This window comes from Ostrea edulis, chromosome 8, assembly GCF_947568905.1.
Source record: "Ostrea edulis chromosome 8, xbOstEdul1.1, whole genome shotgun sequence".
Classification (NCBI taxonomy): Eukaryota; Metazoa; Mollusca; class Bivalvia; order Ostreida; family Ostreidae; genus Ostrea; species Ostrea edulis.
Genome location: NC_079171.1, coordinates 34,910,652 through 34,982,740, shown reverse-complemented (window position 1 = coordinate 34,982,740; position 72,089 = coordinate 34,910,652). Strand labels below are relative to the sequence as shown.

At 35.3% G+C, this 72,089-nt stretch overlaps 2 protein-coding genes and 1 pseudogene across 2 annotated transcripts; 1 reads left to right on the top strand and 2 right to left on the bottom strand.

The window, feature by feature from the left end:
- Window positions 1-7,407: 7,407 nt before the first annotated feature.
- LOC130049684 (uncharacterized) lies at window positions 7,408-8,562 on the bottom strand. Its single transcript, XM_056147585.1, has one exon. The coding sequence runs from the start codon at window positions 8,560-8,562 to the stop codon at window positions 7,459-7,461; it is 1,104 nt and encodes a 367-aa protein (XP_056003560.1). The 3' UTR covers window positions 7,408-7,458.
- A 698-nt stretch (window positions 8,563-9,260) lies between these two features.
- LOC130049683 (uncharacterized) lies at window positions 9,261-9,869 on the bottom strand (annotated as a pseudogene).
- A 9,215-nt stretch (window positions 9,870-19,084) lies between these two features.
- LOC125662467 (uncharacterized) lies at window positions 19,085-68,700 on the top strand. Its single transcript, XM_056147405.1, has 12 exons — window positions 19,085-19,304; window positions 30,663-30,845; window positions 37,860-38,060; window positions 38,337-38,468; window positions 38,858-39,073; window positions 49,593-49,805; window positions 59,720-59,791; window positions 59,913-60,047; window positions 65,953-66,093; window positions 66,823-67,314; window positions 67,532-67,640; window positions 68,566-68,700. Exons 1-10 carry the CDS (start codon window positions 19,244-19,246, stop codon window positions 66,846-66,848), a joined length of 1,380 nt encoding a protein of 459 aa, XP_056003380.1. The 5' UTR covers window positions 19,085-19,243; the 3' UTR covers window positions 66,849-67,314; window positions 67,532-67,640; window positions 68,566-68,700.
- The last annotated feature ends 3,389 nt before the right edge of the window (window positions 68,701-72,089 follow it).

Sequence of the window (72,089 nt, the reverse complement as noted above, 5' to 3'; positions counted from 1 at the left end):
TGAACCCCTAATTTAAAGGGCCAGCCCGTTTTGCTTGATATCGTAAGAAAGGCCTTGTCATTTTAAACATTTTTTGCTCAACAAATATTTAGAAATTCTTTACCGTTCTCGAGTTATCTCTACAAGAAATATTTAGGGGCCAAACTGTAGCTCCCTAACGGGGCCACATAGGGAAAAAACGAAATGTACATATTGTTTAGATTATCATTCTGAACAACTTTTGTCCAATAATGCTTTTTAAAATATTTGTCGTTTTCAAGATATGAGGCGTCAATTATTTATGATTTTGGCCCTTAAAATCCCTTATTACGTAACATATGACCTACTTTTTGATTTGATAAGAACAAGCTCGTTTAGATGAACATTTCCGCTTCAATGACTTATTACAAAATATTAATAGTTTCTGAGATATTCTCATAAACCTTTGGACCCTTCTGGGCCCCTAATTTAAAGGGTCAGCCCCTTTTGCTTGATATCGTAAGAAAGGTCATGACATTTCAAACATTTTTTGTTCAACAAGTATTTAGAAATTCTTTACCGTTCTCAAGTTATTTCTAGAAGTAATTTTTAGGGGCCAAACTGTAGCTCCCTAACGGGGCCACATAGGGTAAAAACGAAATATGCATATTGTTCAGATCATCATTCTGAACAACTTTTGTTCTTTATTGCTTTTCAAACTATTTGTCGTTTTCGAGATACAAGGGGTAAAAAATTTATGGTTTTGGCCCTTAAAATCCCTTATTACGAAACATATGACCTAAATTTTTATATGACTAGATTTAGATTGTTGAGATGAACATTTTTTGTTCTTTGACTTATGCCAAAATATTAACGATTTTTGAGATATTTGATCTAGACTTTGAGCCCTTCTAGATCCCTAATTGAAGGGGCTAGCCCCTAAATCTTGATATTTTCGGAAAGATCTCGTAAATGTGCAGAACTTTTGTTCTACATGTCTTAACAAAATATTTGCAAGAAAAAAGATATTGGAGATCAAAGGTCAAAAATCGCCGAAATCGGCGAAAAATTTTGGCATCCATTTTTTCAGGTCCAGGCGAGCGTTTAGGCAAATCGCCTCCGATAAAATTGAATCCCCCACAAATCGTCTAAAATGTTTACTCTATCTTGTGTAAAAATTTCAAGACTCTAGCTTCAAAACTAACGAAGGAGATGTGTGGACAACAAGGCCCTTCAAAAAGTCACTAAAAGAGAGATAACTCCTGACAGGAAGTGACGTCAAGCACGAAATTTTGCAAGCAAAGTCTCGTCACGAAAAGACATCTTTCCTGAAAATTTCGTGAAAATCGATCGCGAAATGGCTGAGAAAAACGCGTGTACTTCCAAGGAAAATAATAATAATAATAATAATAATAATAATAATGAAAAAGAAGAACGCGAACAATAATAGTAAGGTCTTCCGCAGGAGACGGAAGACCTTAATAATAATAATAATGAAGAAGAAGAACGCGAACAATAATAGTAAGGTTTTCAGCAGGAGACGGAAGACCTTAACTAGAAACTCATCACTAGTAATGAGTAGGTCTTCCGTTAGATCACTTCCGGTAAAGAGCTTTCTGTTCCAACGAAAACCATTTAAATATATCAGAAAATGTGCCTTAACAATGAATGAGAAATGTATTATCGAATTTTTTACTCATTTCTCGTAATTTCCGGTGATGACCGGAAGTACTTTTATGATGCGTTTTCCTATAAATGACAGCGACTCTTTACTGTCTATATTCCCTGAAAATTTCACGTCTCTATCTGAAACAGTTCTCAACAAAAAGAAGTAGACTAAAGAAAGAAAAAGTAGTAGGTTACTACCGACCGGAAGTCAATTTTGAAAAAGAAAATGATCCAAACTCTAGAAGTTGATACTTTTATTATGACATGTGAAAATCATATGAAAGACTTCAAATATACGCGAGATTTATGGTGACAAAGAGATGAAAAGTAAAAATGTATTTTATCAAGAAACCGGAAGTAGTTGTTTTGACTACCAACGGAGTCAATATTCTTTTGACACTTTCAAAGAGACTTAATAAACTAGTATAGGTTTCAATTTACAAGAAGAAGTTTGAAATTTGCGATTCTTTCAATCACTTCCGGTGACGACAGGAAGTGACGGTCGACATGTTCAACCCTCTACTGCACGACTGCAAACGGAGATTTATAATTCCTGAATAATTCATGAACCTATATTTTACCTTTTCCAAGAAAAATGCTGGACAAAATTCCTTTTGAGAAACAGAAAATCGCCCATATTTTCCGACCGGAAGTGAATTTTGCAAAAACAAAAATAGTTATAGGAAGGTCCTTTCATAAGACATTATTCCTGAAAATTTGAAGAAAATCTATCCACCATCTCTGAGAAATCACTCGAAGAAATCGGAAAATCGACATTTTTCAAATACTTCCGGTATAGACCGGAAGTGACGGACGAAAAAATTGAATGTATGTGTACAATGGACTAATGTTAGTTGATCAACTCTACAAGTTTCAAGCGTCTATCTATATTCATTATTGAGAAACTGAAAAAACAAGGTTTGAATATGTCCACCCCATATCTCACGACCGGAAGTGAATTTTACAAAAATATTTAAATTTACACTAGACATTTATAATGTCTATAACATATGTAAAATTCAAATCATTAACTTGTTTTATGACCGAGATTTATGGCACTGAAAAATGAGAGAATGAATAGTTTTTCTTTCATATAACCGGAAGTTGAAGATTCAACTTCCGGTGGGGTCAATAGTTTTTGAGAATTAGAACGAAACCTAATAAACTGATATAGGTTTCAATTTAAAAGAAAAAAGTTTGAAATTTATGATTTATTAATCACTTCCGGTGACGACCGGAAGTGACAGCCGACATTCTTACCCCACTACTGCACCCCTACAAAGTGAGATATATTAACTCTGAAATTTTGGTGACTCTATCTTTTACCGTTTCTGAGAAAAACGTTTGACAACGAAAACAGCTCATAAACCGTATTTGCCGACCGGAAGTGAATTTTACAAAAATATTTGACGTTACTCTAGACATTTATAGTGACTATAATATATGTAAAACTCAACTCATTAACTAGTTTCATGACCGAGATTTATGGCACTGAAAAATGAGAGAATGAATAGTCTTTCTTTGATATAACCGGAAGTTGGAGATTCAACTTCCGGTGGGGTCAACATTTTTTGAGAATTAGAACGAGATATAGTAAACCAAAGTAGGTTTCAATTTGAAAGAAAAAAGTTTGAAATTGATGATTTATTTGATCACTTCCGGTGACGACCGGAAGTGACGGCGACAAAAAATATTACGTGCATTCACCATAGAGAAAATAGATCTATCATCCCTGAAAGTTTCATTCGATTATCTTTAGTGGTTTTCAAGTTTACCCCCGGACAAAGTTTCTTTCAAAAACCGGAAAATCGGACGTATCTGACGAACGGAAGTGAATTTTGAAAAAATGAAAAAAATACCTCGAGGTACCATCGTTCCCTATAACCTGTGAAAGTTTGAGGAAAATCCATCCAACGGTCTCGGAGACGAAAGGGAAAAAAAAAAATAATAATAATAATAAACAGTAGAATCACTAGAAGGTCTTCCGTTGGAAACGGAAGACCTTAATAATAACTAGTACTTATTGTAACGGGGACCTTTACACATGTTCCCCAAACATTCCCCCATTTAGTAAGTGGTGACATTTATTTCAGTACAAGTGGTTTTGACCATTGCAAACTGTGTAGCATGTGAATATATAACTATCTTATAACGTTCAGTCCATTTCATACTAGTTCAAATCAGTTATAAAGATATGAGAGTTTTGTGCACGTGCACGTACGTGCATGCACGTGCATATAAAGAATTCGACCATCTCGATACATTAGAAGTCTGACTATATGAGTACAAGAGAAGTTTCACAACTGTTCAATGAAAAACCAGAAATTAACGGCAACTCAAAACTACGAAGACTGAAATCAATGCACGTGCATACACGTGCGCGTGAGTACCACACAGCAATTTTGTTGATGCTATTCAATAGACATTTGAACAATATACTTACTTCACAACTGTTCAATGAAAAACGAGAAATTAACGGGAACTCAAAACTACAAACAATGAAATCAATGCACGTGCATACACGTGCACGTGAGTACCACACAACAATTTTGTTGATGCTAATCAATAGACATTTGAACAATATTCTTACTATATGAATTTGGTATCGATCGCTTCACTCTTAAGAAAGTTATTGGGATTTCAAAATCGTCCAATCAGAATTAAGCACACGTGCATGCGCGTGCAGGGAAGTGATTTTGAGACTATTAATAAATTGACAGGCCCAAAACATACCTGCAACCTAATATTCAAATCTATTCATTGCAATCTCAAAATGTTATAGACCAAGACTCAAATTTAGACGTCAAAAATTACAATGTACGCGCATTCACGCGCATGCGATTTTGATAATGGAAAATTTGTTGACACCATTTCACAGACATTCATATCATAGATCCTCAGGGTAAATTTGAATTCATTTCAGTTTTTAATTCAATAGTTATGACGATTTTAGTACCCGAAAAATGAAAGAAAAGCTATGCACGTGCATACACGGGTACGTGAGTATGACTCAGCATCAATGTTGATGTCATTCAATAGACATTTGATAGATATACTTACAGTATAAATTTCACATTGTTTCCATCATTTATAAGAAAGTTATGGCGATTTGAAAATCGTCCAATCAGAATTAAGCACACGTGCATGCACGTGCCGGATGGTAATTATGACTGTATACTTTTGTTAAGAATATCAAGATACATACACAATACAAGTTTGAAAAGATTTTGACAAAAAACAAAAAAGTTATGGTCATTGAAAGAATTGAACCTTCAAAAGACAATACACGTGCGTGCGCATGCGCGTTTGCAATTTTTATTACATTGATCTGTAGATATTTGGCCTGTCTACCTATCCTGTAAATATCATTAAATTTCCTTGATTGGCATGAATGTTATAAACGGTTTTGTATTATCCAATCAAATTGAAGCACACGTGCATGCGCGTGCAGAATTGAAATTTTGACGATGCCAAACAGTTTAGGGTCCCATGTTATACCTACGATATAAATAGCAAACGATTTCATTGAAAAATAAAAAAGTTAGACTGATTCCAAAGTTTGTAAACAAAAAATCCAATGCACGTGCATGCACATGCATGTATTTTCAGACAAAATGACATTCGTTCCGCACATCTACATATGCTATACTATCATCCTAAAAAGGTTTCATATTGATCCCTTGAGTAGTTTCTGAGAACACTCGTGGACAAAAAAGTCCCAAGAAGAAAGAAAGAATAATAATAATAATAAGAAGAAGAAACAGAGTAAAACCAATATGTTCCCAAACTTCGTTTGGGGAACATAATAATAAGAAACAGAGTAAAACCAATATGTTCCCAAACTTTGTTTGGGGAACATAATAATAATAAGAAACAGAGTAAAACCAATATGTTCCCAAACTTCGTTTGGGGAACATAATAATGATTGGGCCTGATTATTAACTGTATGACTCAATGTATTTATTATGCTTTTTAAAATTTCACCAGTAATTGGTAGACGAGTGTCTACTGTTGGACCTAACTTGTAACAGCCTCTTAGCATCTTTTGCGCCAAGAAACACTGAGCTGGATCTGACAATCCTAAAATTTTATGGATGTGTTTCAAAGCTGAAATGTGTGATGCTATTGAGCTAGGTGAATATCCGGTTTCAAATAAATGACCCATAAAATTACACAGTGTAATGGAAGGTATAGGTACTGATATGGAATTGACCCAGGTAAGGAGAAGCTGCCATGAGTTGGTATGCTTTCCTTGTTGATGGGGCCAATGAAGCTTGTAGAAGTCTATTTGCTGAGTTTGTTAAATGTAAAGCAGTTCCGCTAGAATTTTTGTTTGTTGTCTGTGTAAATGTCGTGTTTGCCGAAAGGCATCCTGAAATTTAAAACGGGATAATCTGTCAGCTGTAACATTCAATTTCCCAGGTATGTGCTTTGATCTAAAATGGATATTGAACCGTAATGACACTAAAACAAGTCTACGAAGCAATCTCATTAAGGAATTATCCCTACAGGATTTCTTGTTGATGACCTCTACCACAGCCATATTGTCTGATAGGAACAAAACCTTTTTATTTTGAAATTGGCTTGACCACACTTCTAACGCAAGGACAATTGGAAACAATTCTTTTACACAAATAGTATAATCCTCCAATTCAATTGGCCATTCACATGCACACCATTGTGCACCTAAAACAGCTGAAAATCCAGAAGCATCCGTGTATAAGCTGAGATGGTCTGATGTTACCCAAACATTGTCCAAAAATACTGACTTTCCATTAAAGTGGTCAATAAACTTAGCCCAGGTGTCTAAATCGGCCCTAGCATCCTTATTCAATCTAATGTAGAATTTTAGATTTGTTACGCCGCATGTCAAGTTTATCAAACGACGAAAAAATGTACGACCTGGTACCAGAACAGAGCAAGCAAAATTTAGAAGACCGATGATAGACTGCATGTCTCTCAATGTGACCTTTTTGCACCTTTTAAATAAGTTGAGCTTGTCGCTTATTTTTTTGGGATTTTATCTAACGGGAGCCGACACTCCATTTTTGTGGAATCTACTTCGATTCCATAAATGACAATGTTGGTTGTAGGTGCCCGAGTTTTCTCCATCTTGATCAGTACACCAATCGACTTGCACAGAAATAAAAAAAACCCTGGCAAGATCATTCCTACAACTAACCGAATTTTGGGGCCCCACAAAGAAAAAATCATCCAAAATATGCGACATTCCAGAGACATGAAAAACATGTTCCATTACCCATTGCAGAGCTGTACTAAAAGATTCAAAATTTTTACAGCTGCTGCTTGCCCCCATAGGTAGACATTTGTCGTAATAGAACTGACCCTCCCAAGTAAACCCCAACAAATGATAATCAGATGGGTGGATTGGGATACTGCGAAATGCATCTTCAATATCTGTCTTTGCCATTAAATAACCGTGCCCACATTTTTGAACTAAATGAACTACTTGATCTATAGAATCATACTGCTCTACCGAATGTTCTTTTGGTATGTTAGCATTGACAGATTCGTTTTTTGGGAAAGAAAGATCATGAGTTACCCTAAATTTTCCTGTATTGCTTTTTGGAACCAATCCCAATGGGGATACAACAAAATTTTCAAATGGTTTGTGTGCAAATGGGCCAGCAATACGTCCCTTTGCTTAAACCCACTTGTATATAATGTTCAATAATTTCTGGGTGTTCCAAAGTGGATTTATGGTTTCGGGGTACACATGGTGAAGGGGCAGATATACACCCTAATCTAAAACCATCAGTAAAGTCATTTATGAGGTAAGAAGCAAGGTTACCATCATACTTAGCTAGAAAGCTACTTAAACTTTTTGGGTTGACTGGAGAAGGAAGCTGATTGGGTGCTTGATGAGGACTTAGCGGTTGAATTAGTTGGTTGTTTTTGTTTCCTAACCCTACAGTTAACCCTTGCATGGGAACCGGAGCATGCTTGGCATTTGTGAGTACAAGGGCAGGGGTTGTGGATACATTGGTCCCCATTGTTGAATGCGTAGCAGAATTTGATAGGCTTATTGCCTGTGCTTGAACGAAAAGGCTGTTGTAACTGATAATGAGTGGAGGCAGCTTTGATTCGTAATTCCTCGACCGGTTTTTGCCATGGAAAGTCAGTGGACTTTTTCAACATACGAAAGTTTTCATCATATACACTCCATGCCTTATCTCCTAACAGTTTACTCAATTCCCTTATGTAGTAACAATATTTTAAGAGGTGGGGGGCTTGGTCTGGGAACTTTTCTATGTAAATCCCCATGAAAATCAAAAAGGCGTCAGTCCACTGTTGAATAGACAGTGGCGCCTTTGGTTTTGAGTGCCTCTGCTGTACCGTTACAGACCCAGTTGTGATACTCAAGGATATAGGTTCCTCTCGACGCTGCAACAACAAACTTAAATCTATAAATTGGCTTGCCCAGACCTTAGCTTTTAAGCGTTGGGATGTTGCAGCACCGGGAGGAATCCCATCGGACAAAGAAATTACATTTCTAACTTGTGCTGTTGCTGGCTCACCTTCGTCTTGATTCAATAACGCATTAACCAATTTAGCCACAGATGATGTTGAATCTGAAGGTTGTTTAGACTCTGCTGGTGGGGGCAGGCTTGCAGGATTATTAGTTGCAGTGTTATTTACTCTTTGTTGAGTGGCAACATCCAATGGAGACACTTCCTGATCGTCAACATTGGTATTGTTTATGTCACACACAGACAAATTAGTATGATCCACACTGTAGCTGCTACCCTGAGTCATAGAGCTGTTGCTCGAGTTCTGTGTTTGTCTTAGGATGGCGGCAGCTAATAAATCATAGTCGATTTGTTCAACAGGTTTGGCATTCGTCGCCGATGCCCCCGTAGATTTCTTTCTCTTTGATACTGGTTTTTGCGTGTTGACTGACGCCCGCTTAGGCATGGTTTTCTCTGAAAATTATATAAATTTTGTTATAACTCTATAGAGCTATTCAATATAAGATGTCCTGCTTCGCTAGCTTAAAATAAACTTGTATGGCAAGTGGTTTAGAACTGATCCCAGCTCAAAATACCCTTTTAAATTATAGCCATGTGAATTATCGTACACCTTATAAGATGTGAATTTCTGTATTACATAGAAGCAGGCTAACTGCAAACTTAGAATTCCGTACAAGGCTACATACTGTATCATAATATAAACTTAAAATCTTCTTATAACTCTGTACAACCCAAAGGTATGTATCAGAATAAGAACATTGAACTCTTAAAAATCTGTATACATGTGGATTCCTGTAGTACAGATCAAACTTACAAGCAGACTAAAGTCCTGCCAACTTAGAATTCATAAAATTCTGTACATGCCCAAATACTTAGAAGGCTTGTAACAGAATACAGACTTAGAAATCTTACAAAACCCTGTACATTAATGTACAAGTGAAAGTAGACTTGCAGTACTCAGAGATTTAGAAGCAAATTCTGTACAGACTAAAATTCTTAAAAAGCCTATATCAGAGTAGAGTGCCTAGAAACTTTAAAACTTAGCACATGACAAACAGATTTTTATATTCAACAACATTAGATTCAGACCTGAACGAAATAGAATATAGGCCTGACATTTGTTACAAATGCCATTCTTAACTACTATAAGTGATAACTGGCCTTGAATTTCTGTACTCTGTTATGCACTGCATATTTTGTGCTCCTGAGGTATTTCACCATAGGTGCTGGGGAATCTTCACTCGTAACCTCTTGTAAATGAACACCATCGCGCCCCAGGTACGACAAGTTGTCCCAAAACTCTCTGTGCTTCCAGAAGTGGACCTGATCGTGATTGGCAGTTAGCTGATCTAAGTGTTTGTTGATCTGCAGTACTTCGGTATTGTAGCCCAATGGAGATTTCCGTGGGTCCCGGCGTAGTAGCTGGCCGATAATCACATTTTAAACTCCCAAACCATGTATCAGATAGTTTGTGTATGACCAAATGTTTTGAGCTATCACATTAGCTGGACGAGTAGCAGCGTCATTACTCCCGATCTCCAGGAAACACAATGATGCGACTATCGGAAACGTGCACAATCTCGGCGAGTTAACCAGACCACATACCGACAAACCGCCTTGACCTCGAAAACACACCTTAATACGATCTTCGTTCAGACACAAGTTTTTATACACAGGATTTTGCAGTATAAATCGTTCCAAACGTTTTACATAGGGATGTCCGATGATGCCCACAACAACAGGATCCGCCATTTTGGGGTAGTCAGTACCTCGGGCGCATGGTCCAATAAATCATTGAATTGCACACTTACGTTTAGTGGAACCGCATTTGTCAAAGAACAAATCTTCCCGCGTGCATTACTTTTAAGTTAAACTGAAGTTCACGGCCAGAACTTTAACTTTCCCGTCTATTAACTTATAGAACAAGCAATCTCTTTGTGTCATAAAAGCGTCCTTCTTCATACAGGGTTAAACAAAAGTGACAATCACGTGATCATTTATCTGCAGTTTCATTGGCAAGCAATGAGGCCAAGGACACACGATTTATAAATAGCTCGGGGATAATTCAACAGGTTAAAAATAAACATAAAAACCAAGTTTTAAGAATAGAATAAGTTTTTAAATAGATTGCTTCATACAATGATGACATAAAACATATTATTGTACAATAATATTTCATACTTCATATGTAAAGGATTGGAACATATATTTAAACAATAATACAATTATTTACCCCCATCCATACCCTATCACATTTTCCCCAAGTAATATTTATAGATAGTGGTCAGTTTTAGTTGTTCAAAAACTTAAATAAACTAACTACCTTGAATTATGTAGTGTACACTTAAATGGCTTTGGTAGATCAAGTCATAAAAATTATTTAACTACTCCATAAAAATCTGGGTTTTTTCTAATCCTAACTGGATATCGTCTTTGTTTATTTACAGTTTCATTTACACAGTCTTGATTTTGTTGCCGCATGACTATTATTTTCCGCAGGAACAGTTCAACTGATACAAAAATTCTACTCAGTACATCACATACATCTAAAAGTTTTCTTATTAAGTTGAGTTGTCTGTCTATATATGCAAGTAAGCCAACTACACCTACAACGAATACACATAAAGTTGCAATAAACTTTCATTTCTCAAGTCTTCTACTTCATTGTGTCTATTCAAGTTATAGTGCTGTTCTACATCCGAGGTATGCGATTGCTGAAGCCTTGCCCTAATTACACGTTTTTTAATCAAACAGAGGACATAATTGCAGAAACTGCCAAGTGATAGACTAGTCAAGCAGATTGATATTACTGAAAGCAGAGAAAATAACACAAGAGTTATGTTACAATATATATCATATATAACCTGATCACATATATATTTTCAAACATAAACACATATGTCAGATGTACTTCAGTTTAATTGAATTTATTTATCTTCATAAATGACTGTCTCTCATTTCCATCTCAAATTGATCACAAGGCTTTGGATATAACAAATTAAATTGTCTTTTCTTTTTAAGCCGTGGCATAGTAATTATAAATAATATCAGTATTAATGAGACTATCAATGCTGTGCAGACAACTGGGAAAAGAATGAAGAACTATCTTAATATCATCTATTGGATGTGTATGATAATATTTTAATACAAGATTAAAAGTTGTAACTACACAAATTACTGAAAACAAAAATTACACAATGTCTTCATATATACTATGGCTGTCTGTATGTGGTCTTAAATAACCTTCAGAATCAAAAGAATCAAGTGAAATGTTTGATCCAGTATATATTGAACTTCTTAGAGGTTGATTTTGATTTTTTTGGATATACCACAATCTCAGAATAGTCAGTGTTAAAATATTGTAAATAAAGACAAACAAAAGGAAGAAATAGATAAGTATTTACTTATGAGAATGGTCAGCACGGGAGTACTTCCTTCTGAGTCTTTGGATGACTGATGTTGATGTGTAGTCAACAGTGGCTAAAAATAAAACATTCATTACTAAAATTGGAACATTGCAAAGTTGTGTGTGTATTGATTAAAATAAGAGTTTAAAAACATATAGAATAATATGCATGGAACTCAAAGAATAACAGCAGTAGTAATAGTATGATGATAGTAAAACACATTTAGCTCCACCCCCTTTTACTATATAATCTTACCATATATGCAAATCAGTTAAAAGGCTTAGACTATATATTGAACTGAAGGCTTAGTCTTAAACTCCACCCATTCACAAATCAGGTAAAATGCTGAGTTAAGGTAGTTATTGATAGCTAGCCCCCAAAAAAACCCGCGCATTGATTTTTTTTTCAATTTTATTTATTATAACATTTTGACTTTATCCTAAAACATATCAAAAAATCAACAAAAGTAATCAGGTTAATTTTCGAGGAAAGCGAGATTGAAATCCTCTCTTTTGCAGCCCCAAAAGGCAAAAAATGCCAAAATTGAGCAAATTAACACAGAAGCCAATAAAAAATGTTATTGACACCAGAAATATTGTTTGTCATACATAGTTATGTAAATTAAACACAAACAGATAAAAAATCAACATTGATTAGAAATTCAAAATGCATCTAAGGAAAACATTGGGATGATTCGACCTGGCAATTGGCCAAATTTACCCTAAATATGGCGTTTCTCAAATACTATGAGGCATACATTTTCTGACAACAACAAAATTCTGCTCATAAAATTTCTGATTTTATTTCATTTTTACAATAAGTCAAGTAGTATCTAAAATACTGAATAGAAAAAAATATACCAAATGAGGTTTAATCGGAAACTATGTCAGATTTTGTAACCCTACCCCCTCCCTTCTAGAAATTAATTTTAAGAGATACAGTCAGCAGAGATAAACTACTGACCTTAAATAATTAAGCATTCCCAAATTATCACATTGAGCATTCAAACTCACAATACTAGAAGTGTCTATGAGCCATTTAAGAATGATATATAGTGTGTGCTATTGCAGTTGACCTTTTCGCACTCACAATGATTGCCTAAATATTTAGTTATTTTTCATACAATTTCTTGTAATAACTGGACCAAATCTATTACCTATATATATTTTTTGATAGAAATCTATATCACTATACAGTATAATACACCAAATATGTTTAAATAACCATTTCATATTTCAATAAATAATTAATATCAATGGAAAGAGACTCATGGAATGTCCATGGATCACTACATGTAAGTCCATATTGCCCCCACAGATAGGTGTGTCTTTCATAAGTTTAAGATTTTTAATTGTAGTTTCACAATGAACCAAAAACTCACTATTGGATAACTGAGAATGCATGTACATGTATATTGCATTAACTAACTGTAGTTTTCCCCAGGTGAAGGTCTATGTTCACTGTATGTATAAGGGGGGGGGGTGAATTAATTCCAACTTTTCGAAAAATTGGATATACATTAATGTATCAATGATGTATGTTTCAACTAAATGTTGAATTACAAGGAAAATTCAAACACATTGATTGAAGTTATAAAATTGGTATTCTATCATGTGCACATTTTTTACTAATATATCTAAGAAAGAATAATAAACATTGAAATTTCCTTTACATCTATGCAAGGTGAAGATAACGAACAGTGATCAATCTCATAACTCCTACAAGCAATACAAAATAGATAGTTGGGCAAACACGGACCCCTGGACACACCAGAGGTGGGATCAGGTGCCTAGGAGGAGCAAGCATCCCCTGTTGACCGGTCACACCCGCCGTGAGCCCCATATCCTGATCAGGTAAACGGAGTTATCCGCAGTCAAAATCAGTGTGCCAAGAACGGCTTAACAATCGGTATGAAACACGTCAGACAGATTTGACCCAATGCGAGGTTGTATTGACGAACTAGATCGTTATAACGACCATAGAATTTGCGAAATGCTGACTTCAATCGAGACTGTTGAAATCCCTGCACCATCAATATTATTGTCTTTCAAAAGGCATGTACTTGTAATACACGAGTACATGTACTGGTTTTGTCAACAATGAGTATGTTCTTTCATGCAGGAGTTATGAGAATGATCACTGTTTGTTATCTTCACATTGATAGAAGTTATGAGATCGATCAGTGTTCGTTATCTTCAGCTTTATATGACTTGTGAGATTGATCATGTTCGTTATCTTCACCTTTATAGGAGTTATGAGATTGATCACTGTTCGTTATCTTCACCTTTCCTACACCCAACCAACGTGGGGACATAATTTTTAATCTTAGCGTTTGTCTTAGTTTAAAAAAAGAAAAAGAATTCAATATTTCCTGAACTATTTAAGGTCGGGTTTTGATATCTTTATGGTCATTATGGCTTTATGCTCCCCCAATGGTGCAAAATTAAGAAAGGTTGTACAGATGCATCATTTAAATGATAGTAGTACCAAACCATTTGAAAATATTGAGCAGACAATATATTCCTATGTCCAGAGTGGATTGACCATGTGACCTAATAATCAGTAGGGGTCATCTACTCCTTATACTATACCAGTGTACCAAGTCTTAGTCTACATGAAGAAAATGTTTCTTAAACAAGAAATTTTGGTAAAACACGTATGCCCCCATGGTGCAAAATTGAAAAGTGTTATACACATGCATCATTTAATTGATAGTAGTATCACCAATTCAAAATATTTTGCAGATAATATCTTCCTATGTCAGTGGATTGACTATGTGATGTAAAAATCACAAAAGGCAATCTTCTCATGAAGATGTACCAGTGTACAAAGTGTGATGTCTGTCAAGTAATGAAGTTTTAAGATATTGAGCGGACAGTATAATCCTATGTCCAGTTTGACCCTTGACCTTTTACCTCAAAATCAATAGGGTTCCTCTTCTCCTGAAGATATACCAGCGTACCAAGTTTGATGTCTGTCAAGCAAAGGTTTCTCAAGATATTGAGCAGATATTGTATTTCTATGTTCAGTTTGACCCTTGACTAAATAACCTCAAAATCAACAGGGGGCACCTTCTCCTGCAGATGTACCGGTGTACCAAGTTTGATGTCTGTCAAGCAAATGGTTCTCAAGATATTGGGTGGACAGTATATTCCAATGTCCAGCTTGACCTTTAACCTTGTAACCTCAAAATCATTAGGGGTCATCTCCTTCAGAAGGTGTACCAGTGTACCAAGTGTGATGTCGGTGAAGCAAAGGGTTCACTAGATATTGAGTGGTCAGTATATCCCTATGTCTAGTTTGACCCTTGACCATGTGACCTCAAAATCAATAGGAGTCATCTATTCCTTAGAATGTACCAGTGTACCAAGTTTGACGTCTGTAGAGCAAAGGGTTCTCAACATATTGAGCAGACAGTATATTCCTATGTCCAGAGTAGATTGACCCTTGACCTTTAAATTTTTGACTTTAAAAACCATAGGGGTCAGCTTCTTCTCGTAACCAACCCACATATGAAATATCATTAATACGAAGTGAATGGTTCTCAAGATATTGAGCGGACAACATCTGGTCAACCGACCGACATATCGTTGTATTGGTAAACGAGATCGTTACAGTGTATATCGACCATAGAATTTGCGAATTTCTGACTTTAAACGAGACTGATGAAACCCCTATACCATCAACGTGTTTGTCAACAGCCTGCCTCGATATAAAGACTGATCATACGCAATACAAGCTCTTGCGTTTCGAATCAGTTGAGGGATATAAACACCATATGCAGGTAAAAATGGAAACTTGCTACTTAAATATGGGAAGTTGACGATGGAGAATCTGAAATAATCTCGTTTGTCATAAAGTTGAGTTGTTAGTTTGCCGTTAATATCTACTAATATATACGTCTGACATATATACACATTCATACAAACCCACACTAACGTGAAAGGTGCTTAATATAGAAGGAAAAAGAAGAAAAGGGAGAAAGAAAAGTAAATGAAAAATAAATGTTATAAATGATAATGGGATAAACATTCACTAAGGGGGTTTAGAGCAAAATAAATATTCTAATGAAATGTTACATGTATATACATATGAATCACAACATAGTACATACTGCCAGTTGTTTTTAAACTCTGTATATTTACTTTGTTTGAATAGTATTTTTTCCAGCTTGTTTCTTTCTGCAATAATTCTCTTAGATCCCTTTTACTTAGTACTTGGTGGTTTTTAATACTTACTTGAAAATACATAATTCTTGATAATCAAAGTCAATATTTTTGTACGTTGTAAGTATTGTTTTTATATTTACCAAATAAAATTGTTGTTCTGACAAATGATTCAAATATTTGAAACTTGTACAAAAACACCTCTTCAATATCACTCCAAAATCGGTTACTAAATTCCTGATTCTTGTATTATACCATATATGTTCTTGAAAGTCTCGTATATTTGTGTTCCGTGAGGATCCACGTTAGAATATGTCCTCAGTACCCCGTTGCTTGTCGTAAAGGGTGATTAAATGGGGCGGTCCTTTGGATAAGACCGCAAAAACCGAAGTCCTGTTTCACAACAGGCGTGGCACGATAAAGACCCCTCCCTGCGCAATGGCCGTAAGCGCCAAGCATAGGCTTAAGTTTTGCAGCCATTCACCGGCAATTGTGACGTCTCTATATGAATGAAATGTTCTCGAGAGGGACGTTAAATAATACTCAATCAACCAATAGTATATATATTCGTCTCTTGTTTTACGTGACATATTCCAAGGCAACCTCTCAAGACACTATTCCATAAGTTGTTATCCTCGTTTATGATTTTGAAATAAAGTCTGGACCCAATAATGAAATACTTTAATAATCTAGATGCACTTGCACTTGAAGTAATTTTACCTACTTGGAATCTGAATAGATTAATATTCTCTAATCAACTTGCTTTTAATCCTAACATTAACTAACAATAACCCACCATTCTAAGATCACCGACACGATAATCTTGAATGACAGTACTTTTTCGTGGATCCCCAAATATAAATTTCATCGAATATTTTTTTATAATTGCTGATGGAGGATTCGATAAAGTAAGTATCTAGTGATTTAATTTAAGTTGTGTTAAACCACTCAAACTTTCCAGCTAGAATGATGATATACATCTTTCGAGATTTTTTTTTTACTACCAATGCACGTCAGTTTTCAACATATATTTTTAGCCGTCTATAGATTAGAGATTAGTGATGTATAATCTGCATGTTCAATTTTGTACTCTTCTCCATCTATCATTATTCTTTTATATTTTTGCGGATTAAAATACTCAACATTTCAGCACACAACAGGACAATATATGGGAATATAGGATTTCTCTATCTACGACATTTGTCTGGATTGATATAATTAGATATAACTCCATAAGACACAGGATTTAATATTGCTGAACAAAGTCTCTAGCTTTTGATCGAGGTTCCAAAGTTAAGGTATAATGAAAGGATAATGAAAAATTTTGAAGGATTTAGATCAACATAAAAGTTTATTGTTAAATAATGATGAAAGTGAAGCAGATGAAATTCACATGACTAGTAAATGATTAGAATCTGACCTTTTTGCACTTCAGACATTTTAGAAGAGTTGTCTCCCCTTTGTGAAAATAAGAAACATCTAATTTTCTAAAAATGTGTGTGGTCAATAATTAATTTTATTTTATATTTTCACAAAAAGAAAGTGTATGTAACTTTCTACCAAGAGATTAGTATGAATATATAATTTGTTTTTAAAATATTGTAATAAAAGATGCTTTTCCCATATACTTCCATGTTAAGTTCTAGGTGAAATATAACAAGCAGTAAACAAAATTTTGAAAATTCCTACCGTGGGCTATTTCTATTTGATGAACCCTTCAAAATGATACCATGATTACAAATATTCCATCATACATTTATTAGATATGAAATATGGTCATTATACATTGAATGCCTTAAAACAACCAAGTGTGTCATTAATAAAATTCCAGGAGATAGTAATCAACATCGTTTTCAAATAAATGTGTTTGATTGCGTTCTGTGTATTCCATGGTGTCGAAAATCAATCTGATATTTTTTCTAATGCAAGGTGAAGATAACGATCAATCTCATAACTCCTATAAGCAATACCAATAGATAGTTGGGTAAACACGTACCCCTGGACACACCAGAGGTGGGATCAGGTGCCTAGGAGGAGTAAGCATCCCCTGTTGACCGGTCACACCCGCCGTAATATATCTTCCTTTTATAAAACCAGTTTGATTGTTTTTATTCATTTACCCAAGACTCTTTTATTAGCTCGGCTATGTACTCAGATGCTAATTGATGAATAACATTTAAAAGGCTAATGGGAGGTTCAACTGACTTTAGTGTACACGTTAGGATTCCTAGTCTATTTGCATCTGATAATTCATAAGCGTTATTTATTGTCTTTATCACAAATTCACCAATATACCCCCCCCCCAATAAAATAAAAGTCATATATGTAAATCCATCTAGCTCCGGAATTTTATCAATTTTCAAAAAAAAAGAAAGAAGGAACTTATTTAGTAATTGGCCCCTCTCAACTAACTGATATTCTTTCACTTTGTCTGCGTATATCATATTCTCTTAGTCGAGTGTAAATACTACAGTCTGCTTCTACATTTTATCTTTTTAAATATAATTTTTCATAAAACTTTTGGTTTCCTCTAATGTCTTCTTGATTACGTAATGTAAACAAATCTTCTGTGATTATTTTTGGAATTTGTTTACTAATGTGATTTCTAGATTCAAGACATCACACTTAGGAGCAAATTTGGTCGTGCATTATTTATGCAAAATGGATGATACTGACAAGATATTTACACATGCCCTTGTCATTGCCCGCACCATACTCCTCAGGGGCGGATTCAGGAATTGCGGTTAAGGAGGGGGGGGGGGCTTTATGAGGCATGGAATCTGGGGCTGCCTTGATGCCCCCAGTGGGTCCAGGGCGAACTCTGGTGGGGACCCAGGGGGTGTATCCCCCGGAAGCTCCAGGGTTTTATAGATTTTATAGGGCTAGAAATATGTCTCCTATTTAGATCATTTGTACTATTTTCTATCATTTTTGATTAAGTGAAATTAGTAATATGACGCAAATTCTAAGGGTGTTTGGAAAAAATTAAAGTTCTCCCAATAAAGTAATTCAAGAAATCAAAATATGTTGTCATTGAATTCTCTAGAAATGGTAGAAAGTATTGCTTCTTTTATCGTCTAGTACATTTTTCTGAACAAGATACCACAAGTTACCTTAAATCTGAAAAAATTTAAGGGGGGAGGGCGCCGGGTGCGCCCACTTAAATCTGCCACTGCTCTTGCAGTCAATTAAAATTTAAAGGGGAGACGTGGTTTGGTTGTTTTTCTATTTTGTAAAAATAAAATCAATACCGACTAGCGTGTGGCTCTATTGAAGCCTGACCCATCTTACTGTGCTTCGCCAGAAACGATTATGCATTTAAATACCTTGCACAATTATAGGACGATGGTGTAGATTTATAATGCAGACTGCACAGTAGGGACCCTGCTACACTAGATTTGATGCGGCGAGGCGATTAGATACAATTAGATACTGTATACGCCTTATTTCAACACACCTTTTGATCGAAACTTTAACTAAAATATATTTCTATTACACCAAAGAATCATTTCTTGTACCTGGTCGTACAGACCCGGTTGGGATTTAAAGGAAGATGAAGTGTGTGGTATATTGGTACTTCATGGTATTCCTTGTCTACGAAGTTACAGCGTTCTGTAAGTCCTCTACTTACTCATTGCATATGTATATATGGGTGTAGATATGGTATAGTTCTGGGAATGCAACCCTGATTAAATGTGGTATTACATTATAGAACAATTGTAATTCAATCGTCATGATTATTTGATTATTTTGATCGGATTACTGTAGAAATATATATATATCTTGCTAGGCGGTGGGTGTCGTACGTCGCTGGTTCGACCCCGGGCTGGGGCGAAAATTTCCAGTACCTAGTTGTGATTATTTAGTGCTTTATATATTAATTAATTGATTTTCACATGTATCGTTTAGATCCTAGGGGTAAACGTAAGGTTGGGTGTTATAATTGTTTGTTTGTGCTTTATATTAAATATTCTATACAATTGCATCGAGAGATCCACTCTCCTTATAAAATATCTTAAACACTGAATGACACAGCGACTGTGTGGGATTGCATCAGTGTGTATAAGTAGCGCTTTAGGAGCACAACAAAGCTTCCTTTTTTTAGGGAAGTCGTTGTGGCCGAGTGGACTTACGCACTGGTTTGACAATCTTGCTAGGCGGTGGGTGCCGTACGTCGCTGGTTCGACCCCGGGCTGGGGCGAAAATTTTCAGTACCTAGTTGTGATTATTTAGTGCTTTATATATATATATTTATATATATATATATATATATATATATTGATCATGATTTTATGTAACTTGGGAGTTTTGTCTGAGAATGTATTTGGGATCATTATACTCAAGCTATTTACTTTCGCACTCAAAGAGACAATTCAACTATATTGGTTTCCTTTCTAAAGTGGTTACTTAGTTTTTGTTATATATTTCACTTTATTCGTTTCCTTCTTTACTCATACATTACTTTCTTTCAAAATAGTTTAAATAGAATTTTGAATCATGCATATATGTGTCGTCATATCATCTTAATTGATTATCTTTATATTTATCTCTTTTATTCTATAACCAAAACTGTAGTTGTCTTCTGATATTTTGGTCACCTGATTCACTCAAGAGACCTATTCCTTTATATATACGTATGTTAACAAATGCGTCTGTTAAACTTCTAACTATCATTTCAATTCTTTTCAAAATGGATATACAGCATATTCAGAATAAAGGAGCAATTGTTTTTAAAAGTCCATGACACCTGTACCCCGCGGCCTTTGGAGCGGGGCAAAATTGTTGATTCCATTATCCCCAAAGTGGAGAGTCTGACTGCAAAACAGTGTTCAATTCGGCATATAGTGTTTATGTGATAAATTCGTGATAAAACATGTTTACCCCTTTATCCAGTGGATATGACTGATACGATGCTGTTCGCATTCCACATTATGTATTCCTACACTGCGTGAGATAATGTGCGTAGGAACTGTATTAAGGTTGACATAATTCCAAAAAAAGTAAGAATTGAAGGAAATGGCACAGATGTTGTATAATCATTCAAAATTTGAAAACAATGAATGTATATGTGAAGTAACAAGTTAAGATCGAGGGAACAGACCGGTCATTTTCATTATCTAGCCTAGTTATCGTGTCGAAAATTAAAACAATTCACAGCTACAACCGCTGCTCATGTTTTGAATTTAGTATAGGGGGACTAATAGTCCACCAGCAGAGGCCCCCGGCCCAGGGGTCATAATGTAAATCTTATACGGTACCAATTTTGATGCACCGGATGCGCATTTCGACAAATAATGTATCTTCTTTGATGCTCAACCGAAATGTTTGAAATCCGAAATATCAATGAAATTTTAGAGCTATTATAGGGAAAAACAATGTAAAACGTCCCTATATATATATATATATATATATTCACATTTAAAAATGATATTTCATGAATTAAACACTTTGACAGTCACTGTTCATTTCATCTATGCAATTTCAATGGTCTGTTAGGATAAAACATGCAATGAAATAATTTCCCATGGTTTGTGGTTGAATATGATTATAATCCAACTCATTGTGGGCTTTTTATCCCCTCGCCAAGGCTCGAAGGATAGAAAATTAACACACAGCTCGTTGAACTATACCATATCTATCAACAAACCATGAGAAATTCTATATAAACAACAGTTTTAGTGCTGTTGAAACTAAATGGAAAATTGTAAATTTAATTAAACTTAGCTGATACTGTATAATAACTAAACTAAATGTATAATGAGGACAAGCAGAAAAAATGTACCAAATTGTTAACCTCACAATCCTTGTTTTTTCTTACTCTAAGGCGATTCTCAAATAAGCATATGGTGTTATAGTAATATATATTATGGATATTTTTTTCATTAGTATGATCACTTTCGGGGATGCTTTTAAAATGATACATCTTGTCTTATACTGCTGTTGAAAATTAGAATTTACAAGGGATATGTAGAACAGGGAATTTCCCTATCCATTTTGCTAGTGATACACCAAACTAATACTTTGGTGTCCGATAAAGCCTACGAGTCCCATGTTAGTATAAAATGACAATCTACTTAATCACCATTAATATATATATATATATATATATATATATATATATATATATATTGATAATAATTCCTATTCAAATTTTACAACAAAATTGTTTACAAACAAACTAGTTAAATATTAATTTATTTTTGTTTTATTCATAGTATCGTAATTTTGTACACACTTTAACTTTTGAATGGTACATTTGGAGAAGAACACAAGCTTTTAAACGTTGCTTGCACGGTTATACAACTACAGATGTGTTATTTAGATATCCAAAATATTTAAAGGTAAAAATATTTAAAAGAACTGCATACCATTGAAACTTGCACAATTCATACAAACTATTTTCTTTCATTTAAGAAATAACGATTTCCCCCAAATGTTGGAAGTTTTTAGTGTAATGATCGAACGCTTGTTACAGGAGTTTCAACAGTCTCGTTTAGAGTCAGCCTTTCGCAAATTATATGGTCGTTATAATGAACTAATTACCAATAGAATCTGTCATTGGGTAAAATGCTGTCTGACATGTTTAATACCAATCAAGGTCGTTTTATACACTGGCTTTGACTAGGATTGATTGTATCTTGCTTAACGTCTCTCTCGCGACATCCGTTTTTAAGGTCAGCTCCGATGACCCGTGACATTCACATTGGATTCCGAGCGTTTGGTGATGGAACTATCACTACCTGTTTTAACGACTTAGGTATGTCACCGTCGGGATTCGTAAACCTAAACCTAGCCCATAAGGATCACAACGTATCTGGAAACGAATCCACAGAGAGGTGCATTAACACCAACATGACTAACATGATCTTGTTGTTCTGGATAAAACCAAAGTCATAGATCACGGTATGATATGAAGATATTGTCATAAGAAATCTACATACATAATATGAAAGCTCTATCTAAGATAATTCTGAAAATATTGAATATGTCATACTGTCATAAAACAAAGTACGTCAAGCTCCAAGGTCAAGGTGTCAAATATTTTAGTTTATTAAGGTTTTGCCATAAAGAATTTATATACAAAATGTAAAAGTTCTAAATAGTTCTGGAAATATAACTAGGTCAAAGGTCATAATATGAAATAAAACTTGTGGCCATAACAAATCTATACACAAAATATCAAATATCGACCTTAAATAGTTCAAGAGATATTGAACGAGTCAGAAATCTAAAGAACACATCCAAATCCAAGGTCAAGTCCTTAAGCCAAACTTCACGAAAAGAAAACAAACCCTATAAAATAGAAATATGAAAACGCTATCCAATATAGTTCAGAAGATATTGAATATTTCAGGTTTTTATTCCATAAAACCCCAATGTCTCGTCATAAAGGATCAATACACAAAATATGAAAGCCCCATCTAAAATAGTTCTGGTTATATGAAATAGTATGACGTTTTCTTTTCATGTAGGCCAAACTTCAATTTCAAGGTCACTAGTATTGATATGAAATCACATGTGTTTGGTTTTTAGGCTTACCAATCAATAGACATAAGGACATTTCCTATTTGTTCAAATATCTGATCCAGAATATACGAAGTACTGTCGTGTATATTGAATGTTAATCAAATACATGTACGAGTTATCTACAGATGTACAAAGGTCAAGGCTATAAATAAACGAGTTGTATCGGCAGCCATCATGTATTCAGTAATACACCACAGCAGGTGTAGAACTAAATTACGAATAAAAGCAAGTTTGGTTTAAGAAGGCTATGTACACGGATCAGTTCAAACTTTCAGTGGCGGATTTAAAGGGGGCGCTGTCATGTATATTGAATGTTAATCAAATACATGTACGAGTTATCTACAGATGTACAAAGGTCAAGGCTATAAATAAACTAGTTGTATCGACAGCCATCTTGTGTTCAGTAATACACCACAAAGACTTAATTAATCTTAGGTGGAATGACTTAACTATATTAGGTGGCAGGGGACAGTTTCTTTGGTTCGGAAACATGTGGATGGGGGTATACATGAAAGACAGATTATGACAGACTAATGAAAAATCATATTCCCCTTTTATGTCAATACTTGTACTTCATATTGGTGTAGTTAATAAATTATGACCCTAAATTACATGTAATCTGTACATAATGGTGCTGGTGCACAAAACATGCTCAGAACAGGTGCCCTTTCTTGCTTTGATTTTCTCTCATTTGGGCTAATCCGCACCACCCCAACATCATCACAGTACCAAACATGGGGATTTAGACACTGTGCACAATCAAGAACCCTATATGATCTTCTTTAAAATCTACCATTCATATGAGGCCATACACCTTCCCTCTCAGCTACAAACCTTTTGCTGGACCATGCATGTTTTCACCGGAATTTCTGCAGCAACTGACCGCGTGTCTTAGTTTCGTATTTCCACCCACCTATATGCTAGGAATCATTGTGACACCTACATGTTGTATATCAACATTTTTATTAAGCACTCAGCTACATTTGACATGCATCCTAAAATTATTGGATACATTTTTTCACATGTAATATCTCTTCAAATATGGGTAATTTCCATTTTTTTTTATAAAAAGTTGACCAGGCCCTTAGTGTGAAACTGTCCCCTGCTACCTTACGATTATAGATAGTAAAGTTTACTTGTACTTGGAGAAATTCTATATTAAATGTGCGTTAAGAATGAATGATTTATAAATAATAATAAAAACTATTAACTAGTAACAAGACCCCATAGGCCTAGGCCTTATCGGTCACCTAAATACTAGTGAAAAGTATCACTACTTCCAAGGGCTATAGAATCTAGAAAAAAATCCTGTTCTGAATACCTAATCTAAATTCTAATGTTCAGCAACAGTATAAAACAAGATGTGTTCTTAAAACTTCACTGCCTTCAAAAGTACATACACTGATGAAAGTCTTTACATTATATATATATATATACAAATCACTAAAATGACCAACGACACGAACAACGAGATTGTCAAATTTTCGGGACGTTCCGTCCCTTCTTCAGGACAAACGAAAACAATTACATAATGTGGTCAATATCAACAGAGCATAATAACAACAACTACATATAAATACATCTAGCACTACAACTACACTAATCTACAAACGTATTTACAACGCAGACTACATGTTGTTTGGTCTTTAGACTTGCCAATCAATGTTAAAAGTGGAGCGAATTAGGACATGCCTTATTCGTCCAAAGAGCTGATCCAAAATGTCCGAAAAGAAAAACAATAAACTTAATTAATTAAAAGTGGAACGAGTTAACCCAATTACGTTGACAAATAGTAAAGCTAACTCGTACCCAGAGAGATTCTATTTTAACCGTGCATAATTTATAAAAGATAATAGTAAGTAACAAATACAAAAAAAAATAAAAAAAATAAAAAATAAATGAAAATAAGCTATGTAAACGAAGTAAGAGATGAACAAAGTTTGAGAGAAAGATAATGAAAACTACAAGTTTGAATAAGATAACAAAATGGACCAACTCCAAACAAAAACAAAGAATAGGCAGCCCAGGAAATTGAATCAACATCAGACATTCCCGTACTGATCATGTCTAGGGTAGATGTGTAAGAAAAACATAGAATCACGGAAACTGATAAATGGGTTTTACATGTGAACCGATTGCTGGGTTGTGTAATTCACCATTTATATATTTTATACCGTATAAAACAAAATTGATTGATTGATTGTATCTTGCTTAACGTCTCGTTCGAGAATTTTTCACTCATATAGAGACGTATAAAACAAGCTATGTTCTTAAAACTTAAGTACATACTCTGATGAAAGTTTTTACATAATATGTATATTAATAACATTAAAAGATATGACTAAGAACTAAGTTCGTTTGGTATCGTATTTGGCCCCCTGAATTATTCAAAAATGAAGTACATGTTGAATCAAACTTCTACATTACAAAATACTGACGGAGATACACTTGTCTCAAAAATAAAACGAAACTTTGAAAATGTGTCACATTTCTACTACATTGACGTAGCCAAAATACGTACGGAACACAAATTTCCGGAAAATTTCATAAAATTTAACCACTTTTAAAAAGATATTTGAATAGGTCCGCATAACATCACCACTTTAAAATTTTCACACATAAAACATTTATGTGTAAACATTTCACATGCAAAAAATTACGATGGTGATATTGTGCGGACCATACTTATTTCTTATTTTACGTTCATATTTTTAGCGTTTTTACAACATGAAAATACACGTCATGTTTATGGATGTTGTTATATATGTGTTGTTACATAAGTTTACTTATATTTTGATTGCAAAAGAAAATACTCGTCTAACACCGCATCAAATGATAAAATTCCTAACATCAATCTAAAGGGGCAATGTCACGATACGATATTTACATGTCTTCCGTTGTGTTGTGTATTATATTAATCATGCCATCTTACTTCCGTCCCAGTAACTAAGCGACATGTACACTGGTTTGGAATATTTTGATATCAATTACTTTTAATCAATGGAAATTGCATTATATGAAACATTTTGCCGAATACAAAATGCTACTATTTCTTATTAATCTATATAGCTAAATGCATGGCAGAGCACGAGGCCGATTTATACATGTATTTCGGTATATAGACGTCACTTCTCAAAAGTGATAGACGTCACTTAATTCTGAAAAGTGACGTCACAATGGGTTGATAGATCATTTAGTCAACTTACATACTACGTTACCTCAGCCGGTAGTGTAATGGAAACGACCAATATTAAGATATTAAGTAAACAAAGATAATTTTTTTTTAAATTTAAAGTAGAGATATTTCAATATAATTCTTATCTACTTTTTTATTTAAAGGATATCAATAGCATTGAACATTACAGTGCATATGCCGTCGTGCGATACGACTATACATAGGCCTAAGTCTATATCTGCAGCATTTGTATTGTTATTATTTTCCAATTACCCCAGTATTCGTAACGTGTTACCCTTTCGTGAATGTAAGTATATTAGCTATTTTATTATGGACACGTAGGATTGTTTTTTCAAGGGGGAGCCGGAGAAGTTGACTTCACTTTGTCTAAAAATAATACTTGTAAAATTGAAACAAAAAGCCAACATGGTCTTCAAAATCCTAATTTGTGTGTGTGGGGGGGGGGGGGGGTGGATTTGGGTTGACATACATCATATGTATTTTCATTAAATATAATATTGATTAAACTTTACGTTTTCCCTAACTTCTAGTTCTTCATTCCAGGGGGTAAGTGGGGTTGCTCCCTTCTATACATGAATTCAATTCATAATTTCTATTAGTACTACTTCGAAACTGCATTCTTACCATTCACTATTACTTTTTAAAAAGTGGCCTGGGGAAGTCACCAAATATATCTTTACTACAAATATATATATTGTTAAGAAAGCACACCCCCCCCCCCCCCCCCCATTCTATATGCCTGTCATGCATCGCTTTGTATTATTCACGGATAAATATTATAAAGTTATTTTCTGTTATATACGTACATTCGTAACAAATTAATTTTGTATAAACGCACATGATTACTAATGAAATATTTTTCAAACAGCACATTCAAGTAGGCAGCATAAATGTTTACGTTTTGTGAAACGGTTGATTCATCAGGACATGGATTTCAACATCGTCGGAAACCCACGGTGGAGAGAGGAACGAAGCGTAATCAACCGTGGGTTTCCGACGATGGGATTTCAAGGTTTTATTTCATTCCCACAAGCATTCACTACTACCATAAAGGGGAGGGAGGGTGCAGGGTAAATCAAAATTCATGTTAGAATTATGGAAACACTACATTGTCAAAATAAAGTGGGGGCAAGTTCTGTTGCTAAATTCCTGTAATATTTTTTTGTGGAATCTAATGTGGCAATATACTGGGCACTGGGACATGTGTTCTATGTCATGGTCCTTTTGAAAGATACATAATACCACTGGTTATTTTCATCATCAAAAAGTGGAACAGTTGTTAAAGTAGTACGTAGAACACGATTTTCACGCACATGTAGACCTCTACAGTCTGCCCATCCATCCACCGTTGACATGACATTTATATTGGCGTGTGCAAAAGACATCGCATTTCTAAATCATGCGCGGATCTAAAGTGGGTCACCGGAACACCACCCCTGGAATATGAAGTTATTAAATCCGTGCGCTAAGTAATGAGGACAGAACCAGATCACAATATTAATATCATGAAATCATCTGTACAAAACTAGAACATTGTTTAATATTCTTTCATTTTCAATTTACGTAATTACCGGTGATTAATTTTCTTTATAGTCATTTTTCATTATATATATACTGCCGTAAAATGGCTGAAATAATGTCAATACGATGTAAAACATTAAAACAATTTATACTCTACATGTAGGATTCAAAGCATAGATTATAATTTAAACCTTTCACTTAAGTTAATGACAACAAACTGCTGGATAATACAAACCTTTGACTGACGGTATTATATATGGTAGTGAATTGTCATAAAAGAATTTACTTTTGTACAATTTAAACTGTCACTACTTCACTCATCATTAGAAACTGACCGAACAGGACTAAATCAAGCTTGTAGCAAGAAGGGGGGGGGGGGGGGGCTGCCTTAAGGTACGATCCTCTCCCATGCGGACTTCGGACGCGGTATGAGACGATAATACTGATTTATAATTCAAACTGTTTCAATTGCGTAAATACCAATGCATTGAAAGATGTGTTGTATATAAAGAAGTATTTATGATTTTTTTTTAAATAGATACACGTGCATATGCTAAAATCTTGAATCTTAAAATCCCGCAAGATTATTTTTAGTTATATTCTTTTCATTGTGGTAGTGTTGAATACGTGTTCTGTACATTCTCAATCCCAATGTCATGTGTGGGTTTTTTTCATTCCAAAACATTTTAATATTTCTTCTCACATTACTTTGAATGAATTTCATGTTCTTTTCACTGTATCCAATGTGGCATCGTTTAGTGTCTCCGCTGAGCTGAATACACCTTTAGTGTTCTTGGGGGGGGGGGGGGGGGGGGGGGGGGGGTTGAACATGGTGTGTATATAAACATAAGTATAGTTTCATGTACCCAATCACCATGCATACAACTGATATTCATTTAATTCATATTTAAACAATGCAATTTAATCCAAATGTAAAGACACAAACATGTGCTGAATGATAAAATTAATTGAATATGGGTTACTCTACAATTACTAAATACCGTTACACAAATCGTCATTCAAATCGTAGCACCCGTCACGTTGAATCATTTACAATTCATGAAAACTTTCGGAGTGAGTGAATTAAACTTTTCAAATAATAATCACAGTACACTGATACGGCACGCTATGTAATAACGAGACGGTCCCGGAATCGGCCTAAAAAGGTACAGTCACCGCAATCGGTTGCAAAGCGTTGCACGAATGACGACGCTATGTACCAAAAATTATTGTTACGCTGTGCATACCTTCGCCATTTATGCCACTGTATGTAACATACCCTCTCGTTATTACATACCGTGCCGTACCAGTGCACTTTTATTTTTGCCAAAATAATAAGACATGTAGCTTTCTTGTTCATGACGTCGCATAACGTAACGTCAAAATGGCACAACTTTATCGTAAACTATACTGTATTAACGTATGTATTATATGAAAATAAAGCTTCTTACGGACATATGATAGTCATTTTATAAAAACATATACCTTATTAAAGAACTTTGAGGGATATCTTTTAATTTGAACACGGGGCCGAATTTGGCCCCAAACGTACCCATCCTAGAGTTGAGACCCTGGGTTGTGAATTTCACCACTTTCGTATCTTATACAGTATTAGCAAACTGAAAGAAATCCTTCAAATCATTATTATAATTTTGACGCCACCCTTAAACCAAATCCTTGCCCCTAGGATCATGCAATTTACAATTTTGATAAAGCACTACCTACTCCTAAATATCCATTTAGTTTCAATTTAGTATCAACAGCACTAAAGAAGATGTTTTTTAAATGGTATACACATAAACACTATATAGTAAGTTTCGTCCCGACCTGGGGTCTGAACCCCTACCCCGGATATTATGAAATTCACAATTTTGATAGAGGCCTTCCACACCAGGTAAGATGTTGCCATATATCAAGTTATCGGTAAAGTCGTGATTTCCTCATGATCAATTGTGAAATGCACAGGGAAGATGTTGAAACATATTAAAAGATGTTAATTTAATTTGTTTAGTTTTCACGATCGGTCAAACCATCCTAATGGCAAGGTCGTTCAGTCCGCAAATATAAAGCTGCATTTCGACTCTGGAGCACCATGTAATCTAATATTTCACACATAATAGTAAATACCCTTCTCCTAGTGATTGTGATTCGTTAGTTTGAGCTTAGCGGTCTCGGTAACTCAGTCGTAAATGTAGAGAGTTTGCTTCGTTACGGAAGGTAGTGTTTGAGACGCGCTCGTGCCGTAGCCGCGTCAAACCTGAGATGTAAATGAATGTAGTGATTGCCCCTTTGCCAAACACTCGACACTGGCGTTGGACGTTAAACACCCCTCAGAACTACTGCCCTATTTGTGATACTTCACCTTCAGATGGTGACGTCTCAATGTGAGTACAAAATACCTCGACGAGACGTAAAACAACCAATCAGCAACCATCGTCAAAGTATTGATGTAAAATACCTGTCGAGTATGCTTTCGCGAAGCCCTTCCTATTTAGGAGTGATAGTTGTGGGTCTTTGGGATGGGACATCAAAGACGAGGTCTCGTGTCGCGGGAACTCTCACTACTATGGCCCTGAACGTAATGAAAAAGTGTAAGTTGGTGTCACAACTAGCGACCGGTTTTGAAAAGCATGTGCTTATCAACAACTATCAAATTACATATATTACATATATTTTGATATTCTGAAGAAAAGTACTGATGTATACCTTTTTGATTACATTACTGTAGACAACATAGCACTCGGGAGGAACGTTACTGTCTACTTCTACAATCCCTTCCGTACCTTTAGCACGACGAACTTAACGGATGGAAGTAACACAACGTGTGAGAGTTTGGAAGGGCGGCAAATTTCCTTCCGGATCGATCTTGGAAAGGCATACAGCATAAAATCGTCAGTGCTTACATTCAAAGGTAAGCCGATTTATTTCCAATTTATGCTGGAATCAAAACACAAACTGTATATCTTATTAATCCCTAATAACTATATGTATATATCTGAGTCACTAAGGCTAAATTATCTGCATCTGTTGTACGTCTGGAGATCCGGGTAAGAATAGGTCCTCAGTACCCCTTACTCGTCGTAAGAGGCGACTAATGGGGCGGTCCTTCGGATGAGACCGTTAAAACCGAGGCCCCGTGTCACAGCAGATGTGGCACAATAAAGACCCCTCCCTGCTTAATGGTCATTAGCGCCGCACATAGTCCTAAATGTTGAAACCCTTCACCGACATTGGTGGCGTCTCGATATAAGTGAAATATTCTCGAGAGGGACGTTAAACAATATTCAAACATTCAATCAATATGAGCTCAACATTTTGCCCTTTCCTTGATAACCACCAATCCTTCCACTCTTACGCACATGTTCCCTTTTTCATTTTCGCATTGTTATAAAGATCGGTTTCTGAATTACAATGCAAAGACAGAAGACTGAACGGTGAACGCAAACTGGTGAACTGGGATCGTATGATGGATACACGGAAAAGGCACGGTAAGCGAACGGAGACATGACGAAGGAGAGCGCCTCAGGGACTGTAAAATGACGGCGGTTTATCCATTATATTGGCAACAGTGATTATGCAATGTGAATATAACGAACAGTGAGCAATCTCATAACTCCTATCAGCAATACAAAATAGATAGTTGGGCGAACACGGACCCCTGGATACACCAGAGGTGGGATCAGGTGCCTAGGAGGAGTAAGCATCCCCTGTTGACCGGTCACACCCGCCGTGAACCCTATATCTTGATCAGGTAAACGGAGTTATCCGCAGTCAAAATCAGTGTGCCAATAACGGCTTAACAATCGGTATGAAACACGTCAGACAGTATTTGACCCAATGATAGGTTGTATTGGCAAAGTAGATCGTTATAACGACCATGGAATTTGCGAAATGCTGCCTTTAAATAATCAAGACTGTTGAAACCCATGTACCATCAACTATTTTGTCAGTAGCTTGCCTCGATTTAAAAACTGACTATATGCAGAACAAGCTCTTGCATATCGAATCAGTTGAGAGTATAAGACTATCCTATGAGTAACCATGAAAAACAAGGTGATTCCAACCGAGGGTTGCAAAAAAGCTGTAAAACCCGAGGCTTTTAAAAAAGCTGTAAAACCCGAGGCTTTGCCGAGGGTTTTACCGCTTTTTTGCAACCCCGAGGGTGGAATCACCTTATTATTTCATGGCAACTCATAAGAGAATATTTTTCTCTCATATTTCTAAAAGTTTTCCGTGTTCCTTGTGCCTAGCGGCGCCATTTTGAGAATTTTCAAATTATTTTTTCGCTGTACCTTAAAAATAACACCAGAATGGAATTCTACGACCTTCATTTTGGCAACTACGATGCTGACAAAAAATCGGCCGACGAGTGTATAATTGAATTATATTAAACTTATTCCTCTTTGAATATGTACACCATAATAAATCAATAATCGGGGTGATGTGTGACGTCACTCGGCAGTCCATCGGCGCAAAACATTTTGACAGACCTAATCAGAATCTGAATCCACAACTACATTGACATTGATATTAATTGAGCAGTTATTTAAAGACGAGTGTGTGAAGAGAGATGTTGATGGCTATGGGCATGGATATACTTTCGTTTTCCACACGTGCAAGGACTCAAGTATCATGGACATTGGAGGCACTTGTTTCACCTGAGACACATATAGGGACAGTAGACATTGGTATAGTGAATGTGGAGGTAGGCCTAGAACTAGTAGACCGTGTGGGCTGGGTTTCTGTGAACTGGCATAATGCACCGGATGACATAGATGTACTTCACAGCATTTTCGATATGAGGGATTTTTTTGTGACTATTGTTGAGTGCGGTAGTTGTAAAAGGAATGCGTATTTTTGTCAAATTTTGTGTCCGGTCACATAAACCTGGAGATTATCAGGGACATTACAATCTGTCATTTTTGTACAAGAGCTTTGTGGACGGTAGTGTTCGTCAATCGAGGTAAGTTGCAGGCTAGTTGTGTATTGATTATTACGTCATGAGATATGGAAGATAAACGTCACGTGATATGAAAAATAGAAATATCTGTATCTTACATGCGTATATATGAGATATATGTATATATACCCCATATGCAGGTGACAATGGAATATTGAATTGAATTACTTCACTTTGGTACAATATAGCAATATCTTACTATATGTAAAAATGTCTACCAAACCTGTAGTTGGATTTGTTACTGAGGAATCAGGGAGGGTACTGACTAAATCCCGGTCTTCAGTCTTGGTCCCATGACTAAAGTCCTGGTCCCATGACTAAAACCCGGTCTTCGGTCCCGGTCCTAGATTTTTTATTCGATAAAAGCAGAATATTTGAGCCCCATTTCTCGTTAATTTAGATATTAACCTTATGCCTGCATTCTGATAGTTGATTGGTCATATTATTCTCTTCTTTCGTGAAATAGGATGTGAACACTCCGAGACTGGTGGGACCGACAAATAGAAACAGTGCTAAAAGCCGGTCCTGGTCTCGACATTTTCCTCAATGGTCGTTTTAATCTACCTTTTCATAAAAAATAAGGATGTGATACTCAATGACATCCCTTTGTATACAGATGTTTCTGATTGAATGTGTGTGTGTATTATTCCATTTCTCCTTTTTTATGTCAGATACTTTGCATTCTTTCCTAAATGAACGCGTTACATATACATTTTCATAGTAATCAAAGTTATAGTTAATCAAATGTGGATTCTAAAGAATTTTTAGTAAACTTGAAATCGCAAAATTTTTCCTAAACTAATAACATTAAAACCTATGACTTTTCAACACTATACACAACCATTCCTCACGATAAATTAAAGACTAGACTTTTTGACATCATTGACAGTTGCTTCTTCAACAAAAACGGAAAACGGAATATTCACATCTAGTGATCAGTCATTCTAAAACTTACTTTGTTAACCACCACTCTGATTCCACGCACAAGTACTCTGAAGTTGAAATAAAAAATATGCTAGAGTTCCCCATTGACAATATTTTCGTGGTCTTTGGTGATCAGGTCTTCCAACAGTCTGTTGGAATTCCCATGGGCAGGAATTGTGCTTTGTTAGCTGACCTGCTTGTATATTCATATGAAGCAGAATTCATTCAAACACTTCTACACGAGAAGAAAAAATCTCTCGCTGTGGCCTTCAATTCGACATTTAGATATATCGATGACGTTTTGTCTATTAACAATAATAGCTTTCATTCATATGTCGATTTGATATATCCCTGTGAGCTCGAAGTAAAGGACACCACAGAGTCGTCCACTTCTGCTTCATACTTGGATATTTTATTGAAAGTAGACATTAACGACAAACTGACAACTCAACTGTATGACAAACGAGATGATTTCAACTTCCCCATCGTCAACTTCCCATATTTATGTAGCAATATTCCATTATCACCTGCATATGGTGTTTATATATCTCAATTGATTCGATATGCAAGAGCTTGTTCTGCGTATAGTAAGTTTTTAAATCGAGGTAAGCTACTGACAAACAAGTTGATGGTACAGGGATTTCAACAGTCTCGATTGAAGTCAGCATTTCGCAAATTCTATGGGCGTTATAACGATCTACTTCGTCAATACAACCTCACATTGGGTCAAATGCTGTCTGACGTGTTTCATACCGATTGTTAAGCCGTTCTTGGCACACTGATTTTGACTGCGGATAACTCCGTTTACCTGATCATGATATGGGGCTCACGGCGGGTGTGACCGGTCAACAGGGGATGCTTACTCCTCCTAGGGACCTGATCCCACCTATGGTATGTTTGTCCAACTATCTATTTTGTATTGCTTGTAGGAGTTATGAGATTGATCACTGTTCGTTATCTTCACCTTGCATTTTCATAGGGATGTAGATGAGAAATAATATATAAGTACAAAAATGTACTTATCCTGGTGTATTTCTTTGTTATTTACTGTTGCATATAGTTGTTTTATTTTTAATAATTCATTGTTTTCATACAGGTCAAACGCCTGACCACACGGTTGATAAAACAATTGAATGTTGGTGTATTCTGAACCCGGTCTCTGTTCATGTATATATACGATATCATTAAGTACAAACGTTGAAGAAAGTATCTTCCTGATTGTAGTGGTTTTCTTGATACATTTGTATAAACTTATCAAATGTTTTGATTATAAAATGGACTGTTTTCATCCCGGAATGGCCTCCAGGTCACGCAGGCGAATGTGATAGGCATTTCCTCTTGAACGTAGGTCATTTGTAAACAATGTGAATATAGATATAAAACTACTTTGTAAATATAAAACGTCTGATTTAAAGTTAGGGAATTCCGATAGAAATTGACGTAGAGTGTCAGTAGTATAACACGACTAAACAGGGAGGTCAAATGAGTGCAGTTTTGAGTACGGTCGATAGTGCAAGTGTCAGTGAATCCAGCTGGCCGGGTGCCAAGTGCGGTCGAGCTAGAGCGGCAGGTGTCGGCCAAGCTGACCGGATGCAAAGTGCGGTCGATAGTGCAGGTGTCAGCGAGTCAGGTTGGCTGGATGTCAAGTGCGGTCGAGTTAGACCATTATGGTGACGTCATCAATGCAGGAAATAAAGAACTACATGTTATTTTCCTAAGTTTTACCAGTGTTTTAAAAAATGATAAAAGTATTAGTTAAAGTTTACACTTTATTTTATTAAATAAACAATTAAAATTGAAAACGTTTACACAAGTCTTGTCACAATTTTACACAGTTAAGGTCGATTAATAGCGGGGCGGAGCAGGTGTCAAGTGTAGGCCAGGCGTCAGTTGTAAGCCATGTATAAGTTGAAGATGTCAGGTGGAGATCAGGTGTCAAGTGTAGGCGTGCCAAGCTGTCCTAGTGGGAAAGTGCGCTCGAGCTAGAGGGTTATAAAACCGCGATACAGACGCCACGTTGTCACTTTGCAGCATAATGCAGGATTTAGAGAGAAACATAAGGGAGCAACAATTGCGATATTTGCTACGACATATCCAGTTACAGAGAGCGCGTGGATTACAACTCCACAGACAGAATAGGGAGCTACGGAGAATTTTAGAGCAGGGTCGCAAAACAAAAGTACAAAACCAGCAACCAAGAATGTTAGTGTGGGAATACTATCGCATTCAACTGCATGAAAGGTGAATATAACGAACAGTGATCAATCTCACAATCCTATAAGCAATACAAAATATAAAGTTGGGCAAACACTGACCCCTGGATATACCAGAGGTGGAACCACGTGCCTAGGATGAGTAAGCATCTCCAGTCGAACAGTCACACCCACCGTGAGTTCTATATCTTGATCAGGTAAACGGAGTTATCCGTAGTCAAAATAAGTGTACCAAGAACGGCCTAACAATTGGTATGAAGCAAGTCAGACAGCATTTGACCCAATGATAGGTTGTATTGGCAAACTAGATTGTCATAACGACCATATAATATGCGAAATGCTGACTTTAAACGAAACTGTTGGAACACCTGCACCATCAACTTATTTGTCAATATCCTTGTTCGACTTAAAACTGACCATAATCTGAAGAATCTCTTGCGTATCGAATCAGTTGAGAGATATAAACACCATGTGCAAGTGATAACGGAATATTGCTACATAAATATGGGAAGTTGACGATAGAGAAACTGAAATCATCCAGTTTGTCATAAAGTTTAGTTGTTAGTTTGCCGTTAATATCTACCTCCGTTATTAAGGTCATATCTGAAAGACTCGTGATTCTCACTTCTAAATGCTGAACTTTTGACGAAATACTTCTTCCCCCTGTCAGTGTGCTCCACTGTCAGGAGGGACAAGTATTCTGTCGCAATGTCCACTTCATCGCTTCGCAACTCAATAATGTTAGCTTAAAGTAGTTTCACCCTCCTGTGACGTCATAAGATTTTGAGAAATCGATGATTTATTTGGAGTTAAGAATGGTATTACTATATATTTTGTTGGAGTCTTTTCCAATGGTTATTGTAAAAACCTTATTAAACATAACATATATCAAAAGTCTAAGTTGTATATAGATATTCAATAGTGTGTTTCCAAATATCAAATTCAAGGGCACTAACTCTTTTTTCATTGAATCTTTAATTGAGTTTGTTATGTGATATATTTTCTTTATTTTATACAGAAATCTTAAATAGCTTTGTAAAGAAAGAGGTTCATGATTTTTTTTATTAATACCATTATATCGTTTTAACAAGTAAAAAAAAAAGAAATTGTTAATGCTGTTAAAGCTAAATGGCCATTTTCTGATGTTTATATTTGATTTTGTATATGTATGTATCGCATCTTAAAAATGTGATGATCTATATTATATTTAAGAATTTCTTAGTTTTGACTCTAATGAATCGAATTACATACACATTTCAAACTTTTATCAGATGATAATACGAGTATTGAGTTACCTTAAGGCATAATAGTAGCCCCCTTTTAATTATGGACTACAAAATTTACTAGGGCGTCTCCATTTCCTTGAATATTTCATGAGATCTTTTGAATATTTTGATAATGATTATAATGGTATATTTATTGATTGAATATTGTTTAATTCCCCTCTCGAGATTATTTCACTCATGTGGAGACCTCATCACTGCCGGTGACGGGCTACAAAATTTTGGCATATGCTCGGCGCGTCAGATTTTGATGATATGAAAATATGCATTTAAATACACACTTTTGAATAAAATTCATAGATAGTTTAACATCTTCATACAAAAAATATCAGTGTGTATGACTTTGTGTCGTTTTAAAATACCAGGGAAACACCCACATGGGAAAGAAATTGGTCCCCTTCCAATCTAACCTCAAATCACCGCTTTGTGCCTTCTGTTGTATATATACATATTATGCCCTCCACCTTCTGAATTTTGGTTGTAAATGCACTATATCAATTATATCGAATGGAAGATCCCCCACTTGGATATAATGTTCTTTTTAGGTTATTATTCAGGGAATACAACATTGCAATATCACGATGACTCGAACGATTGGCCTCATTACGTTTACAAGACATTTGTCACAGAGATTCCACAAAGAGTGGAGTTTGATGTTCAACGGACTGGAAAACTCATCGTCTATGATTTCCGGAAACACATGACAGATGCTTTAGAATTTGAGTTTTGCGAGATTGGCATATATGGTAAGTCATTTATAGGCGAGGAAATGTTAAAGAATATTATGGTTTCCTTTATATTTACATTTTCTCTAGTTTTCAGTTTAATACATCTTTCGTTTCATTAATCAAAAACAAAATGATATACTTCTAGCAATTAACAACAGCGCTGATTTATCATTCTACAAACAAGATATATTTGAACATTAGTATAAATGTATTGAACAATTGACAGTTCTATTTATAGTACGTTCCAAACTTTCTACTGATAGCTAGAAATATGATATTTCTAAATTCATTTAGGTTGTGAAACTGATCACTTTGGAAGCGACTGTCAGCAATGTATCAAGAACGACAACTGTGAAGTATGTGACGTAAACAACGGGGAATGTTATGTCTGCAAAGAGGGTTATACGGGACCAAACTGTAGCATGAGTATATACATCGATTTCTTCATGTAAAACGGTAGAATTAAATGTCTGTAGATTCCTTATAATCTTATTTCAACAAGCATGTCATTTAGAATATAATGTTAATATACGACATCGGGATGTGAATCATGGGATGTAGTAAATAAGAGGGGAGTCTCCACGGAAGTGGTTATACGTGACCAAACTGTACCACGGGTAAATAATTCAATGTCTTAGTTGTTTTTTTTTTTTAGGAATTTAGCTTAAAGGTGGAATTATAGAAAGCTAGATTTTCCGTCATCTTACATCGGAATGCATTTTCTGTAAACTTTAATTGTATGAAGCAGACATGGAGAATATCAAGTTACGACATTACAGATAAGTGATGAACTGCACGTATCATTATATTTGTAGGTACCGATAATGTAGCTCTACATAAATCCACAGAATTGTATTCCAATGATGAATATCGTGTTTTCTTGCCTTCCTATCTACTGGTGGATGGAGACACCACACAGCCAAGCTGTATTGATTTCAAGTCTTATCTGAATGGAACGATATTTACTTTCAACGTTTATCTTGGGGATGTATACAACGTCAATGGTGTACGGCTTTATTTTACCTATGAAGGTACAGTGCTACATCTTTGTCTTAAAGGGGGTCTATTTGGGACAGTTCCTTTCTCTTTAAATCTAATGCTCATACAGTATTAGTACTTGATGACCTGAAAAGTTAAAAGTTAAAGAGAAAGGACTTAGTCAGTTGTAGAACTGTAGCTCACTAGAAGGAACGGGGTGAACCAAAGGAACACAGTGAACCAAAGATATACTGATACAAATTAAGGTAGATCTATACTCGACCCTCAATGGACTCAATCATGAAAACATGGCTTTATAAGATATATACATATTCCAGTAACAGACATATATTGAAAAATATATATGTTAACATGCTATTTTTAAAGGTATTCCTTTTCAAAAGTGAGCACCCCATCCATAAAAAAAATAAAAATAAATCAGCATTAACGATAATAGACTTTTCCTTTATTTTTCTGAATAATAATTATTTTTCCCGGGCTGATTGATATATTGAATGAATATTGTTTAACGTCCTTCTCGAGAATATTTCACTCATATGAAGACGTCACCATTGCCGGTGCAGAGCTGTAAAATTTAGGCCTAAGCTCGACGCTTATGGCCATTGAGCAGGGAGGGATCTTTATCGTGCCACACCTGCTGTGACACAGGGCCTCGGTTTCTGCGGTCTCATCCGAAGGACCGCCCAATTTAATAGCCTCTTACGACAAGCAAGGGGGTACTGAGGACCTATTATAACCCGGATTCACATGGAACATAGACTATATACCCTTTACTTGAAGGGACATTGACACGGTTGAGCTGAATATTTTATTTTTCCATTTTTATTGTTTATAGTGCTTAACTAACGTATTTCTAATGGTCAATGACAATTTGAACATCAATTTTTGAGCTACAAGTGAGATAGAACACTCACAATTCCTAGTTACGTAAACAAAGTTCGTGCCATGTTTTTCTTTACATATACATTGTAGACTGCTTTAGAGGAAATAACATGTTTAATACAAAATATTCAATGATTGATTGATTGATGTTTTGCGCTACACTCAACAATTTTTCAGTTATCTGGTAGCGCCCAGTTGTTTATTTGTGGAAGAGAGAACCCAGATACAAAGCAGATTTTTCAATTTACACATCTCGGCCTCCGTGACCGAGTGGTTAGAGCATCGCGCTCAAAATCACACGGCCTCTCACCTCTGGTCCGCGCGTATTTGAATTCCGCTAGCGCCGGTAAGTGAGAAAGTTTCCCAGTTTACTTTCGGAAGGTCGGTGTTATCTTCCCAGGTACATTGTATCTGGGTTCTCTCTTCCACCAATAGAAACTGGGCGCCACCAGATAACTGGAAAAAAATGTGGAGTGTGGCGGAAAACATCAATTAATCGATCAAACCCATATCTATGTAGCAATATTCCATTATGACCTGCATATGGATTTTATAGCTCTCAACTGATTCGATACGCAAGACGTATCAATGCTCAATATATATGTTGACCAGCTATTTGTTTTAATTGTTATTCCTTTTCAAAAGTGAGCACCCCATCCATGAAAAAATCAGCATTAATGAAAATGGTTCAAGCACAGTATTCCGACGGTCCAATAGTCCAACGGCCCGATAGTCCGACATGTTGACCATCACCAAAAAATTTAATTAATAGAGTTAAAATGTATTCATGTCAGGCATTATTTTATGTAAATTACCAGAAATCGCCAAAATCGACAAGTCTTGATTATAAATCAGACAATCAATTTCTGACCAAAATCATTTAAGTTTGAACTTACGGCGGCGTAGAAAGGCCATATAAAGATATATTATTCGTTTGGATGAATTAGCTATTTGTTCCAACGAAATAGAAAATCGATCGGACAAATTAGCAATTTGTTCGGAGAATTAGCTATTGTTCGGACAAATTAGTAATTTGTTAGGACGAAATAGAAATTCGTTCGGACAAATTAGCAATTTGTTCGGTCGAATTAGCTATTTCTTCGGACAAATTAGTAATTCGTTCGGACGAATTAGCAATTTGTTCGGACGAAATAGAAATTCGTTCGAACGAATAAGTAAATTTCTTCGGGCAAATTAGTAATTTGTTCGGACGAGTTAGGAATTTGTTCGGACGAATTTGTTATTAGCTATAAGACAACGCCAATGCCGTAGTCAAACATTGTAAAGTGGTGGTAGGGGATCACACAACTTAAATTGGGGCACATGCTAAAATCAGATTCAATTCCAAAAATTTCGATTTAAACATCATGATCTACATAATTACCCCAACCCCTGAAATAACAAGCTAAATGGTGGGAATCCCTACACCCTGCTCAGTCTTCAAAGTTTGAAGTAGGCCTCAAGCTCCCCCCCCCCCCCCCCCTGATATATACATGAACTATTTCTGACATATTGTAGATTTAAGTTTGTTCAAATCATGGCCCCTGGGGGTAGGATGGGGCCACAAGGGAGACCAAAGTTTTAGATACAAATAGATAGGAAACATCTTTAAAAATCTTTTTCTGAAGAACCACTGAGCCAGAAAAGCTGATATTTGCATGAAAGCTTTCTGACATAGTGCAGATTCAAGTTTGTTCAAATCATGGCTCCCGGGAGTGGGATGGGGCCACAAGGGGGATCAAAGGTTTACATACAAATATATAGGAAAAAACTTTAAAAATATTCTTCTTAAAAACCACTGAGCCAGAAAAGCTGAGATTTACATGAAGGCTTCCTGACATAATGCAGATTCAAGTTTGTTCAAATCATTGCCCCCGGGGTTGGATGGGGACACACTAGGAGATCAAAGTTTACATACAAATATATAGAGAACACCGTTAAGAATCTTTTCTCAAGAACCACTGAGCCAGAAAAGCTGATATTTACCTGAAAGCTTTCTGACATAGTGTAGATTCAGGTTTGTTCAAATCATGGCCCCGGGGGATAGGATGGGGCCACAATAGGGGATCAAAGTTTTACATACAAATATATAGGAAAAGTCTTTAAAAAATTTCGTTTCAAGAACCATTGAGCCAGAAAAGCTGATATTTACATGAAAGCTTTTTATGCTTCCGAGATCGAAGATCGGGGGCCATATTGTTTTTGTTCTGTTTGTAATTCTGTCTTTCTGCAATTCTGTCATTCTGTCTGAAACGTTAACCTTGCTAATAACTATGAAACAGTAAGTGATAGAGCTTTGATATTTCATATGAACATTTTTTGTGGCAAGACCTTTCCGTGGGTATTAACATGTTTGTCCCTGTGCCCTTGACCTTGGAGTTTGACATACTTTTTGAAAATTTTAACCTTGCCTTTAACTTTTGAACATTAAGTGATAGAGCTTTGATGTTTCACATGGTTATTCCTTGTGACGATATTTTTCTGTTGGTCCTAAACCTTTTGACCTTGACATTTGACCTACTTTAAAAAAAATTGACATTGGTCATAACTTCTAAATGGTAAATATTAGAGCTTTCATATTGCACATGAACATTTCTTGTGACAAGATCTTTCTACTGGTACCAAGATATTTGTCTTTGTGACCTTTGTCATCTTCGGAATTGGCTATTATCGGGGACATTTGTGTTTCACAAACACATCTTGTTGCCATAGTGCAGATTCAAGTTTTTTCAAATCATGGCCCCCGGGGGTAGGATAGGGCCACAAGGGGGGATCAAAGTTTTACATACAAATTTATAGGGAAAATCTTCTTTTCAAGAACAACTGAGCCAGAAAAACTGATATTTACATGAAATCTTTCTGACATAATGTAGATTCAAGTTGGCAAAAATCATGGCCTCCAGGGGTAGGTTGGAGCCATAATAAGGAGTAAGGTTTTACATGCAAATATATATGGAAAGTCTTGAGATATGGACCAAAGTGACTCAGGTGAACGATGTGGCCCATGGGCCTCTTTATTTATTTGGCCTTTCTAGGCCGCCTTCCGAACTAAATCAGAGAAACCCGGTATTGATGGAAATTAAAACTGATAACTGAGGAAGTACAGGCAAACTATGTAGTAAATGACCCTTACCATTGCAGAGAAATTCAACCAACTTTTTACACGGACGGACAAACATCATCAAGCTTAAAACCAGATTGCTTTGAAATCTGGCCAAAACACTTTTAAAAAATAATTATTGCCTTTCAATGTTATGTTTAAATCTCTCCGTGTCTTACTCCCTGACATGATAAATTTCTTACATCATTTTGAGATTGAACTGACTAGGTCTTTGTGTATGAATATGAATTTAGTAGTCTATGAAACTATTATCAAGATACAGAGGCAAATGCTAGTTTGGTAGATGATGAAAGACTGCTACAGGTGTTGTAAGTTTTAATCTGTATAATCAATCAAAACAAAATGAATGTTACAATGAGCTGTCGCGTACAGAAAGTAAAATTAAAAAGAAAAACGTGTGCACATTAATGGTGTAATTTGGCAAAAATAACAGTAATTCATACATTCATAATACTCGCAATAACAATCTTTGTTGGCAAAAAAAGGAGATAAAAGAAAAGATAACCCTAAAAGCAAACAAAGGAAAAACAGAGCCCCAGTGTCGTTATCCAGGTGATTCAAAACCTTATAAGAAGTGACTTAATTGTAGAAGTTGTTACGATAAGGTTTGAAATATGCCCCAATTAACAAAATATTATAAATGAAGTATATTATGCTGGTAAATATCCCCTCTAAAACAAATTGGAATAAAACTCAAAATATCACTAAATAATCGATTGAGATTGTAAATTACAGTACCATGACATTTTTTAAAATGGCGTCCGTAACGAAGACATTAGTTTATATCAAAGTTATTTGTAGGAAATGCAGCAGAGAAACAACATGTTCATTCCATTCCTAGTAAATTTTTAATGTTTATAGCATAAATATTAAGATAATGTCAGTTAATTCTGTAAATATTTGTATGTTTGTAAGACTTTCATTGACCCCCCTTTTCGGTTTTCCGATGTAGGACATCATTCTCCCCACTATTACCAGACCCAACTTATCAGAATGCCTGTTACTCAAACACATGCCTGTGGTATAATCTGATGTTTGAAACATAGGAGTAATGCTGTTTTAAAACAACTTTCGATTTCTCAGATTTTTTAGTAAAAATGAAAATTATAATTTTTTGCAATATAATTAACATACCAGTGACTAAAAAATTGATCAAACATGTAACATTATACAAATATTGCTGGATTTTTTTTAGGTCAATACAGTGATTAAGCCGCCTGAGTAGTACAATATTCACCGAACGCAAATGACGAGGTGAATACTATACTTCAAAGATGACTAAATCATCGTATTGACCAAAACACCCAGCAACATTCATTTTATTTTATGATTTAATGATTAAATACAAATTCATTAAGTTATCCATGCCATCTTACTTGTTGACATTTACTTCAATAATAAAGGCCAGGTTAAATTAAACATTAACGGTTGTATTATCTTTAAAATCTATTTTAGGTGCGATGTTGAAAAAAAATCATTAAATGTCAGGCACGTAGGCTTGACTTTTAAAAGGTGGGAGGGCATAAAAGGAAAGAAAATTGACAACTTACCTAAAGAAATCTTGAATTAGCAACCCTCCCTCGAAAGAGAAGAGAATTCCCTAAACTCTAAATTTTATTGCGGAACGTTAGGTTCCATTAATTTTTTTTGGGGGGGGGGGGGTGTTTAACCAACCATTCAATTCATCCGATATTAAAATTAAAAAATTACGCTTTTAAAAAAGTGTAGGGAGGGGGCAGGTATCCTGCAGTCCCACCACCCCCACCCCGATTCTATGTGCTTGAAAGTTATGTGTATCTAAGTGGAAGTCGGGTTCAAGTGTGTTAACTTTCAACAAACATTTGCATCAATTTGAAATTTCCGTATCTATTTTTGGTCCATTGAAGAAAAAAATAAATCCTTATGTTAACCAGACGATCAGGTGAACGTAGTATTTTTCTACAAACTTGGATCGCAGCCAATTAGAGAGCTCGGAATAATTCAGGCAGGTTATAAACAGTTTTGGCCAATTCAAGTGTACGAGTTTTGAATTTTATCCCTACTTGTAAAGGACCTTAAAATGTTTAGGACATATCGTAACATCTTCTTTAAAGCATGAAGCAGAGCATCTTTGCTGTGACAGGTTTATCGATAGTGCTTAATTCAGTAACTAACTGTTGACCAGTTTTCATCAAGGATTCTCTGCCCACAGTTATACTGTTCTTTAAGTAGAACTATTCTTTTATGTAGCCTCCTCCACTTCCTCTTTGTGGCAGGTCGAGGCTCCCCTCGTGTTGCTGCCCTGACCTCCACCCTCTGTAAAAGTTCTGCATCCTTCAATTTTCGGATGAATATCCACAAGGAAGGGTGTTTGGTACCAATACTGTTGCCCCATCTATGATGGAATCCTACCATTAAACATAACAACTTGTGTGTAATCTAATATGTAAACAGCACTGCATTCGTCCGTTTTTAGATTTATGTCGATGAATATTGGAGAGATAAAATCATAAAATTAAAATATGTCGTCATCTTCGATCAGGTTGTTCGTCCTTGTGTCATTATCCCTATTGAAGACCTTCTACATTTGTGGCAGGAAAGTCCCATCGAGGGAAGTGTTTTTAAAATAGGTCATCAGATCCTGTATTGCAGGATACCGGTTTTGCACTCGTTTTGCTGTGGGGGATTGCATCAGCATACGGAAGTTCTGACGTACAAACGCAAGCGGTAGATGCCCAACAGACATCAATTTCTGTAGAAATTTCTTGACTCTTCTTCTGCGCCTGTAGATTCTAGCAAGTCCTACTTCTTGAATTGTTATCCATAGGCTTTGCGTGAAATGGAAATAACAGCCCCAAATTCTTGTGCGAGGAAGTTTTGTTTCAATTGCCAATTTCAGTGCTTGCTCAAAATCACAGATAACTGAGAGAGGGCGCCATCTCCTTCCAGTGACATTCCTTACTTTGTCCTGAAGATGTTGGAAAAGTTGTCTGTAATGTCCAACTGGTTTTCCTGTCATCAAAGACCAAGCAAAGGTGAAGAACCTGCGTAGGTACTTCCTATGGACAGTTACGAACTGAAGGTAGGGATCGGGACTTGTTTTAAATGTTCCATCGATGTATATCGTTGAACATCTTTGTAAAAAGCGAATATCTTTCTTGGTGGCAAATACGGCGATGCCCCAGTCGTTGTCCAGGAGGGACAAAAACTTATTATTGACATCGTCCACATCCGTTGGAATTGGAGGGAGTAACGATGATCTAACTATTTGCAACGCTGATCGAACTCCAGAGAACTCTGGATTATCCTCGTCCTTTCCTACGAACTTCTCGATTACTTCATTATAAACTCTTTTGATTGGCTTGGATGGATATTCGCTGACTGTTTTCTTCATCTGATTGATGGCCTCTATCTGCTGGAGCAATTCGTCTTCAGCTGCATGGTCATGATCACCAACCTACAAAAGTTAGATAATGGTTGGCGAGCACCTTTCAATACAACAAGAGGTCCAAAGGCCTTATCGGTCACCTGAATACTAGTGAAAAAGTATCACTACTTCCATGGACTATGAACTTTAGAAAAAAATCCTGTTCTAAATGTCTAAGGTAAATTCTAATGTTCAGCAACAGTATAAAACAAGATGTGTTCTTAAAATTTCACTGTCCTCAAAAGTGGATATACTGATGAACGGCTTTAAATAATAGGTGTATTAGCATTAAAACATCAAAAGATATGACTAATTTGGACTCATCTTCAAGTCATAATTTTGGGTTGTCAAATTCACCATTTTTGTACATCCTTTTTTGCTATCCCTAAGTATGCATTTATATTTTATACAGTATCAGTAAACTTACACATAAATACTATATACTAAGTTTGGCCCCACCCTGGAGTCAAAACCCTTACTCTGGGGAAAATCAAATTTACAATTTTGGTAAAAGACTTCCTGCTCTATCCATTTAGGTTCAATTTAGTATCAAAAGCACTAAAGAAAATGTCATTTAAGTGTTTTACACATAAATGGTATATAACAAGTTAGGCCCTGCCCTGGAGTCATAACCCCTACCCCGGGGATCATGAAATTTACAATTTTGGTAGAGGTATTCCTGCTCTACATCACTATGTATTTAGTTCTTCTTACATGTATGTGGTTCTTGAGAAGAGATTTGAAAATTGGTCATTTTGGGACATTTTTTGCCCTGCCCCTAAGGCCCCAGGGGTGCAGAAATCCTAATATTTACAATTAATGTCCCCCTTGTTCCAAAGATGTTTCATACCAAATTTGAAAAGAATTGGAATGATAGTAATCAAGAAGAAGTTAAAAATGTATATTGTTCACACATTAAATAACTGAACAATTTGGCCCCTCCCTGATACCAAAACCCCTACCCCTGGAATCATCAAATTTTGGTAAAGGTAAAATTGGTAAAGGACTACCTCTTCTTTCTAAATATCTATTTACTTTCAATTTAGTATTAATATCATTAAAGAAGATGTAATTTAAGTGTTTTACACATAAACCTTGTATAAGAAGATTTGCCCCGCCCTGGGGCTAGAACCCCTACCCCGAGGATCATGAAATTTACAATTTTGGTAGAGGTTTTCCTCCTCTACATCACTATGCATTAAGTTTTTCTTACATGTGTGTGATTCTTGTGTAGAAGATTTTTGAAAAATTGTCAATTTTGTGCAGGTTTAGCCCCACCCTTAATACCCCAGGAATGCTGGAGTCCTGAAATTTACAATTTATGTCCCCCTGTCCCAATGATGCTTTATATCAAATTTGAAAAAAAAATTGGACTGGTAGTTATTAAGAAGAAGTTAAAAATGTTCAATTGTTAACGCACGACGGACAACGACGGACGAAAACCAATTGCAATAGGTTACTTGAGTTTACTCAGGTGACCTAATAAAAATACAAGGAGCTACCAGAATTTCGACACAACACTCTGTCAAATTCACTGAAGCATTCTACCCACATGTAGATTCAAATGTTGAGAGATTTTGCCGACCCTCCGAGATTTGCTAGCGAACAATAACCCAAGGTGGTCTATGTCGCTCACCCGAGTTCTTGCTGATTACAAGATTAACTACATTATTGATCCCAATTCTTCATATTTCCTTGTTGTTGTTTTTTGCGTTTCAGTTTATTTTGTGTTTTTATATAAATATTTACCATTCCATGGATCCTGTATGTGGTTGTAGTATATAGAGCCTCTTGTTTGTGAATATAGCGTAATGAGTTGTGTGTTCTAACTTGCGTGAACATTAACTTTGATGAGAGAATCTCAGCTATGCCCAAAGTTGTTTGTGAATATAACATATATTTTCATGTCCAGTGAATTCATGCTGTTTAGCTTCATTACGCATACCCCTTAAAGTCTTGTGTTTCCAATGAACTGCACTTGGTCTAAATCTGTCCTACTGTCTTGAATCGTCTCCTGCATGGCTACAACCGCGAGTCCTAACGATGAACATACCGTTGTTTCTTTCCAAAAACCTTACTAAGAGCTTAACGTTAACTTGACCCATCATATCCACCATCAATTCTCTCAGATCCTTTGAATATCTGTCGAAATCTGTGATCAACAATTGCGTTTTCAACTTAGTAAGCTAGACCGACGCCAGTTTGTCCATCGCTGATCGCGACCAAATCACACCACGGATGTAGTTTACTCCGCTCTTCTTGTCATTTCAGTTAACTTTACGCTCTAAATTACCTTTATTTTTACACATGTTTCGTTTTTTTTTTTTACATTTTCAATTAAATATCTATATATTATATTCTCTTTGATATTGTTCCTAATTTTTTATTCGATAAAACTCTTACGAACTATATTTTGTGTTCTACGATCGTTATTTTGGTCATCTGCTATATAATCATGGAAGTTCGGTAAGAACACAAATCAAAATAGAAAATATAAATATAAGAAATAAAATATCATTTTTGAATGTTATTGGGATATGACTTGAAATTGATACGTGATCAAATCTACTATAACGCCCTCGGGCGTTATAGGATTTGATCACGTGACCAACTTCATGTCATATCCCAACAACATTCAAAAATGATATCTTATTTCTTAATTTCTTACGTTTTCATCTTTCATAAACGTTACAAAGTCGATGTTACATAGCCATGTTCATAGTTTGGAAGTTAAAGTATGATTCCATGGAAGTTATTGTAGAGTTATGCTCCGCCACCTGGTAGTTATTGTACGTTGGATTTCTGTCAAAAGATTTCTGTATGATTTATAGTATGCCTAAAATCAAGAGAAGATACGGCACCATGACACACTATATATTTGCAGGAGATAAGATATATATGGCCTGTTCTATATTTAATGTTTTGCTTCATTTGGTTCACTGGAATCCCCAATTATTTTATCACTATCATTACATATGTGATTCTAAATTTGACCCATTTCAGTATTTCCACATCGGGGATATCTGTCTCAAAAACATTTCTTGTTAATCATTATGTCTCTTCTAATTATCAATGCCTTTTTATCTTCATCAGAGGAACGTAAAACATTTCAATACACATTTTTTTTTCCATATTTTAACAGGTGCTGCTGATAATTACGTCAATTATACGGTTGGGTATTCCACTTCACATCCCCATTCTGGAATAGAGAGGATATCTGCCAACTCTACAGAAGTAATAATTCCATTCCCACATAAAATATATCAAAACTTGTACATTGCGTTCACCTTGTTAGTTGACGAAATAGCAGAAATGAATGATGTACCAGTTTTACTCTGTGAAATAGAGGTCAATGGTAAGATTTTATGGCTATACTTGTATAATAATTTTGTACATATGCATTGTTGTCATTATACATTTTTAATAGTATATAAGCATCCCCTGTTGACCGGTCGCACCCGCCGTGAGCCCTATATGTTGATCAGGCAAACGGAGTTATCTGTAGTCAAAACCAGTGTGGCAAGAACGGCCTAACAATCGGCATGAAACACGTCAGACAACATTTGACCCAATAATAGGTTGTATTGGTATACTAGATCGTTATAACGAACATAACATTTGCGAAATGCTGACTTTAAATGAGACTGTTGGAATACATGCATCATCAACTTGTTTGTCAGTAATCTGCTTCGATTTAAAAACTGACCATACACAGAACAAGCTCTTGCGTATCGAATCAGTTGAGAGATAGAAACACCATATGCAGGTGATATAGGAATATTACTACATAAATATTGGAGGCTGACGATGGAGAATTAGAAGTCATCCCGCTTTTCATCAAGTTGAGCTATTAGTTTTTGTTAATATCTACTTTCAATAAAATAATTAAGTATGAAGCAGAATTGGACGACTTTGTGATGTCTTTTATTTCAAGTTCACTGGGGTTTATTGACTCGACATATTAATGAAAATCATTATTGTTAAGAGATAATACGTCGTCGATATATCTAAATGTCGAACTGAAGGCCAGAACAAGATACTCTTTTCTTCTCAGGTAGAAGTTTTTGAAGAATTCTGCTTTATAGGAATATAAAAGTAGGTCAGCTAACAAAGAAGCACAATTCGTGTCCATGGGGATTTCCAACAGTCTGTTGGAAGGCCTGGTACCAGATACCACGAACATATTGTCAATGAGGAACTGCAGCATATTTTTATTTCAACTTCAGAGTACTTGTGCGTGAACTGAGAGAGTGTTGTTTAGCAAAGTAGCTTTTTTGGATGACTGATCACTAAATAGGAATATTTGTGTTTTCTATTTTAGTTGAAGAAGCAACTGTCTTTAATGTAAAACTTATACGGTACCAATTTTGATGCACCAGATGCGCATTTCGACAAATAATGTCTCTTCAGTGATGCTCAACCGAAATGTTTGAAATCCGAAATAACTATGAAGTTTTAGAGCTAAATATAGCCAAAAACAGCGTGCCAAAAAGTGGAGCCAAATTCATCGAAGGATAAGAGCTATGGATGAGGGAGATAATCCTTAATTTTGAAATGAATTTCTAAATTTTATAACAGCAATTAAATATATATCCGTATTTTCAAGCTAGTAACGAAGTATTTAATCTATTGTTAGGAATGGTGTTGTGAAGTGTTTAAAAGTCATAGGTTTTGATGTTGATTTGAGAAAAGTTTTGCGATTTCATATGCAGTGCAGGCTAAACGGTGACCCTCTTGGGTTAGATACACATATACTGCTGTGTTAATATGGTATGTGTGTAATAGTACTTACATCTGTGTATCCATTAAGAGCAAGGTACATTAAGGCCCAAATTTCGCCACAAAATTAGGATAAATTCAAAATGTGGTTTCACTTGGTTTAATCATTATGATTATGCACTAGGGCATTGGTCCTGATGATGCATGTGGAAATTAGTGACGTAACATGTTCTGTGACGTCATTTTCCTTATCTCCGATTGACATGATTTACCGAAATCGCCGAAATTAGCTGTTTTTTTATGCCTTTGAAACCATTTTTAAGATCGAGCACATGCAACAACCACAAAGATGTTTTATGTACAAATTAATCATGTTGAAAGTCAGTAATGAGCAAAATTTCGACTTGGTTGGTAAATGTGCAGACTATTAAATTTAACGTTTAACCATTTCCCGCGTTCATCTGTAATACAAATTTCAACGTTGATGGTGTTCATATATACAAGTTTAACGAATAAATAATATGCATATGTACAGCATATTAAATTTTATAAGACTCTACGTAGTTTGCATTGAAGAAGATAGTGTGTAATCAGAGAATTGGAATCTTCGACACAGATATTTCCGATTCCAATTTTACTCGTTTTGTGTTTGATATAGATACGCAATATCAACGCAATTAATGTAACACCTGGTAAAGTGCAATCACATATTCTTTTTTATCATAGATAGTTTATGATATGAATTATCCCTCTAAATTGGTGTGCATATACTGCGGCGGCTATAATGCGTATCTAAATACAAGTCTAAATATGCCTTGCCAGTCATAATACTCTAACGTACATGTAGGCTAATTATAACTTATTGGATATGTTGCATGTGTAATTTCAAATGCTATTCTAATATTGTATTAAGCAATATGTCAGACACATCTAATGATTGTCCATCTGAATAAAAAACCCACTCATGATACATAATATGTATGTTATTAAGTAAGAATTTTATTATGGCTTTTGGCCTGGCTTTTAAAAAAAACATGCACGTCTGCAACCGAATGCAATCTTTGTTTATAAAATAAAAAGTTTAATAATATCGAAAATGAAAGCACGATAGCTTAATCGGTACCTTTATATCAGAGCATAATAGTGCGAAAGTTCGAATGCAAAATTCGGTTATATTTTCCCCGTAAAAATTGAATTAGTAGCAAGTCAAACATACAGGTTTAAATATATACACTTGAAAATCAATCATTACAATATATTCTTCATTATTTACATGCTGCAGTACCTGTAGTTTCATGACATGCATGTTTCCTAACAAAACAATTCCAACTTTATCGATCTGTCGTTTATATTACAAAGTTCTCGAACTCATTTAGGAGAGGTTACTCCATGATAGATATGGTAATGAAATATTCGCATCTACCCTACTATAAGAGTGAATGGTGGTAGTTGATAGATGAACGATGTAGTATCTAGATATCTAAATTATTACTCATTTGTAAGCTTAAAGATAACGTAAAAGCTTGTATTGTGTGTTCCAAGAGGACAAAACCCGGTGAACCCCGATCATTACATATAAAAAATAAATAAAAACATTTCATAAGAAAACATTTTTAGTAGAAACGAACGACTCTGACTGCATTTGCAATCGATGTCAACAGATCTACAACTCTAATCGTTTCATACTTAAATCTTCGCAAGCATTCAATACTACCATAAAAAGGGGGGGGGAGGGGATAAATCAAAATTCACATGTAAAATTTATGGAAAAACTACATTCTCAAAACAAAAGAATATGTGGGCCAAATTCCTCTGTTGCTACGTCGCTGTAATAAGTATTTGTTTATAGAATCACCTTACATTTGTCGATAACTAACGCACGTGTTCTGTGACATATCTTATTTAAAAATACATGATGGCTAGTCATTGGTTACTATTTTCATCATTAAATCGTGGAACTGGTGTTGAAGTATTAGAACGCGATTTTCACACATAAGGAGAACTTTCTTTTCCTGCATTTACACTCTAACCGTGGGTCACTTAGCATTTAGTGGCATGTGCACAAAACACCGCTTAATGACTATATCCGAATCATGCGCGGATCTAGAGTGGAGGTCCGGACTGGAATTAAAGTTGCATGTAATTTGTGCGCAAAGTAATGAGGACTAAACCAGAACACAATATTATCATTTGTATAAAACTGGAACGATTGTTTGATATCTTTTTCCCAGTTTACATAATTACCAGTGATTAATGTAAACATTCTAACCAAACTATATTCTTGGCTTTTGTCAATTTCAATTTCACTAGAAATCTTTGTGGAAATAATGCAAGTTCTCAACAAAGCACAGGAATTTGGATACAGCACGGTAATAATATATTAATTTTAGCAAAGCATGATATTTTGTAGCATTAAAGTTTGAACACTCGATATTTTCTTTGTTTAAACTTCAAATAATTCAAATAGCCGACGTTATAGAAATAAAGCAAAAATATTGAACAATTGTTCAATGTGTTGTAATCGTACACTACCATTATTAGGAGACAGTAGTGAAATGAAGAATTCAAACATAACTCTCCGAAATTTTGCTGCATTTAGATAGATGAAGTACGTCAGTCGCGTGTCATTTACTACAAAAGAAAATCACACATTCCCAGATCCATGAAAATCGTGCAGCATGCAGAAAGTACCCTGAATAGGTGTCAGACAAAATCAAGTGACGAAGTCCTTGTACACAACGATGGCTTTGAAAAGCATGTCCCGGTCACAGTCTGATGATATCGTGACACTTTTGCACAATGATGAATATCTAATATGAATGTAAGATCGAATGAAACTTTTAAAATTGGCTATTTTATAATAATTCAATTATTTACATATTGTTAAGTATAACATTTTCTACAATTTTACGTTCTATATAGTAATTTTCTTGAGATAGATTAGGTGAACAAGCATACGATATGTCTCCGAGTAAAACATTATTTAACTGCCTCATAAAATTTTCATTTATTTGTCTCAAATGAACAATTTGCATCTAGATTTTGAATTTTTTTCCCGGACCCCCACCCTCTTTAAGAGGGGACAAGCCCCTCCCGCACTCTTCCCCTCGTCGCATCGCGACTCGGCCATCTACTTTCAGCAGCCGGACTGGTCACAAATCAGCAGGACTTGTAAATTATAGATTCTAGTAGTCCTTTTCACTAGTATAGTGAAAAAACATGGGGTCAAAAACTGATTAGATCTTACACCTGTCATTATTTTGACAATTGCTGGAAAATATAAATATCTTTGACTGACGGCATTATATATGCTGATGCACTGTCATAGTGATTGACTTTGGTATTGTTAATAGACAGTCTCTGCTTCATTCATCATTAGAAACTGGCCGAAAAGGAATTGTTGAATGATTTATTAAACATGGAAACCAAGGTTGTTTTCATATCTCCGATTAAATCGTCATGTATCAAAATGTAGAGGGGGGGGGGGGTGTCAAAAATATACGATCCTCTCCCATGCGGACTTCGGACGTGGTTTGAGACAATGAATAAGATTTATGATTCAAACTTTTTTCCTTTGCGTAAATACTAATGCATTGAAAGATTTGTGATATAAAGATAATTGTCAGGAGCCTGTATATATTTTTTTAAATAAAGAGTGTAAATAGATGCAATTGTATATGCTAAAACATTGAATATAATACCGACAAGATTATTTTTTGTTAGGTTTTTCATGGTGTCAGTGTCAACTCTTGTGTAGAACTTATCACATTGTTTGTAAATCTTATCACACCCTGTAAGGTTCACTTTCGGTCCCATTGTCGTGTGTTGAATTTTTAAAAAAAACCTGTTCAAGTTCGTTTTATGATATTTCTTTTCACATATATTCTGAATGAATTTCATGTTGTTTTTACTACATGTACAATCATGAGTTCATGACATAGCTTTCTTGTTCATGACGTCGCATAAAGTAACGTCAAAATGACACAACGTTATCGTAAACTATACTGTATTTACATATGTATTATACATAAGTAAAGCTTTTTACGAAGACATCATAACCATTTTATGGAAGTGTACACCATATGAAAGAATTTTGAGGAATATCATTTAATTTGGACGCGAGGCCAAATGTGGCCCCAAACGTACCTTGTCCTTTACACCTCATCATCGTCAATTTCGATAAAAAAATAAGCTTAATAAAAGGGAAAACCTTAATAACCGGACACCGAATCAACATTAAAGTGATTCGCTACCACATCGCTGTTTTAGCCCAAAACTCCGAACAAGCAACATATTTAATAGCACCACGCATAGGTCTACAATTATGGCTCTTCCCCTAAAATTGGTGGCCTCCTTATTTGTATTATCATTTCACCTAAACTTTTCTAATTACCATTGTTAGTACGTACGTCCCTCTGCCTGCCCATAAACATTTCATATTTTCAACAAATGTTTTATACAATCCACAAACTGCACGGACCGAAGAGTACGATGAACGTAATTGGGGTAGTAAAAACATTGACGCATATTAAATTCCATATTTTGAAAGAATCACTGACAAATACCGAGGACAGATCGTACGCTTAATCGCAAATTATATGTTCGTTATAACGATTTGATTTGCCAATACACCTGTCACTACATTAAATGAGATCTGACGTGTTTTATACCAATTGTTAGGGCGTTCTTTACACACCAATTTTACTACGGATTACTCTGTTTACTTGATCTAGATATACATGTAAGGTTCACGGCTGGTGTACCGGGCAAAAAAGGATGCTTACTTCTCCTAGGCACTTGATCCCACCTCTGGTATGTTCAGGGGTCCGTGTTTGTCCTACTCATATTTCTGTATTCTTATTGGAGTTATGAAATTGTTCACTGTTCGTTATATGCATCGTTTCATTGATTCAGTGTACATTTTATATTCGCAGTTCATGTGACGTAATCGTATGACGTGGTGCACTGCCTTTAAGTGATCGCCCTATTTGCGTCATAATGAAAAGATGGATTTAAAAAAATGATATTGGTCCTGGGTCTCTTACATTCTCATTTTCACGGAAACCACTGTGACTGGTCTTAATTTACGTGTGATATATTTTTCAAAATTCCATTCAGTCGTCATGGAGATATAGCAAACCTATTAAATAAGAAATTAAGTTCCGAAGAGGGAATGTTAAAGCTAAAATATCTACTCCTTACAAACATATATTCATTGCTGGACCCAGTAAATGTTCTATCATTACTCCTTATGAACATGTGAACAGCTCTGAAGGATAACCTTCAAGCGTGTTGTGCTACGATATATACCAGAAGTTGTGTAAATGAAATGTGAATTCTTAAACAATCTAATAAACTATTATCAAATTTGAATCACGTAACTTTTTTTTTATTCAATGTAAAAAAAAATTTTGCTTTCTACACTTTACATGACCATTCCTCTCAATAAATTAAAACTATACTTTTTGACACCATAAAGAGTTGCTTTTAAAAGAAAAAGGAAACATTCATGTCTGAATTACTTTGTTAAACATCACTCTTATTCTATCTACAAATACTCTAAAGTTGATATTAAAAATATGTTGGAGTTCCTCATTGACAATGTTTATGTAGTGTTTGGTGATCAGGTCTTCCCATGGACACGATTCGTGCTCCTGTACTCGCTGACCTGTTTTTATATTCTTACGAGGCATTTATACAGAATGTTCTACATGTTCTGAAAAAAATGTCTCGTTGTGGCCTACAACTCAACATTTAGATGTATCGACGTTTTATCTATTCTTATTCATATGTCGGTCGATTACATCCTAGTGAATTTGAAATAAAAGACACTATGGAATCTTCCACATCTGCCTCTTACTTAGATATGTTCTTGAACATATATGTGAACGACGAACAAAGAACTCAAATTTATGTAGCAAAATCGCAATATCACCTGCATATAGTGTTTATGTATCAGAATGGATTCCATACACAAGGCCTTGGTCTGCATATCATCATTTTTTTTTTTAAATCGAGGCAGGTCAGTTCAGTTAAGGCTTCCCGAGGACAATTACGGAACTGTATATAGATGTGCAACAGTGCAATTCGCACCACATGGCGTCACAATACAAACGTACGTCACGACGTACAATTTCTTTCAGTTGTATCGCGGGGGAAATGTCAGAATAGAATGTCGTTATTTACTACCGTTATCAAGTGATAAGCAGTACACATGAAAAACTTTCTTGTCAAATGTTTATCATATAGTCTTGTATTATTTCTTTTTCATTTCAAATTAATCTGCATTTATCATATCTAGTTTTCGCAAAGGTTCATTTCACATTGTAACCTTGAAATCGCCCCTATGTATTCTCCTGATTCCGATTAACACTGCATTTAATATACATAATTATTGCAACCAGCTGCAGTAAATGTAAAAGTGCAACGATGTAAAGTGTATGGTTGATGTTTATATATTTATATTCTTATTGCATTGATATATCAGAAAAGTGTTGGGAGCAACTTCTATTACATGCTCTTGAAAATTGAAAAATATTCTGCATTAGATGGATTTCAAACTTCCTTCCGTTTATTTGAGAACTAGCTCTCAAGTCTTTTCAGTTAATGTGAATTAGGCTTTGGTTTTTTTCAATATTAAAAGGGTTGGGCTGTATATAACCGAAATCGTTGCACTTTCACAATTATCACAATCAGTTTTGTTGGTTCTGAATATATAATGTCACGTGATAGTCTCGTGATGATAAACATATGCCACGATGAAAATATTTGGAAGCCTACTGGGTATCAGTTTAAAATGTTGTTTCGTTCTCGGATATTTTTCATTGAATAGTATCCATATAAAACACTAAAGACCTTTTTGATGCATCTGATCTACTTTATTTTTGTATGGGATGCTTTAATTCAATTGAGAGATTACTGATTTGATGTCACAGGAGTTTCGTCGGTATCGTTTAAAGTTAGCGTTTTGCAAATTATATGATCGTTCTCAAGGTCTAGTTTGCTAATACAACCTACCTTCGGGTCAAATGCTGTATGGCGTTTTTCATACCGATTGTTAGGACGTATTTGATATACTAATTTTGACTGCGGATTCCTCCGTTTACCTGATCAAGATATTAAGCTAACGGCGGGTGTGACAGCTTGACAAGTGGCATCTCAATCCCAGGTCTGATGTGTTCAAGGATCCGTTTTTACCCAAAGTAATGCATTTGCAGCACCATGGTACAAAGGTGGCTTGGACTCCAACAAAACTTTATATATATATATATATATATATATATATATATATATATATATATAACTATAACTCTGAACACTGTAGAACTATTTCGCCCGTGTTACCGGTCTTCTTCAGTCGTGTTTATCTCTCATAGCTACGTAACGCACGACTACATACACGAAAGTACTTTGGCGTCACAGTATGTATTATTAAAGTCAAAGTTGATATTGCGCGAAAAACATTTGAGAAAGGTAAATAGTCTAATAATAAAATGAACAATACTCACCCGATCTCGTGGACACATCCTAAAATATGACTATGCGTACAATTAAATATTTGGTATTAGTAATGTAACATAATTTTATAAAATGTTTGTTCACAAAGCAGTAAACTACTGGCCTAAGTGAATACAAACAAGAAATATTACAGCAAGTAGTTAATCGTAAATACATCAATATTGTTAACATCAGTTATTATAACACGTTCAATCCCGTAGTTACACCACATATCCCGTGGGGATCCGGGTTAGAATAGGACCTTAGTACCCCTTGCTTGTTGTAGAAGGCGAGTAAATGGGGCGGTCCTTCGGATGAGACCGCAAAAACCGATGTCCCGTGTCGCAGCAGGTGTGACACGATAAAGATCCCTCCCTGCTCAAAGGCCATAACCGCCGAGCATATGCCGATATTTTGCAGCCCTTCAACGGCAGAGGTGACGTCTCCATATGAGTGAAATATTCTCGAGAGGGACGTTAAACAATATTCAATCAATATAACACATTCTTTGCATACAAGTCTTACAAGACATATATATCCCTTGCCGCCATAACAACAATCAGAAGAAAAAGCATTGTCATTCCGTCAACTGAAATGTCTGGGAAGTGACAAATGTATGAAACAGTTCACACCCTACAAGTCCAGTAAACAGAACGTTTATTCGACGAAATAGAAAAAATCTTCACTCCAGAGTTGATTGGAGACAACGAGTACTAACCAAATACAACATCCTCCGACACAAAAGTCGAGCGTAGAAAATATCAATACCCACTCTAGTGCCATCGTGTCATCCGAAAAAAAAAATCTCAACAGCATAAACCGAATTTTCTATTTCGCTGAATACTTTTCATGATGATAGTTTTGCTTATTTCAAACCCAGTCACCGTTGGTTTACGTTGTTGCAGGTCCATATTTGCTATGGGATAGAAAAGACAAAGAATGATGTGATTGATTATATAATTCCCTCAAATAGATAACTTTAGATGAATACAAATGAAGAAAAATCATTACATTTTATATGATTAATTCCTCATGTAACTTTGTCTCTCTCAGGATGTCCTCCTAATCATTATGATGGGTCATGTGTGTGTCAGGCTGGTTACAAGGGATGGAACTGTACAGAAGGTACTGTAGAAAATGTTTAGTGCTTGGAATTATTTTGGAAAATATGCTCTATTCCAAACAAATGTTTCAAAATCAATTATGATTTAATGCAATTGTTAGAAAACTACTTTGATTATTACAGCGTGTTCAAATAACACATACGGTGTGAACTGTGTGTACAGCTGTGGGCATTGCATCAACGAAACGTGTGATCACGTGACTGGAAATTGTTCAATCGGTTGTGACAGAGGTTGGACAACAAGCAAATGCAATACAGGTATAGATAAAAGCTACAAGGAAGATGTTTCATAATTAAAGCATCCCCATGAAATTATGAATATTAACAAATGCTACTGAGATCAGTTTATCTTCAAGTTAAACATAACTAAAGAACAGGTCTAATAATGAAAGCAACATTTGAAAGATAGGTGTATTAAGAAACATTGGAGGAAACACCAAATTTATGGACCGGAAAGATTCTGACAAGTGTAAAAAAGAATAGATAATTACATGAGGTAACTATCTATTGCTAGCTAAATAAAACAGATAGTCTTATATAAGATTTGAACTTAATTCACAACACCAAAGTTAACAGCCGGTTATACACAGTTCACGCTTGTCCGATCGATCGGGACAAAATACGTTTGTTCGATCAGTCAATATACTTTTTCTCGACTAAATATCAAGGTCAATATACACCTATCTTAATCATATCATTGATTTAATTTTTTATTGTTGATTTTAATCAATATTTTGGACGCCCGAAACACAATTAGATATACAGAAATTATATGTGTAACCAATGCATGTACATTACATTAGGGGATTTGGATTTAGACAGGGTATGGAGTTTGCAACTCAAACACACATACACACCTTTGATTTTGGTTATATTACTTTGTGAAATTAGGTATTTTTGGTCAGACATTGTACTTTTTTATCTCACCCATTAGTAATAAGTGTTTGTCGTTTTAATATTTTTAAAAATGTTTTTATTTGTATAAAATCCCATGCAGACGATAAAAAAGTACAAAATATATATCATGATATCAACAACTTAAACCTTTAATTCATCCCCCCCCCTTGAAATTTTTCCAGACTCACGCATACATTATATCAATTTGTTGTCGTTTCACACTGTTGACAATGAAATAAGACTTAAGAAATAAGATATCATTTTTGAGTGCTATTTGGATATGAGATGAAGTTGGTCACGTGATGAAATCATATAACGCCCAAAGGGCGTTTTAGGAGATTTGATCACGTACCAACTTCATACCATATCCCAATAACACTCAAAAATGATATTTTATTTCTTATATTTATATTTTCTATTTTGATTTGTGTTCTTACCGAACTTCCGTGATTATGTAGCAGATGATCGAAAGAACGATCATACAACACAAAGTATACATCGTTAGAGTTTTATCGAATGAATGATTAGGAACAATATCTAAGAAAATATAAGATATAGATATCTTATCAAGAAGGTTAGAAAAGACGAAACAGGTGTCAAATAACGTTTATTCAGAACATAAATTCAATTGGATTGAAGATAAGAAGAGTGGAGTAAACTACATTCGCAATGTGTTTTGGCCGCGTTCAGCGATGGAGAAAAGGGCGTTGAAAACGCAAATGTTGAACGTAGTTTTTGACCGAAATTCAAAGAATATGAGGGAATTGATAAGTCAAGTTAACGTTAAGGTCTTAGTCAGGTTTTTGGAAGGAAATGACGGCATGCCCATCGTTAGGACTCGCGGTTGTAGCCATGTAGGAGACGCTCCGAAAAAGTAGGAAAAATTTAGACGAAGTGCAGGTAGGTTGCTTCTTTCATTTACTTTCAGTGTGTGTAAGAATTTTTTTTAAAGAAACCGACAGTTTTTGCTCACTTGAAAAAAATATGTTGTAGGATTCTAATGAAAGGTGAAATAAAGACTCGTACCCACACCCTGGCATGGACATTATTTTTCGAGCCTCGAAATCAGCCTCGCTTATGATCATGTCGAGTCATAGCCGTGATGGCAGTTGCCAGGAAACAACAGGTTAACTTATGATCATCAGAAAGTAAATATGCTTATAACTTTGCCTACATGTTTCGCTTCCAATATCAAAGTTGAATTAGCCATCAGACGTTGCAGTTTAGGCATAGTTGCAGACGGTATTTTAAAATTATTTAAACTGAAATAACTGTTTAATGTATCTGTTTTATATATCGATGAAACTTTTGTCTGTTTACAAAATAAACTGTGTATAAATATCTTTATGTGTATGTTTATGTTATGATGTAGTTGCTGTGCGGGCTATTTCTACTTTTTAAATTTGTGGCGAAAAAAAGGGGGAGGTCTACCCCCCACTGCACTGCATAAACAAGGAGCCAGGTAAAAGTAGAGGAAGTGACTTTTGAAGCGATGATTGCATTCCTACGCAAGAAAAGATTGATCACGTGACCAATTTCATATTGCAAGAAAATAAAAGTCAATGCCATTAGTACTGTTATATAAGGAAGTGCATTAGGAAATGTAAATGTATGTATATATATGGAATCCGTATCTAATGTAATCATTTTGTTGGAATCAAAATTGGATTTTTTTTTCACGTGTAATTCAATGTTTTGAAAATAATTTTTATGCATATCAACTTTATACATTGCACATCTCGACTTGCATTACAGTTATGTATCATTAGGGAGGGTTAGAGGTGGTGACTAACCTTATATTTCTTTTTCGAAATCGTTCTTTTGCCACCATTATCACTGACAAAGTCGGCCATTGTTATCATTCGATCTATAGACAGATTCCCGACCTTTTTTTAAACAATAGAATGAATGAATTGTAGTGGATATTCTGCCATTACTTTTGCAGATAGTATAACCAAAGACACAATAGGACGATGCGTAGTCTTTATTATCTACTTCATGAAACAAACAAAAGGAATAATAAATATACTGTTAAATTACAAATGAATAAATAAATAATGAAAAATAAACTTAAGATATGTTACAAAACGAAAATAGTCAAAATTTGGATTTAATTTTATCACAAACTTGTTTCCGTAGAAAAATTTGTTAATCTCGTACATTTATGTGAAAGATACATATGCCAATAACGGTGTTCCATAGAACATATTCAGATGTATGCCACTTCTAAATATAATATACAAGAATAGCTAACAAACCAAAATAAAGTAGATATGCATTCAAAGGCTAAGAGAATCATGATAATGAACTGCAAAAGACTACTTACAGTGTGTGCTATCTCTAAGTAGAAAATGAATGATTGGAACAATCGACTGATACATGAAACACACTCACAGGTAAACAGGAAGTACGTGCTCGAATTAAGAATGGTAACTCTGAACGGGTTTGAAGTCTAAGTCGTAAAGAAAGATAATTCAATATAAAAAAAAGAAATATTTTAACAAATAACGATAACTCTTCATCGTGGAAATGCAAGTGAATTAAACAAAGAATTGAAATAAAGCATCAGATTTTGTCTTCTTACCCCAAATATTTAGAATTTAGAGCTTTGATTTCTTTTGAAATTCTCAGACAAAAATTACTGTGAACCCAACATCTTGTTTAGCTGGGACAACCCCCTGTTTGAAAAAGATGCAACGAGCCTGATTATTTATATATATTCACATGATATCGTCGTGCTTTTGTTGTTTTTGACAGAATACTTCTCTAAAATTCACGGAATTCATTGTATCAAAACTTCAACAGAAATAAACATCAAATATGACTGTAGGCTGAAAAACCACTTTCCCCAACCCTACTCTTTCAATATTCTCGTTTAAAATCAGCATTTCGCAAATTTTATGGTCGTTATAACGATTTAGTTTACCAATACACCCTATCATTGGGTCAAATGCTGTCTGACGTGTTTCATACCAAATGTTGGACCGTTCTTGACACACTGACTTTGATTACGCAGCTATGTTAAGACTTCCCGGAGTCTGAAATGCATTCAAAACATACATTGGATTGCGAGGTCGGTTTTTGGTTTTCACTTGTAATTTATATACTTAAGTACAGACAATTTATATAGAAGGTTCTCTCGGCTATATATTAGCATATCTGTTATGATAGCACATGACTTCGTTGATCACGTGACGGTCATTAATAATTGTTTGAAGTGTTTCACATAAATCACTTCAGCGCAGTTCATTTAACAATTATTTTTAACTTTTTGTTTGATAAAAGAACTCACCGTATCCTTGTGTACCCGAAATGTACATGGGAAAATGGTAGTATTACTTGCGTACAAAATACAGGTATTTCATGAAGAGTTCAACCTACCGAGACACTTACTTACACATTTGATGGTAATCTGTATTCAAACAAGGCCATCACACATTTAACCAAGCAAGACTCGGGTAGAGAACAAACTCCTCCTACGATTTCCGTAATAGATCTCAAATGAATCCTCATAAATTTCCTGCACTAGACTCTTTTATAAACACATCATAAATTCTACCTCATATCAGTGGTATAAAACAGAGTACATCTCAAAAGTATATTTTTCGAAAGCAGTGTAAACACGCTGAATTTCAATCAAGGGTAATTAAACAAACTATTTTAAAATATTCGGACATATAAGATATTAAAATACAATTCAGACACGTGAATTTTGCAAGAGCGTTCTGACATCTTATAGGCAGTTTGAAATAAGGTCTAAAGTTTTTGACACTCTTCCCGTCATAATAACTGAAGTTTGCAGTGACTTGACGTCATTTTGCATTATGACGTCATATATTGGTAGTTCAGAGAAGTAAAGGCATAAAATGCACTATGATATTCTATAAGTGAATCCTTAACCTACCCGCGTACGGATTAACTCCGATTATCTGATCAACATATATGGCTCACGGCGGATGTGACCGATCGATAAGGGATGCTTACTCCACCTTGGCACCTGATCCCACTTCTGGTGAGTGCAGGGGTTCGTGTTTGTCCAACTATCTATTTTGTATTGCTCATAAGAGTTACGAGATTGATCACTCTTCGTTATCTTTACTTTTCATTCTATGGATATTAAACATGTATGCTAAACCATGAAATCATGATCTTCATATACCAATATGCAGCTCAAATGCATGTAAAAATCTTTTCAGCACAGCCATTGTCAAATTAATTTTTCTTCGCTGACGAATTTTCCCTTTTGTCTTGCCCTTCCTAGTTTTCATATATTCATATTGATTTTATTGTATTGAATCACTTTTACCTGTATACATGCATGTATTTGAGTGTGTGTTTGTAGAAAATATTTACGATTTTCGATAAAATAATGCTCCAGTATGACATACTACTTGCATGTTTGTGTGCAGGCCGCACGTTTCCCGTGCTGGATTGTCAAACATTCCATTGATTTTAATGTCTTCTTTTTATAGAATGCATCGCTATGCAAACAGGTCTTATTGATTTGATTAATATCTAAAATTTGACATATTATACCATGATCATAAAAATATATAAGATATAAACCTTTGTCAAAAATAAAAGAATAAAGAAAAAACTCATGTTTTGTAAGGACACTTCAGCAGTACTTAACGAACATCTGTCCCACAGAAAAGCTTGGAAATCTCATTTCATATAACAGACCGGCTCTTGCCGGCCCATAATAATCCAAGCAAGTTTTACAACATACGTCTATCAATCAAAGCAAATCCTTAAACATAGTAAAGCACTCACGGTTTATGTGACCGGTCGACGGGGGATGCTTACTCATCATGTACCTAATCCCACCCATGATATATCCAGAGGTCCTTGTTTACCCAAATCTATTTTGCATTTCTTGTGTAACGTATGATATTAGTCACTGTTCATTGTCTCCACCATTCATATGCCTAATAATCAAGATAATCCCTTGAAACTATGCAACCAGACAAGTTGATAATATCGTCAGATATCATGGAACTCTGCCTTTTTAGATTAGCAACACTATACCAAGGCAACTCAAATATGAGAATTGGTCACAAAAAAGTGAAGATAACGAACAGTGTTCAATCACATAACTCCTCTAAGCAATACAAAATATATAGATGAGCAAACACGGACCCCTGCACACACCAGAGGTGGGTTTAGGTGCCTAGGAGGAGTAAGTATCCCCTGTCGACAGGATCAGAAGAAATAAATCATTTCTCATTTAGTATTTCGTATAACAAATAGACCATGTCTCATTTAGCTTGTAGCAGTGGCTGGTATGGGCAGGATTGTGTTATGAGATGTAGCAGTCATTGTATAACACCTGACGTGTGTGATCACGTGACCGGATCTTGTGTTGGAGGATGTGCTACTGGATGGACGAATGATGCATGTGATTCTGGTTGGTATTCATTTTAGTTCTTTACGTGTTTTTTTTTATTTAGTTCATATCTATATTTAAGTTTTTAAACATATTTTAAGTGGATGCAACATAGTATGGATATTAAACATTTATGATAAACCACTTGATTAATTTGATTATATTACCTTCTGATGTAGAATGAAATCATGATCTTCATATACTAACATACAGCTCAAATGTATATAAAACATACTTTCAGCACAACCATTGCCATCTTTAATATTTTCTTCTTTGAAGCAGTTTTGCCCTTTTATTGCCCTTCTTAGTATATATTGGTATTGACTTCATTGTATCAAATCACTTGTCTCTGAATGCATCCGTGTATGTATGTATGTAGATGAATTTGTGTATTTATATGCAATATAATTTGTGTTCTGTTTTTGGTATATTTTGGATTACATATAATTTAGAAATGTACAATATACTAATCAACTCACCTTCTCCAACTTATTATTGTTATCATTGTCATCAGTATCAATTTACCAATTAGCCTGTGGAAGTCTTGATTTCATTCCTTATTGATAAGTGAGGAATTATTTTGATATTTCAATTGTTTTTTATTAAGGGAATATTTCATTATTTTTCGCAGCAAAAGCAACGTTTTGATAGTATTTCACTGAACAATTATTTGTATCGTTGGACATGATAAAATATAAGATATACTTTTGACTTACTATACCCGTTTAATTCATATTTTTTTTAATTTAGCTTTTAACAGTGGCTGGTATAGATGAAATCACGTTACCGGATATAGTCTGGAATGATGTGCCACCGGAAAAATGAGACGTGTGATGCCAATTCGTGTTTTATTTTATTGCTAGTAGCTCTCTGTATTTCATCTATTTTATAACGTTTTTATTTTCTATCAGTTGATATAAGATATCGCGAGTATTTGACAACTCTTTGTGGAAGTATTAAAATTGATGATAAAATATTTTGTTTATTTTCTTACATGATTTTTTCTGGCAATATATCTAGTTTTATTCTATCTGGGTCAGGTGTTGATTGGGCGTAATGATGTACGTCCGTAGCCTATCATGATATAACATGGGGAACAGAGGGATCCGGTTCTCTGGTCAGATACGACCACGCTGTTACCATAGTGTAAAACGTTAGCCTGGAATCCAACGAAGACTTATTTCATGACGTCATATCGATCATGGAGGGACAAGAATTGGTTGATCACTGTTAATTCGTCAAGTAATTATACAGGTCCACTAGAGTTTAAGAGTTTCAAATGTCATGTCTTTATATGTACTGCGTTTTTATCATACTCCACAGAATCGCAGTTATAGTAAATTATACAAGGAACTCATTATTAGTTTCCCAGCCGTTAATTCAATCAATGAATGTACAAGAACATATGTTATTGTGCTTTGAATATGTTACAATTGCAAATATCTACATTTTTGTATAGGTTGGTTATTGTTGTCAAAAAACCACGACGTGGGAATGAGAGTGACAGACATGTACATTATAGCCAGTCCAGCAAATGACATAACCGTCATCACGTGACAATGATCGGGGTATGCCATTTCTTTTTATTGATAAATTATTTGAAAGGTGAAGATAACAAACACTGATCAATGTATTTGACGCATTGACCACATTTCCAAAGCACTTTTGTTTCTGCAATTCATTAAAACTTTTTAAAAAAAATTAAAACATTCATGCCTGCTTCATGTTGCATACCGTTTTGATGGTGCTTCAACGTTTTATAAATTGTTGAATTCTGTTTCTTCAACGTAGCATTATCGGATCTAATCATTCAGTTTAGAGGAGAATGGAAACATCTGATAAACAATGTGTTTATATGTGGTTGAAATATGTCACCAGTGGGTCCGGGGGAGGGGGGTAGGGGGTACATCTTCCACAACGCCCCGTGTTCTCCTGTATTCTGCTGACCAAATTTGTGGTAAAACTATTATAATTTCTAAGTACGCATGCTGCGATCTAATGTAAAACTTATGCGGTACCAATTTTGATGCAGGAGATGCGCAATTCAACAAATAATGTCTATTCAGTGATGCTCAAGCTGAAATTTGGAAATTAAAAATATCAATAAACTTGTAAGAGCTAAAAGGAAATCAAGAGTGCCAAAAACTGGAGCCAAAATTCATCTAAAGATCAGAGCTATACATGGGAAAAATAATCCTTAATTTTAAAATGAATTTCTTACTTTTATCCCAGCAATTAAATATACATGCGTACTTTGAAGCTAGTAACGAAGTACTTAGCTATTGGGCTGTAGAGACCCTCGGGGACCCAGGGGTCGTAATTCAGAAATAACTTATGCTTAGTTTTAAACTTCACCTAATCATTTCTTATAACGCTGCTGGTTGTCTGTATGTAGCATCTTGCTTTTGTAGATATACTTTGTTGACGTCCTTCTTTTTTATGTAGAAAGGTTGAGGATATAGGAAAATAATTGATTTATAAACTTTCGTACAGGTGACGGAGTACGCAGAATCGGTTTGTCATCTGGCTTTCCAAGAATCCTCAGAGTACAACTTATGTCAACAACACGTAACAGCCTTCAGTAATGTTACCATGTTCAATTGTATTAAAAATATCAAAGTATATGTATTTCCAAGTCTATTTATTATTGACACAAAGTTGATAAGTATACCCTCTTGCAGAAGGTTGTGTTGTCGTTCGGTCGGTCTGTACACCAAGTGCCGACCTTTGTATATCCAAAGAACCCTTTATTTGCAAAACTTCAAACTTAGTACATTGGTTCTACTTAAAGAGAAGATGATCCTTAGTGCCATTTCACTAGTAGATTAACCCCATTAATTTTCAAATTACAAGATCAAAGGTCATTACTCAAAATGACTGGATATAATCATAATTGAAAATTTCTGTTTAGTTTGAAAGGTGAAGATAACGAACAGTGATCAATGTAAAACTTATACGGTACCAATTTTGATGTACCAGATGCGCATTTCGACAAATAATGTCTCTTCAGTGATGTTAAACCGAAATGTTTGAAATCCGAAATAACTATGAAGTATTAGAGCTAAATATAGCCAGAATCAGCGTGCCAAAAAAGTGGAGCGAAATTCGTCCAAGGATAAGAGATATGCATGAGGGAGATAATCCTTAATTTTGAAATGAATTTCTAAATTTTATAACAGCAATTAAATATACATCCGTATTTTCAAGCTAGTAACGAAGTACTTAGCTACTGGGCTGTAGAGACCCTCGGGGACTAACAGTCCACCAGCAGAGGTCTCGACCCAGGGGTCATAATGTAAAACATATACGGTACCAAATTTGATGCACCAGATGCGCATTTCGACAAATAATGTCTCTTCAGTGATGCTCAACCTCATAAATCCCATCTATATATTTATTTCATGAATATATACAATAACGGTACAATACTGGCTGATACGTCGCCCAGTATCAAAAGATGCCACTCTGTGGAGTTTATAAGGGGCACAGTCTCCAACGGTTTTGTTGGTGTCCCTCGGATTATCCTTCGGGATATCAAAGACTTGTTGTATGTATAATCAGATAATCATTAGTTTTGGTACATAAATCAAAATTCATACACCCAAATTAAAGATTGTCGTGTTTCTGTAAGAGATATTTTTGATCATTCCTTTTAAGATCTCATGTGCTTCAAAATGTTCCGTAAAAAATAGTAGAACTTGTGACATACTGATTTCGTAGTATTCTCACTGGACGTACTTTCTTTACCAAAAACGTTTGATAATTTGACTTGTAAATCTTCTAACGTTGTCTACGCTATTGAGTGTAACCTATGTGGCTTAATCTATGTTGGAGAAACTGAGAGTTCACTTAATAAAAGAATATCGGGGCACATATTTCAAATAAATAATGGTGGTAACCAATTTCTTTACAAGCATTTTAACTCACCGGACCATTCCATACTGTCCAAGATGGTAAGGATTTTGGGGGGAAATACCATCACACAAATAGTCCAACATTAAGTACCACTTTTCATAGACAATGAGAAGATCACTGGATCAGGATCCTAGGTACAGCATTTCAATACGGATGCAATGATGATGTATACGATGTGGGGAATTTGACTAGTCCACAATTTATTAACGTGAATGTGATGGAACTTTCACAATACTCAAAGACAGAAACACAGTCATGGACATCGTTCATATAAAAGACCAAGTATAAGATATGTCACGTTTGATTCACTTACCTTACGTCAACAGCCAATTAGGTGCACATCATATTCGCACAACACTTTACTTTGTTCTATGAAGAGTTTAGCATACGTTATTTCAAGAATCCACGGCTAGTCTATACTTGGATTCTTCAACACCTGAATATAGACTGAACTCTGATTATGGATGTTGCCAATCACAGACTATTTTAACCACCAGGGGTCACGGATGATAATCCTTTCAAATCATGCCTTCAGTTTCTCAAGCTCAAATTTACAAACAAAGGAATAAATGCCGCTAACATATGCAGCATTTTTTGCCCTAAAAGAGTTCAGTCGTGTATTCCAAATGTTTTCAAGTTTAAGTCTACACCTAGTATTTCCTACAAATATACTTCTACCGATGCATCCAAACTGTATAAACAAACTTTGCAGTGTCTAGATATAGGTCATCTTTTAATAAATCCACGTACGTGTTCTTGTCCTTCATATTCTTCTAACTATAATCCAACTGGATATATTTGTACTGTTGATGTTGATATAGTTGAAAATAAGGACCTCAAATCACTGATTCTAAAAGGTCCTAAATACAGACAACCTTGATCATTAGTTGCCGACAGAACTTCATCTCTTTTATGAATTCTGTCGAAGATTATGCCACACGATGGGCTAAATATGAAAAAGAAGAAATTGAAACATTGTCAGGATGGATTAGAAGTATAAAAGGAATATCAAAATCGAGCATTAGACATATTAAAACAAAAGTACGTACCATCAATCCTTCTGTGTTTAGTAAACCATCAGTGATAAAGAGAATTAGATAGGTTACATGAAGAATGTTTTGATTGCAGCTGAAAAAGCTTGTAACAACATTATATTTTTTTGTAAATCTCATTATTACAAGTGCATTTTAAACGAACATTAATTCAACTTTGGTAATGATACTTATACTTCAACTGCCGTTTCACAAGATTACATTCTTGAAAACCATGCTTCAGATTTATACACATTTAGTATTCCAGTCAATGGGTCGAATGAATATGAATTACCATACCTATACTGGATTTTCAAACTACATGAAAACCATTACAGAGATACATTGCTGGATCCAGTAAGTGCTCTACCAAGCCCCCATCTTTGCTCCTCAAGAAAATATTAACATCTCTGAAGGAGGAACTTCAAACGTACTGTGCGACTACATATGCCAGAGGTGGTGTAAATCAAATGTGGATTCTAAAAAGCTCTAAAGAACTTTAAGTAAACTTTAAATCACAAAACTGTTGTCAGGTCAACAACATGAAAACTTATGACTTTTCAACACTTTCTACGACCATTCCTCGCGATAAATTAAGGAATAGACTTTTTGACACCATAGACAGTTGCTTCTTCAACAAAAATGGAAAACGGAAATATTCATATATAATGATCAGTCATCCAAAAAACAAATTAATAAACACCACTGATTTTGACTGCGGATAACTCCGTTTACCTGATCAGGATATGGGGCTCACGGCGGTTGTGACCGGTCAACAGGGGATGCTTACTCCTCGTAGGCACCTGATCCCACCTCTGGTGTGTCCAGGGGTCCGTGTTTGCCCAACTATCTATTTTGTATTGCTTGTAGGAGTTATGAGATTGATCACTGTTCGTTATCTTCACCTTGCACACCACTCTAATTCTACACACAAGGATTCTGAAGTTGAAATAAAAAATATATGCTGTAATTCCTCATTGACAATACATTCGTGATCTTTGGTGATTGGGTCTTCCAACAGTCTGTTGGAATCACCATGGGGACGTATTGTACTCCTTTGTTAGCTGACCT

Bases quoted from the DNA above. Each gene is read 5' to 3' on its own strand.
- LOC125662467 (XM_056147405.1), top strand. From the start codon at position 19,244: ATGAAGTGTGTGGTATATTGGTACTTCATGGTATTCCTTGTCTACGAA. The intron at 39,074-49,592 runs GTACAGTGCTAC...ATATTTTAACAG, and splicing joins GCTTTATTTTACCTATGAAG to GTGCTGCTGATAATTACGTC. The intron at 49,806-59,719 runs GTAAGATTTTAT...TGTCTCTCTCAG, and splicing joins CTGTGAAATAGAGGTCAATG to GATGTCCTCCTAATCATTAT.
- LOC130049684 (XM_056147585.1), bottom strand. From the start codon at position 8,562: ATGCCTAAGCGGGCGTCAGTCAACACGCAAAAACCAGTATCAAAGAGA.